This window comes from Berghia stephanieae, chromosome 2, assembly GCF_034508935.2.
Source record: "Berghia stephanieae isolate SIO BIC M18660-M18661 chromosome 2, UCSD_Bste_1.3, whole genome shotgun sequence".
Taxonomy (NCBI): domain Eukaryota; kingdom Metazoa; phylum Mollusca; class Gastropoda; order Nudibranchia; family Aeolidiidae; genus Berghia; species Berghia stephanieae.
In genome coordinates, this window is record NC_088361.1 from 53,327,704 (window position 1) to 53,382,703 (window position 55,000).

General features: G+C 37.4%; 1 protein-coding gene across 2 annotated transcripts; it reads left to right on the forward strand.

Moving 5' to 3' along the window:
- The first annotated feature begins 2,178 nt into the window (after positions 1-2,178).
- On the forward strand, positions 2,179-36,162 carry LOC144965149 (uncharacterized). 2 transcript variants are annotated; one of them, XM_078900141.1, is made up of 4 exons: positions 2,179-2,348; positions 9,016-13,863; positions 25,508-25,650; positions 31,488-36,162. In XM_078900141.1, exons 2-4 carry the CDS (start codon positions 9,032-9,034, stop codon positions 31,934-31,936), a joined length of 5,424 nt encoding a protein of 1,807 aa, XP_078756267.1. In that variant the 5' UTR covers positions 2,179-2,348; positions 9,016-9,031; the 3' UTR covers positions 31,937-36,162. The 2 variants fall into 2 exon arrangements, with proteins under 2 accessions (XP_078756267.1, XP_078756268.1); XM_078900142.1 differs by lacking the exon at positions 2,179-2,348 and adding an exon at positions 2,451-2,530.
- The last annotated feature ends 18,838 nt before the right edge of the window (positions 36,163-55,000 follow it).

Below are 55,000 nucleotides of genomic sequence, written 5' to 3' on the forward strand. Positions count from 1 at the left end.
TGACTTAAATTCTAGGTGACTGTTATTTTATCTATTTGTCTGTGTTGCACAATTGGGGCACCGAGATGTTTTTGTTGAGATAACTTTACTAGAAAACGGTAGGGGCTGCCTGAAGCCAGTGATCGTGAAATTACTAACGAAAGAGTGGAAATGAAGAGGCTTCATATAGGAACAAAACAGTTTTGTTCCCACACGAAGCCTTTCCACTTTCACTCTTTCGTTAGTATTTTCCAGATAACATTACCATGAGGCATAAAGCCTGTCACCCGTGGTGGTGATAAGGAGTTACAATGACTTGTTTTCACTTAAAGTCTAGGCGACTGGCATTTGATTTATGTGTTTGTGTTGCACAATTGGGGCACCGAGATGGAGATAAAGGCAAATAAAATATTCAAAAGTTTGTTTTGTCTAAGTGCTGAGATAACAGTGCTAGGAACCATAATATATCAGTTGGGATAACATTACCAAGGCCTTAAAGTATGTTCTAGACAGATTGTGAAATTAAAATTGTCGACGTTTTGACATTGATTTAACAGGCTTTCTATCCATTATCTCACCCAGTTTCCCTGGTCTGTAAATCATTTAGAAATAATATGGGTTCTGTGAAAGAAATGCCAGCACCTCCCATTCGGACGGCTTCTGGAAAGCTTCGTACAGCCCTGAGGGCCTCCGGATGGCTTGCGAATGCTTTAGATTACCTCCCGGACGGCAATTAGTTGGACCGATTGAAAATGAAATGCCAGCACGAGGAGCATTCGGAAGGCCTCCCCTTCGGACGACTTCTGGAAAGCTTCGTACAGCTCCGAGGGCCTTCGGATGACTTGAGAATGCTTTAGATGACCTCTGGACATCGTCTAATATAAGAAGTCGCTGCCACAGATAACACAGGATAATGGTAGTCTGTGGTCGCCACAGATTACACAGGACTCCTCGTCTGTGGTGGTCGCCTGCTCTGGACGACTCCGGACCAAGGTGACCAGCAGGGATTTTCTTCTTCTTCTTCGCCTTGTGGAAACCTCCAATATTGTCGAGGATCACTCCACAGTTTGTAGGGTTTTACATTTTAAACTTGCTAAAACTCTGCACATAATACTAATTTAAAATAAAACAACAAAAAACCACCAAATAAAAAAAACAAAAAAAAACCAAAAAAAACACATAGATTAAAAAGTCACGTTGTGAACTCTAGCAATCGCGTGAAGGCATGTTGGCAACCGTTTTCAGCCACTTCAGCTGGGAGGCATAGTCGGGGGAAAATAACCAGATTTGATTTTTTTAAAACACTAGATACCCCCAATAAGCTAACCCCCCTAAGAAAACTCATTAGTTTTATTAAACAAAAAAATCGGAGGTTTAAGCATGTTTCATATTAATATTTGAGAAGAAAATAAAATAAAATTATTAAATAAAATTAAATTACCTAATCCGACTGGCAAGGCCAACAAAGATTAAAGAGAAGAAAGATCACTCACTCCTCTCGCTCAGTTACAAAAGTGTCTCATACGAAAACAGCCCCTTTAACAACAGACACGTAAATTAATATTTTTACTTACTAATAATATCATTACATTTGCGGGTGAATTACATGGAATCCCATTGCTTTCTGGCAGTCTAAAGGACATAATTGATAATATCTATCTTCGTCATTATTATTTTTTTCATACATAATTATGTTTTCAGAAAAGAATGAGCAGCTCAGTTGTCATATTTAGGTCCATCCCATCAGGGAGCTACGATACGATATTTAATTCGGAAGGGAGTGCCTGATATATGCCAGTTGGCACTTGATGCGTCTGCTATTTTTAGTATTGTATTATAACAATTTTTTTTTATTAAAGTTAAATATTTTTTTAAAATAATGTGATTTAGTGTTTGCGATCGACAAAAACACTAGATTTATACCTTTATACAAAAACACGCACTAGAACACTAGATTTGGACAAAAACATTAGATCTAGTGTAAAAACACAAGTGCTGGTCACCTTGCTCCGGACGGCCCCCGTACCCACACAGACCGTAGCCACCCTCTCTTTGGTCTGTCAAGCCAGCCGCCGACACGCACACAACTCGGCACAGCGTGAAAGCGAGACAGTTACAGGGGGGCGGAGCCTCAATCATCGCGCGGTAGGCTCTCAACTCTCAACGCACGATAACAACATGAACTTCCTCTCTCTCCTCTATGAAAATAAGTGCATGCGCAGTGTCGAATACACAAAACTGACCTTTCTTCACGAAAATGAAAGAAACAAAATACGAATGTGAGAAGTCCTAATCAAATAATGGTGTAAGGTTGAGAAGATTCCACATGAAACATTCTCATGCTCAACCAGTTTGTGTTCATTGCCATCGTGAGTATTCATTAAATCAATTCAAAATTTCAACTATCGTTTCAAAACGTGATCATTTCTAGAGGAACGAAGATTCTCTGAACCCCCCTCAACCCTAACTAAAGATATTATATCCTGGTGAAAAATAATCTTTGCCATCACTTGCAATTTTGAAACTGATGGGAAACATGTTAATAGACTTAGTAAGTAATATGTCGTAAACGTCAATCAGCCCAGCAAGTTGTTTTTGAAATTAGGAAAGTCACACTTAAACCACTTACAAAAATGAAACAATTTTAAATCGGAATTTTTATTGGACATTGCAATAAATTGAAAGTCCATGAGGGCGAATGGATTAAGTTTTAAGTATCAGTAATACCTATAATTTAATGGCTGCCATTATTCGGTCTTAGTGTCAGATAATTTTTCTCATTATTCGACAGTACAGTACAGTGCGATGATGTCTCTCATTCTCTCATTATTTGGGCGTACATTGTGATGTTATATAAAAATTAATCAACCGTGTGCCTATCCATTTTATAACGCGACCAATCAATTTTTTTAAAAGAGGATTACATATTTTAAGAATTGCTGTAAATGTAATAGGTATGTTATATTATGTGGCATGACAATCGCTTTCGGATCGAATGTCCTGGGTTTGAGCCCCGCTTGGCGCATAGTTGAGTCCTTGGAAAAGGCGCTTCACTCACATTCTCTCACCGTACTCTGGTGTAAAATGAATACATGGCCGTAAACAATGTCTCGTTCTACATGTTTCGTGTTGCTGTTTGTCAGAGACCCTTTGTAAAGCACTATAAAAGAGCAAGTTTTTGTTTTTGTTTTTATTGTTCATATGGATGTTAACAAATAGAGATAATTTTAATTTTAATTCCCTCTATTATCTCTTTTTAATAATAATGATAATAATAATAGTAATAATATGGATAATAAATAAATCATTATTGGCCACAAAAATGGAAATCTTCTGGGCGTCAGCAAAGACCAACATAACCTGAGAGTTTTTGTTTTGGGCCATTCCATGTCAAGTGGACCAAATTTTCGGAAATTGGGAACCACACCCCTTTTGATTTTCCTCAAACTTGGCTCAATTGAAGATACTTATGAGATATGAAGAAAACCATATTTTCAGTTCAGAATATGGATATTTGACTATTTTAGAATTTTTTGAAATTTTGTCTGAAAACGTGTCAATATCAAATTTGCTTGTGGGTCCATTTTTGAGAGGCTATAACTTTTTTTATTAACCAAACTAACTCTCTCAGATTTGGTAATCCTGTACACCTTTTAGCATAGATTACAATTATTTGAAGGAAAAGGCAAATATTTATCAACTTTTGGAGTTATCTGACCTTGAATGTGGCTCCCCGTGCTGTTCGGCAAAGAAAACGAATTTTATCAATATTTTTTTCATGACTTTAATGTTTCATTTTTGGTCATTGATGATTTATATCTCAATAAATACCATATGGTCCAACATAATATAGCAAAAATATGGGTCTGGTACTATAATTTTTCGAACAATAAAGCATTAGCGTACTGCGATGTGCACCAAAATCGCAAATTTTTGTCAACTTCAAGGCTCAAAATGGTCAAAGATGTCGGCTGGGATTTTTTTCAAAATTTTGATATATTGTGCAGATACACTATTTCTATAAGCACATGGAAGCTTTCCTTGTATTTTGTGGTGCTTCATGGTAAAAATCACCTGCAAAGAACCTACAGATAACAGACAAAGCTTAAAATATTTGGCTTATGACAAACTCTTAAAAGCAAATAATTCAATGCTTTCAGTTTATTTATTTTTGAAAAAAGTGCGAAAAAATGCATTAACAGTTCAATAATTGTAGACTACACACTCATTCAGATATATCAGGGTGGCATGAATGAACAAAAATATCCAGCTCCTTTAGATTTATCATTTTGTGTGTTGGAATGGTCTCCAGTTCAAGATAGCTTGTGAAAAAAGTGAGAAAGTTAAAGAAAGAAAAATGACTTTTTGCTGAACCCGATTCTAAAAAAGAGTAAAAGAATAGCAGATGAGATTAAAGAAAAGGTAATTGAATTTTTATAACAACGATGAATATTCGCGGCTATGTCCTGGAAAGAACGACTGTGTTTAACTCACAATTGATGGGGAAAAAACTTAGTGCAAAAGCTTTTGATATGGTTTTTATTTCAGTCATATTGCTCAGTCTGTGGTGGACTTAGAACAACCACAACTAGTTTGAGTTTGCAGTAAACTGTTGCAATAGTGGACTGGAAACTCAACTTCGGTTAATCGCAAGATTTTTGCTGATCCCAAGGTGTTGCGATTATCCGTAGTGGACTGTATACATTTTAATTAATTAACGTTAGGCTATGAGTAGTTAATTTTCCTCTCTTATTTTCTGTTGCTCAGTTTATTATAATTTGTACCTATCTGTTTGGACGATACTGGTGGCGGCGTTAATGTTGCTTCTGCCTGGTTGTTTTATGGAGTAGCCTTTTAGTCTCTGGGTGTCCCAGTGGGTCACTTGATACAGTGATGTCTTGAGGATTTCCAACTAACAAACCCTTGACTTCACCACTGATCTAAATTTTGTTAGTCATTATCTTTAATTTAATTAACAGGATATAGGTAGGTGAGTGGGGTGGGGAAAGATAAGTAAACAATGAGAGCATAAGAATCAATAGATATAAATACATAATAGTATTGTCGCATATTCGCGATATTACATTTGTAAATGTAGTTCATTCATTTGGCATAAATATATATACAATAATATATACATATAAGATAGTGTGAACGAAATATTTTGTTATAATAACACGAGTCATCGATTTCTGTTGTTTTATAGGTTGAGTATACTTATGGCCCGGGCGAAAACACAATATTAATTATTACTCACTACGCATACTAGTTTTTATTGGCATTAATTAATCATAACACAATTTAAGTCCACAGCTATATGATTAATATATTTATATCATACACTTATCCACACAATGTTTCCCGCTAGATAGAATTTCAAGTTGGTCACTAGAATGGCACATTGGTGATAGAGTGATTGAATGAGAGAGAGACGGCACTAGCTGAGTCTTTGCTTATTTATAGAAATATGACTGGAGTTTAGTCAATCCCAGAAACCATTGATGTTCGAGGATTCGTTAGTGCCAGAATGTTACTGGTCATTTGCTAGAGACCAATCATATTCCGCATACATTAGTCATGGCGGGGCCGTCGGGTAATAAATTGTGTAATCCTAGGATAATGTTACGGCACTTTGATCGGCCGGACGGTCAATTAATTATTCATCATTTTGAGAAACATTTTTTAGTACTATCATCTTCCCTTTATGGTCATGAAATGTCATAGAAATGTTCCAAATGCTATGAAACTAAAAGAATAAATTAGAGATTTTCCCTCTATATTGAAGGTTGCAAAAAGTTATTGGTCTGTTTTATAATGCTGTCAGCAATACCTCAGCAAGTTACCTTAGAATTTCTTTTCACATGCCATCAAATGCGTAAAATGGAATATGGATCTTTACTTCTTTTTTTTTTTACTCATCACTTTAAATAAAGTATTGACCTTAATTCCTATGCTTTTTTAATGATTTCAGATTTTTAAAAAAATATTGCTTGAATGGATCAATGGAAGAAATTGTGTTTATTTTATCTTTTACAGTGGAACCTCCCGATGACGACATGCCACGGGACCGAGTTTTTATGTCGTTATTTAGAGGTTTCCAAGATGGCGGACAAAGTGGGTGTGGGAAGGCCCGCGGGACCAGTTTTTATTAACATTGACGAAACAAAACATTGTAGTGTATTCCTCTTAGAGGGTTCTCGTGCGTGTGTCTGGATGAGACTTTTAGGTGATCTGAACTGAGTACACTGATAGTGTGCTCCTGGAATCTACATCTGTTCCCTATTTAAACCATTCCCCTTTGTCTTACTGTTTCTTATGTCATTTCAATTGTAAATCTAGAATGTTTTTTACTATCCAATTTTCTTCCTTTTTACTGGCGCTGATATGACATAGATATGTCACAGGCGCTGTAAACCCCTTTAAAACAAACAAAAACAGGTAATTCGGACGCTGCGAGTTAGATAAAATTCCTCCTCCTCCCACAAAAACACTACTACTACTACTACTACTACTACTACTACTACTACTACTACTACTACTACTACTACTACTACTACTACTACTACTACTACTACTACTACTACTACTACTACTACTACTACTACTATTATTATTATTATTATTATTATTATTATTATTATTATTGCTACTACTACTACTACTACTCAGTGATGCCAAAACTCAGGTTTCACCAGAAAAAACTCCGGTCTGAAGCAAAAAATTCCGGGCTCCGGGCAATTTCCGTCAAATTCCGGTGAGGTCTTCTTCTTCTTCGTTCCTCTGATGGACATCTATGGCTGCAGTCCGATATCTGCTGTGAAGTCTGTGGTCCGCTTTAGGTCCTCAGCCTCACCATAGAGCTTTGTGTTGAGTGTTGTAGGGTTGACCCAGTGGTTCGAACGTTGCACGTTGTATAGTGGGCAATCCATAAGCACGTGTGAAGTGGTTTCATGATCGGTTCCACATGGGCAATAAGGGGTTGTTCCAATACCTAGCTTTGTAAACATATGTCCTCTTAGTCTATTGTGTCCTGTTCGGAGGCGGAATATGGTGACTTGGCTAATTCGCTGAATGGCATGTATTGGATCCTGCTTGTTGTGTTCCAGGTGTTTTTTTGTTCCAAGGATACCCCCCCTCGAACCACCACATCATCATCACTGCCACTATTATTACAAACATCATCACTACCACTGCTACTGCAACCACCACTACATCATCATCAGTACCACTACTACTACAACCACCACCACCACATCATCATCAGTACCACAACTACTAATACAACCACCACCACCACATCATCATCACTACCACTACTACTACAACCACTATCACTATTACAACCACCACCGCCACATCATCACTACCACTACTACTACAACCACCACTACCACATCATCATCACTACCACTACCACTACAACCACCAACATCACATCATCACTACCACTACTACTAGAACCACCACTACCACATCATCATTACCACTACTACTACAACCACTACTACCACATCATCATCACGACCACTACTACTACAACCATCACCACATCATCATCACTACCACTACTACTACAACCACCACCACATCATCACTACCACTACTACTACAACCACCATCATCACCACATCTTCATCACTACCACCAGGACTACAATCACCACTACAACTACTACTACAAGCACCCCCACCACCTCATCTTCATCACTACCACCACTACTACTACTACAACCACCACCGCCACATCATCATCACTACCACTACTACTACAACCACCACCACCACATCATCACTACCACTACTACTACAACCACCAGCACCACATCATCATCACAACTACTACTACTACAACCACCACCACCACATCACTACCACTACTACTACAACCACCACTACCACATCATCATCACTACCATTTATACTACAACCACCATCACCACCACATCAACATCACTACCATCACTACATCAACCACCACCATATCATTATCATCACGACACAACTACTACAACGACTATACCACCACCAAATCATCATCACTACAACCACTACTTCAACCACCACCAGCACCATATCATCATCGCTACCACTACTACTACAACCACCACCACCACCACATCATCATCACTACCACTACTACTTCAACCACCACCAGCACCACCATCATATCATCATCACTACCACTACTACTACAACAACAACCACTATCACATCTTCATCATCACTACCACCAACACAACATCATCCTCATTACCACCAGTACTACAATCTCTACCTTTAGGTTTTGGCGCTTTACTTCATTTGGAATAAGGAAACTTTGGGATTGTATTTGGCAATGTGTTTATGTATCATGATATAATTCTAATCAGTTATCTGTTTAGAACTATACAATATGTAAACAGAAGGCCAAATACCATTCCCATTCCTTTTTCTTGTATGCCGAAATTCCTTTTTCACCATTGAAATTACTACGAGTGGTGTCTGAAACTCCTGTGAGCCAAATTTAAAGTTGGCGTCTCTGACTACTACTATCGCCACATGATATCACATTTTCCAAGATTTTGTGTTTACTTGCTTACACTTACATTTATACCTTGGTTTTTATTAATGCATATCAGCCAAGATTCGTCAAAAAAACTACTGCGTTCTCATTGGTTTCAAAAGCTGTGTGCTCATTGGTTCAAGCAGGAATTGTTTTTATAAACTTTGAGTACTCATACTCGGTATTTTTAATATCAGATATCTACAAAAACTGCCGAAAATCGCCAAAATGTTGTTATTTGGAGGTTTTATCAAAAAGTGCGTCGTTATTTGGAGGGGTTTTTTTTTTAATGGTCTTAAATAGAAAAAAATCGGGATCACGGGTCAATGTCGTTATCAGGAGGTTGTCGCTATTCGGAGGTGTCATAATCGGGAGGTTCCACTGTAATTTTTTTTTTTTAAACTGTAGCAAAATGGTTAGGTATATTTTGAAAAGTTTACTACATTCGATGTTATTGTCTAAATGTGTTTCAATTTTGTTTTTGTTTTTTTTCAGGTCTCCTGCACTCAATATGGGGCAAGATGGTGATGACATATGGCAGAAACTTGGGCAATTAAAATGTAAAGTATGTGGGTTTGTAACTTCAGATCAAGGATTTATGCAGGCTCATAACTGTCGGAGACCTAAAGTAGATCAACCTGACAAGCCATCTGTCAAATACAGCTATTTATCGAATAAATTTACCTGTTCACTGTGTTCATTTCAAGATTTGGAGCCCAGTTTTATTCTGCATTTACAGCAGCACCTACTTATTTCACCCTTTAAATGTGACACTTGTTCACAGTGCTTTTTTGCCTATGAAAAGCTCAGAAGCCATATTCTTTTCGCGCACCCATCAACTTCAGGTAATTTTTCTCTTTTGGTATCGGAGAAAACGAGGTATATTTTGAATAATGCGAAGACCAAAGGTGTTGAGTTTTTTACTGTTCTACCACAAGCAAATGGTGAAATTGATCATTCTTCTCATGTGTTTCAACTAAATATTGATCTTACAGCTACTATACCCCAAACTGGAATGAATGATGAGCCATTACAAGAAGGGTCACGGTCCTTATTGCCAGTGATATATCCAAGCAAAGATGACAAGAAATCGGTTGATTTACAACATCAGAAAAATACAGACCAATCTTCATCGGTTCTTCCATATCCAATTGCAAGTGAAAATTTTACAAGCTCCTCTGATTCACTGCTACCTGAAAATACTTCAATATCCAGTCAACAAAAGATTGTTGAACCATCTCCAGTTGTGACGCATTCTCTATCTAATGTTTCTGAAGAAAACGTCCTTATATCTTCAAATTCATTAAAACCATACACAGTACCTCTGCAGGAACATGTTGATAAGTCTTTGAGAGTTGCTCCAGCTTCATCAGTATTTTCCTTTGAAAATATCAAAACGTCCTCAAATTCATGTATTCTTGCCAAAACATCGATACCCCATCAACAACCAAATATTGAGACCCCTCAGTTAATTTCATCTTCCTCATTGCCAAAGACATGCCCCAATCCAAATGTCAAAGCATCCCCACAATTATTCCAACATCCTACAGCGAAATATCATTTGCCGCAGGATATTGGGCAACCACATGTCACCTCAAAACCTTCTTTAAGAAACCATTGCATTGAAAGTGGCAGATCAAATGTAATGCTAATGCCACAATATACTCGTTCACCAATGCCTATTCAGCAACAAAGATTTCTGCCTCCTCTGGCCTTTTTAACGCCCTCTCAGGCAATGATATATCCCACTGTAAGTTGCAGTAGCACCACTCGTTCATCACAGCTTACCAACACTGCAACAGCCTATATGCAAAGAGCTATGAATCCATATCCACTATCAACTTCGAGCCATGCGCCTACATTGTATCCAGTCTCTCCATTTGTCCCACAGCACCTTTATCAGTATCCAAGTTCTGCATATCAGTGTGTTTACCCACAACCCTATCTTAACATCGCTTCTATTCCTCGAACACATATTCCTCAATTTGTAAATTCTAGTGAAAAAGAAAATTTTGAATTTTACCAAGCAAGGCACAAAACATCTTGTTTTTCCCTTAATAAATCTCAAGACATCCCAGTTTCAAGCGTGGATTCAAATTTTGGAATCTCCAAGGGACAAGCTAGTAATAATTTTCATGGTCAATCAGAGCCAATGAAGGTCACTGCAGTTAGTATTAATTCTACATGCAGTCAACCATCAATTGAAAAAATTCAATGTGATATTTCTACCACTTCATGTCCTGATGTAGTAATTGATGTGAATTCAAACTATTGCACTGATGTTCAGGATTCTTGTGTCAGTGTGGATGAAAAGAAGTTAGGTGAATGCTCATCCTTATTCCATGTAGTCAACAACACCATGTTTTGTTATAATAGTAAGTGCCGTGAAATATTTACAAATGTTGCTTCATTTTACCAACATGTGTACAAGGATTTGCACAGTGTGTTCCCTGAATGTTGCCCTCATGGTTATTCTGGAGACTGTTCTCTCTTTCGGAGAGTTATTCATGGACTGGACAAAAAGTCGGTTGGACAGTTAAAACGAATGGAGTTATCTCAAATTGAGGCCAATGTTATAGAACCTAGTAATGTGACAAATGATGAAAATCGTTCTTCGACATTCTGTGACTTTGGCAAAACGTGTAAAGAAGAAAATTTTGCGTCTGAAAATATTGAATCTTACGTCAAACAGGAATGTATTGAAGTTTCAGATTTAAACAGAGATGCAAGTTTAAGAGAAAGTGATATGGGTCGAAGGCATTCCTGTGAAGAGGAACTTCCTAATACTGCTAAAATAACCAAACGGCATCATTCATGTGACAGTTTTGAGGTCACTATGCACCAGAATTCTTTAAGTGATACAGATAATTCATACATGGTCACAGACATTGATTTTGAAGCTGTAGAAGATGACCTAGTGAAATTTAGTTGTATTTTAAATGAACATATGAATAAAGATTTTTACAAATGTTCATTTCAAAACTGTGACTTTTCAGCTCACCAATCAATACATTTGTTGATTCACATGGAAAGTGCTCACGGAAATGAAGAAGAATTTTACTGCATTTATTGTGGTTTTATGGGTGATAAGGTTACTGACTTAGTCCATCATGTTGCTCTGCATAATTCAAGTGAAAGCAGATCATATTCAGCATCTGTCATCAGTGATTCAGTTTTACAGCCTGTATCATGTGTGCACCAGAATTTGAATAACATTGTGTGTAATCTGGAAAAGCAAAGTGGAACACACGAAGGATGTAATTTTCAATGTGACACTTGTGGATGTCGATTTTCATCAGTGTCAAAGCTAAAAACTCATATGGAAACATCATCTTTGAAGACATATGGTTGCAAGTTGTGCTCTAGTATTTTTTTGGACTCAAAGTCATTTGAGGGACATTTTTTGGATAACCACCCAGGACGGAGTCGGTTCAATAGAGTAATTGTTAACTTTTTGTGCAAATTTCGTGCAATGTATTTCCGGTCATTTTGTAAGATTTTAAAACAATACATTGCATCATCAGAAGATAAGGAAATTTCACCTCGCTATTCACCCATTAGTGAAGCTTCTTATTCACCACTATGTGATCCTATATCCAACCCGACTTCTCGAGCAACTACACCAGTTTTACCATCAGATAATGTTGAAAGTGACAATCTCACACAATATTTGGCAAAGGAGAATCACATTTCAATGTCATCCAGTGCCACATTTTCAGTTGAACCATTGATTACCTCAGTGGATGACAATCAAGGAACTAGTCCGAACAAACCAATATCTTTCCCAGGTTCCGTTAAATGTGGGGAGGATTGCACTTCATCATTAGCAGCAGAAACTGATCTTCATCATACTTGTAATTCAGAAAATCACGTTGAGGATTGCATTTCATCATTAGCAACAGAGACTGATCTTCATCATACTTGTAATTCAGAAAATCACGTTGAGGATTGCACTTCATCAATAGCAGCAGAGACTGATCTTCATCATTCTTGTAATTCAGAAAATCACTTTGATCATTCAGAAATTCCAACTTCTACATCTCATTTAGTGTTCCCACAGAAACCTCACAGTTTACCTAAAAAGACAGTGGTTTCGTCAGATAAAGAATCCATTGATTTAGTTGCAAAAGATAATAGTTCCACAAAATCATTTGTTACCCCAACTTCACCCTCTGTGGTAGTTTCATCTCTTATATCCAGCCCAATTATGCATGAAAATGAGAGCATAGCAGCAGTGGCACCAGAGAATATTCAAAATAATATAGATATTGAGTCCGCAAAGACGAACACTCATGAAGAAAGATCGTGTTTGGTGTTAAAGAAAGTTGTTAATAGTTCTTCACAAAATCAGGAATTTTCCATTATTTCATTGAAAGGTTCAAATGTCAGTCCTCTTGATAAATCCTATACTCAGCATTGTGATAAATCTCATCTGGCATCAACAGACATCACAATTGAAGTTGAATCATCAAATTGTTCGGAAAATCCTATAGTGCCAACGGAGAATTCTATACATGTATGTGTTAGTAGAGAATCTTCTCATCATTTGAATAATCATCATAACCCTACTGATTCATCATCGGCATGTCTGTTAAAGAGGCCTCCCTCATTTGAGAATTGTGATAGTGATGTAAGGGGGAAAAGGAGGAAGGAGGATTCAAATATTTCCAGTGATAGTGAAACCATATCTTATAAGTGTAAATTCTGCGCTTATGAATGTAAGTGGGATCCAGAAAAAATGAAAGATCACCTTAGAAACGCTACAAATCACTTATTTTATCAATGCTACTACTGTAACAATCCTTATTTTGCCCAACGAACTCTGAGAAACCATATTAAATTTCACCATGGAAATGAACCATTTAAATATAGAGAACTAGGTATCGAACTGATCTTCTATCCCAATTTACAGACTAAAGTTCGACAACCGCCTCAAGAGGTCAAACCAAGAAAAGAGGTGCAAATATTTGTAGACCCTGGAGTTTCACCAAATGAGAAATCAAGTGAAAGGGTAATTGTCCCAAATGAAATCATACGCGGAGATCTCACCTACCCAAATCATCCAAAACAAATTAATGCTGGACGTCAGAGCTTGAAGCACAATGGAAAGAAAAGGAATGTGAAGAAGTTTAGATGTAAACGTTGCAAAATGGAGTTTATCTCAATCTACGATCTTTGTATACATCATAAATCCGCTCATGAAGGGTTGAGCGTGAAATGGGTGGATGTAAAATCTAGCAACATTTACTCATCTTCCGGAAAACTCCTTGGCGGAAATAGTATCTCGGATTCTCCTATTAAAAGATATCTTTGCAATCTATGTGATTATCGCAGCGAATTTAGGTGAGTTCAAATAGTTTAAAATCACTATTAGATTATTTACAACCAGATAGGTTTATAAACCAACCCATCTAAAGTTTAGGAAGATATTTTTTCTTAAAAAAATTTTTTGGGTGGATATTTGTTTTCCTTCTTTAAAAAACGTGTTTTAATTTTTAACTGAAGGTCATGTAAAAGCCAAAGTCTGAACTTTATATAGGAAGGATTTTACTGTTTACTTCATTAAGTCTCATTTGAAATTCATATTCACAGGGAATTCTTTCAAGGTTCTTTTGTTGGGGATAAGCTTCAAATTTTACATGAAGATTGAAATATTTATACAGTAGAAAGTTTGTGATAAATCTGAATGTTACTCGTAGTCGTCTCAATTCTGAGTATTTGTATTTGAGAGCAGAAGGTTGTTGAATATGACAGCCATTGTTAGTGTTTAGGCTGAAGCAATTTGATAATCTGTGTTCGAAGGTTTCTAAATATGTTGTGTTCACACTCGTTTCCCCATCCTTGATGGTGCCGGATGCAAATCTGTAAATCTTCCGTCTATTGTCGGATTTCCGACAGTACGATTGTGCTCTATAAGTGCTAAAAAAAAAAAGATAATAGTAAAAATAAAATTCGTAACGTCAAAGAACAGAACCAATAAAAAAGAAAATAACTTTTATTTCGTTCCTCGAAAAAATTAGATTTTATTCCGTTTCAAATGCCGACTTTAAAAAACAAAACAAAACAAAAATTTATTTGTCGCATCAAAGACAAAACAAAACCAAAGCTATAATATTATCATGCCACCTACACACCCCGCTAGCCGTGGATGTATTCACTGCCTGGCTACTGTGCCACAGCCAGCGAGAGAGAGGTTTCGAAGTTTGCTCGAGTCGTCTTCACACACAAACACCTAGTCAGTAAATAACACACACACAGAAGTGTCGAACTGGACCGGAAGGTTTCTCTCTATTTTGCTACTGACACACATGCATATCTCCGGTTCTCATATCGTTTTCTCTATATTTTATTGGTTCCGCCACGATGAGAGACGCTGGGTGGGGATCCTGACCTCCCATAGTGGGCAGGGAGGTACATGCTGTGTCTTCTATCCCCCCATACCCGTTTTCCAATTGTTTCCTGTCATTGTCTTGGAATGAGATTACTTAGTTTTGTCCTGGTCCTTGCCGGAGCTCCTTGGTTGGGAGGGAAACAGTCGAATGTATAGTTATAGTTTTGGGAGATGATATTTTTTTTCTTGTAAATAATCTCTGTTATCCATTGTATTATGTTTAGTTTACATATTATATTATATGATTGGTAAACATTTGAGTGTATTCCTCTTCGTTGGGACCTGTGCTTGTGTCTGGATGAGACTTTTAGTTGATCTCAAACTTACTTTGGCGGTGTGCTCTTGGAATCTAAGTCTGTTCCATATTTGAACCAATAATTCCCCTTTGTCTTATCTTTTCTTTTGTGCTTTAATTGTAATTCTAGAACTTTTTACTTTCCCAGTTTCTTCCTTTTTACTGGCGCTGATATGACCTTAATGTGTTGCAAGCGCCGTAAAACCCTTAAAAACAAAAACGATGAGAGACGGGGGAAAAAAATAATGCGAAATAATAATTTTTATTCGAAATATATATTCTTCTTCGAAAGCTCTCGCACCACCTCCTCTTCTTCTTCTTCTTGGAAGAAATATGCATTGTCGCACTCTCCAGAAGTTAGCTAGCTATACAGTGGTGCTTTTAAGATTAACGGTATCGGAAATAACAAAATAACTCAGCAATAACCTGTAAAGTCTCCAGTCAATTCATTGAAATTTAAAAGGGAAAGAGAGAAATGAAGAAATAAAGAATTCATGAATTGTAGTCGAATGACCGTTGAGTAATTAGGAATGTTCCACAGCTCCATGCAAAGCTCATGTAAATTCTCCAGTCATTTCATTGAAATTGAAAACTGAAAGAAAGAATTCATGAATTGTAGTCGAATGACTGTTGAGTAATTAGGAATGTTCCACAGCTCCATGCAAAGCTCATGTAAATTCTCCAGTCATTTCATTGAAATTGAAAACTGAAAGAAAGAATTCATGAATTGTAGTCGAATGACCGTTGAGTAATTAGGAATGTTCCACAGCTCCATGCAAAGCTCATGTAAATTCTCCAGTCATTTCATTGAAATTGAAAACAGAAAGAAAGAATTCATGAATTGTAGTCGAATGACCGTAAAATAATTAGGAATGTTCCACAGTTCCATGCAAAGCACATGGGCTGTTTATATTACCGATGGATATATTGCTAAGACTAAGCGACGCTTTTTAGAATTGCTGTGTCCGAACACATCCCAGTGTATTTTCACACAGCCTTCGTGAAATTATTTTTTCCGCTATGAATTACGAGGAGATTCAGTAAATTTTTATAGAGCTCATTTACAGGTCTAATAACAAGACATTTGAGTCACAATAATGAAATGTAATCACCTTAGGAAACAAGCGATTTTCAATAGCTGGTTTTTAACTCGTCTTTTCTTTTTCTTTCACGAGGTGATGATGTATCCAATTTATTTTAAAATAAAGTAAAGTAACATTAAAGCAGGCCTGTATATCTTCCGCCTATTGTCTGATTTCTGACAGTACGATTTTGCTCTATAAGTGCTAATATTTAGAAAATAATTTAATAGTAAAAATAGAATTCGTAACAGAACCAATAAAAAATAAAATAAAATACCTTTATTTCATTCCTCGAAAAAATCAGATTTTATTCCGCTTCAAATGCCGACTTAAAAAAAAAACAACTTTTTATTTGTCGCATCAAAGACAAAACAAAACATGTATAACGTATATCCGTTAGCTATAATATTATCATGCCACCTACACGCTCCGCTGGACGTGGATGTATTCACTGCCTGGCTACTGTGCCACAGCCGACGAGAGAGGGTTGTGAAGTTTGCGCGAGTCGTCTTCACACACACACACCTAGTCAGTAAATAACGCGCGTACAGAAATGTGTCGGAGCTTCACGGACCGGAAGGTTTCTCTCTATTTTGCTACCGACACACATGCATTTCTCCTTGTCGTATATCTTTTTCCCTATGATTTATTGTTTCCGTCTGGATGTGAGCGTAGCCATCGTTATGTTATAGCCTGATCCTGAAATCCAAAAGGACTGGCAGTTTGACGTCATTATTTGGTTTTTGCACCGCTTAGTGAGTTGTCTTTAGTAGAGCTCATGGAAACAAGTTATTTCATGGGTTGAACTATTGAATGCAACTCACGATTTTGTTTTCTTTTGTGGCAAAAGACTGGCATTTTGACGTCATTTTTTGGTCAGTATCAGGCCATAACTTTACGAAGGCCACGATGTGAAATGGAAAAAAAATATTGCGAAATAATTATTTTTCTTCGAAAGCTCTCACAAGACCGCACCGCCTTCTTCTTCTTCTTCTTCTTCTTCTTCTTCTTCTTCTTCTTCTTCTTCTTCTTCTTCTTCTTCTTCTTCTTCTTCTTCTTCTTCTTCTTCTTCTTCTTCTTCCTTCTTCTTCTTCCTTCTTCTTTTTTCTTCTTCCTTCTTCTTTCTTTTTCTTCTTCCTTCTTCTTCTTCTATAAGAATTAATCCAAATAAACAAAAGAATCAGCGTAAACATTTAACACAAACAAACAGGAGCAAAGTTACGTGTCAAGCACTATCTAGATACACATCCTTCAAAAGGATAGGAATTGTTCTCTTCCTTTCATTTTACTCAGACCTCAAATAATTGGGATTTTAAAAAAAATAATTTTGGTACCATAAAATAAGGACCTCATTATATATAAGTAGGGGAAAGTGACAATATTTGACTAGTCAATTGACGTGTCATATGTGTTGTGTTTATTAATTAATCAATATTTTTGTCCTGTTGTGTCTATTTTCGCGTGTTCAAAAAGTTCCGACAATTTTTTCACCAACCATTTACAGGCCTGATTAAAGGTATTGTGAATTGTTTGGTAGATGGGATAATAACAATGTATAGAATAATCGTTACAATTTTAGTGATATTGATATCTTTTGCTTTGAATGTGAGTGAGAATAATAATTGTGTATATGACTTGATATCACCTTAATATGAAAGTGTCATATTGGATTAGGTTTGAGCTTGGCAGATGGACTGATAACTCTTCCTTCATAAATCCAAATATTCTGCCATATTCGATCATGTAGCGCGCGTTCGTGTTTCCCGTGTTAGCTCTTTGAAAAGTTGGCCGCTATGACTATCATGTTGTCTGTCGATTTCAATCCAAATTTTCGTGGCACTTGTTGTCAAAATCATATCATCTATCGTTCATATCTAATTTCAACTCGATTACAATAACAACGGCAACTGCGGTAGAAGATCGATTTACTGAGTCCTCAAAAAGACTATTAGACCAAAGTCATACAGGGCGCAAACCAACTTTTCTTGAGACGGAAGGATGCCTACTTTTTACGACATATTGGTCACAAAATTTTTAAGAATCTTACTTTCAGTAGTGGAAAAAAACAAAACAAAACACTTTCACTGCTGTGGGTTTATTCCCTGCGATATTGCAATCTCCTTATTTTTAGGTGGTGCGCTAAATTAACTCAAAATTTTTTTTTCCAAAAAATAAAAGCCGCCAAATTAAATTAAATAACCCAGCTTTCCTATTATTGGACGAAGTCAAGTGTCACACCAATGCACCTATCGGCACCGTTCATTTGCATCACACACGTAGAAAGAAAGTGATTATTGAGACTAAAAATCTCCACCATTGAAGAAGTGGAGCAGAATGAGACGATTGCCGAGATATGTGGATACTTTAGAATGAAGTCCAGCACTTTGTAAATTATTTTGAAGGATTATCGGTGAATTTTAAAGGTTGAAATAAGAGTATATGGTACTTTCCCTTGAAAATATAACGAGAGCTCGGGAATACCGAGAATTCATGCTTGGACCGGAGGTTCTGGTTAAAACCGAGCTCCGCTGTATAATTAAAAGGATCGACCTATGATGCCTCTCCACAATACGAACCTGATAAGGTATCGATGTTTCATCAGTTATCAACGCGTCTTTAGGTTGTCGTATGCCCTAATCCAAGCTTTTCTTAAATGTTTACCATAGCACCCCAGGCATTTCTTGTGTCTTTGTCTGGTTTACACTCAATTCGGCCACTTTCCTCAATACCAAAAATTAAAATTCTCGGCAACAAAAAATGTTTTCTATGATACATGGAGCAAATCTAAAGGTGTCTCTAGTTTAGTTTGTCTTAACGATGTATTCAATGTATCCTGTGACGACGTTTCCTTACAGCTGGTCTACATGCAGCAACCGCGCCTTACTGTAAAATACTCCTTTGGATGACTGATGCTCCTTACATCTTGATTGTGTTGTAAAAAAGGCAGCTACACATATTCAGTCGTTCTATGCAGCTTTCCTGTATATAATTTGACTTACATAAAAGAAGTGCATTAGATAGTTTAAAGTTTAGTTTTTGTAGTGTATTGATTTTTAAAAATACGTAAATGGTATAACGTTGTGCTTTCTAATGATATTCCTTTTTTTTTTTTTTAAACTCATTACGTACCTTCCTTTGTGTTTAGGGAGGTGATATTACGTTTTTCTTGCCTTTGTTCGAGTTACCGCTAAAGTGAAGTCATCCATGAAGTTGAATTGATTGCTTCTCTAACATTCTTAAACAGCTCATTGTTTATGTATTGAACAATTATGTAGCTACTACTATTGACTCAAATTTCGTGATAAGTTGAATACTTTATTTTTATTCTACCTGGTAGAAGGCATCGTTTAAGTCCATTTTCGAAAAGAAAAAAAATAGCTTCTCGCTCTCGTTCTCTCTCTCTCTCTCTCTCTCTCTCTCTCTCTCTCTCTCTCTCTCTCTCTCTCTCTCTCTCTCTCTCTCTCTCTCTCTCCCTCCCTCTCTCTCTCTCTCTCTCTCTCTCTCTCTCTCTGAGTAACGTATTAGTGAAACTGCGAGCTTACAATAGATTATTGGACTAGACGGGGTAGGTTGCTGGATGCAAGGTCTCCACAAGTTCAGGAAAAGGTCGGGGATTTGATAATTTTCTTCCTGGGTCGGGAAAAGGGTCAGAAATTAAATCATCATCATCATCATCATCACTACCACCACCTCTATTACAGCCACTGCATCATCATAATTACCACCGCTACTACAACCACCACCACCATTATCCAGTAGACGTCATCACCAGCAGCAGCATCATCATTATCAACACTACTACAGCCACCTTATCACCACCACCATCGTCGTCGTCATCATTATCACTCCCACCACTACCTCAACCACCACCAAATCATCATCCCTGCCCCACTACTGCAACCACCACCACCACCACCACATCATCCATTCTCATCACTACATCCAACACCTCATCATCAATACCACTCCAACTACTGCAACAATCACATTATTATCCTGTCATCTGCATTATTTGCGGTCGCAAATATCAGGGCGATCCGCAAATTTTGGCAAAAAAAAAAAAAAAAGAAAGAAAAAGAAGCGCAAACAAAATGCACTTGCGGAACTGAAGTTTCTGTACACCAGCTCAGGAGTGAATATGGCTGAAGCTGAGGAGTTCTTCCCTCATTGCTTCACTGACAGAGAGAAGGAAGAAGCCAGACAACGGTTTTCTGATGCCAGGCAACATATGCCAAGCTTCAAAAATACATATATCCGTTGAGGGGCAACCCGGCTTGGAATTTTTGAAAGATATTAGGATTTTGAGTCCAAAGAACATTTCTCTTATACACTGCAAATCCTGATTTTTGTCATCTTCCTCAGCATGAGTTGACTAGATATATATTGAGAAACTGGGGCCCAGTGCTGTGAGAGAGTCCGATACTGGAATCATTGAACTGACTCTTTTCTGGAAGTCTGTGGCAGATCATATTCCAGCTCTCGCTGCCTTGGCGTCCCGGTTTGCCATCTCAACATGCTCGTCAGCTGATGCTGAATGAAGCTATTCTTTATATAATCTTGTTTTGTCTTCTACTGGCATGGTAGTTTTTTGCAATCGCTTGCGGCTGCAAAAAATTGCAAAATATCACTGATTTGCACTGTGGCCTCAAAATCTGCAATTTTTTGGTAAATTTTTGCAATTTTTCGAGATTTTGAAAAAAAACAACAAAAGACGAATTTTTTTTTTCTTCTTTTAATTTGATAGCTCGTGTAGAACGTGAAAGATAATTAAAGAGTAGTTTCTTTTTTACTATCCCATTTCCTTCTTATTTACTGGCGCTGATATGACCTTACATTTGTTGTAAGCTTCGTGAAACTTAAATACCCTTCTCTTTCATGAACTAGTCATGGGTTTTTAATTTTTAGGAAAATAACCGCGAATTTTTGCAAATTTTGCTGTTTTTAGCTTGCAAAATTTGGGATTTTTTTTCTTTTTGCAAAAAACCGCCATGTCAGATTCTAGAAGGCGAAAAATCACAGGACGACTAGTTTTCCTTTACTACAATAAGTTCAGTGATGCCTCTTTTTTTGAGTAGTAGTAAAGGAAAACTAGGCCTTTGATGAGTCTGAGTCTGAGAGAAAGTGTACGTTTGAGATAGTCTGTAGGTGTGAACGTTTGATAAATCTGATACTGTGAATGAGAGTGAGTAGGCCCTATGTTATGTGGGACTGAGTTCAATGTTCGTCACTGTAAGTGTTAATAACAGTATGTATCTTTGTGTGTGAGTATGTCTGAAAGTTTGGGCGCATAAATCGCGTTACAGTCCGGAAAATAATAAATGCAGCCTACTGGAAGGCTTGGTTCTGCTCGGCGCATTTTTTGGCAAATTTTGGGAATTTTTAGGCCCCAACTTGGCAAAAAATGCAGATGACAGACCTATTTCTTTAAACTTAAAATTTTGTTACTATCTTTCGAGTAGGAAATTTAATCCAACTATAACAGGGTAAAAGAGGCACCAGACGACTTGTCTTTAGGGAAAACTACTAGACCTATCTGTCTTTTCCTTCTTGCCATTTTTCCTACATAGACACGGCAATCCAGTCAGGATATGGGACTGGAAAAGGTCTATGATTTTTTTTTTTCTGCTGATGTTGCGTCAATCCTGTGTATGTATTATCTGAAAAATAAATTTGAAGTAACTGTACTGTTCACTGGTATCGTTTTGTTTATCCCTTAATGTCCGGTGAATTGATATTACCTCCTTTTATTATAATTATAACACCATCTGTGTCGAGGCCGTCAAGGCATTTTGATTATTTCTACACTTGTCCATTTTGTTTTCTGAGTTTCGTAATGAAAATGAGATTATGTATACTGTGCTTAGTTTGATAATGGTATTATTGGAACACATTTTCACACAAAAACATAGCCTCACCGTTACTCGGTCTCCATGCCTAATTAGTGAGAACTGTAATCATTCTATTTCGGATTTCAGTCATGTTTCAGTGCGGACAATGTCCGATTTCGATTTTAGTGCGTGTGCCATAGTTCAACTTTATTTTTCTTTTAAAATACATACTTAATAATGAATTGTATAGAAAAAGAAAATTCGGTCAATCAACTCCAGCTTGTCGTATTGCAGAGCATTCTGGAATTTGGTGTGCAAGAATCCAGCGAGTATTGTTTATTTTGTTCTTTACTGGAGTGTTCATGAGGAGCTCCACTTCAACCGAGTTGATCATCACTCTTCTCAGTCTTGCAATGTCTCGTTGATTTTCCGTATGGGGATAAAAGTAAAAGGTTTGGAGATTTGAAATCCCTTCATTTTGGCTATTTCAATTATCGCTGTGTGTGATTTTAATTTTGGTGATTTTATGAGTTAATGCGAGTCGAGTCGGCGGTGGTGAGCTATAATGAAATGTTGGACTTCCTTTGTTGTCTGTGCCCACCTCTACTGGTTTGTTTTGCATTGATCACAAAAATTGAATGGCTGGTTAATATTCATCAGCACAGTAAAATACGATTTATTTGTAATGACTTATTTAGATCATTTATTTATTATTACACTCCAGCACGGTTCCCTCGAACTCGTTGGAATGTCCTGATTTTTAAAACTAATTTTTTCCTCGAATACGGTTTCCTTTCCTCGAACTAATTCACCCAGTCAACGTAAAACAAAAATTAGATTAATTGAAAATTAAAGGGGTTTTTTTGTTTTTTAAGGTGACAGGTGAGTTCCATCACTGATGATTTACTGTGTCATTTACAGTTCCGTTCATAGAGTAGTCTGTGGTTCCGTTTGTGTGTAGATATCTATGTACATTGCGGGAATGTTTATACAGTAAGCATACAAAAACAGACACTCCCACATTTCATTCTATCGCTGTTCCGCATAACCGACACCTCTGCTGATTCTTAACTTCGCCACTTGTTCTAATTTCACGGCCACGCGCCATTATATGCTAATAGAGTTGGCTACGAGGGTTAAATGAATGCTGTGATACAATAGATCTCTCTCTCTCTCTCTCTCTCTCTCTCTCTCTCTCTCTCTCTCTCTCTCTCTCTCTCTCTCTCTCTCTCTCTCTCTCTCTCTCTCTCTCTCTCTCTTACACACGCACACGCACACGCGCGCGCACATCAATTCCTTGTAACATGTCATGCATAAAGTTATCTTCCTCAACATATCAAAGTATACGAGGGTATATGCATGCTGTGATACAGTAGATCTCCCCCCCTCCCCCCGGGCTCACACCCACACACACACACACACACACACACACACACCAATTCCTTTTAACATGTCATGTATAAAGTTATCTTCCTCAACGTATCAATAAAAATAATAAAGTTCCCTTTTATTATCTTCAAGCGTAGATTTGTCTTAGGGCCTTTTCCTAGGAACGACCGGAGTAACCGCAGCCCAGCGTAGCAAATTGAACTAGGGAGAGGTGCCTTGCTTAGGGCCACATAACGCGGTGAATATTCAAAGTCGGGTATGAAGCAAAGACCATACCGCTGAGCCACACTGCCCCCCCCCCCCCCCCCCCCCCCCACTCTTCCTTCTCCAAGTCGATTTGGCAGTGCACGGTTTCCTCGAACTATTTTGCATGTCCCGAGAAGTTCGTGTAATTATTTTTTTTAAAGGCTGGTCTTGGATTGCTATGATTACACTAAAACTTGCAGTGTTTTTTTGGGTGGGTTCCCGAACTCCCATTGTGGCAGTCAGGGAGTTACATACCGTGTCTTCTATCCCCCTATATTTGTTTTCCAACTTGCTTTGTGTCTTTGTCTTGGAATGAGATTACGTGTACTTGGTTTTGTCCTGGCCCTGGCTTATACCCTGGCTGGGAGGGAAACGGTAAAATTAGTTTTTGGTGATATTTTTTTCCTTGTAAATCATCTCTCCGTTATGCACCGTATTATGTTATGTTTACATATAAATAATATATGATTTGTTAACATTTAAGTGTATTCCTCTCTGTGTAGACCTGTGCTTGTGTTTGGATGAGACTTTAAGGCGATCTCAGACTAAGTACTTTGATAGTGTGCTTTGGAATCTACGTATGTTTCCTATTTGAACCAATTCCCCTTTGTCGTACTTATTCTTGGGTGCTTTAATTGTAATTCTAGAAATCTTTACTATCCCATTTTCTTCCTTTTTACTGGCGCTAATATGACCTTAATGTGTTGCAAGCGCCGTAAAACAAAACAAAACAAACAAACAAGTACTACCACTCACTACTACTACTACTACTACTACTACTACTACTACTACTACTACTACTACTACTACTACTACTACTACTACTACTACTACTACTACTACGGGAGGACGCCGACAATGCATCATCTGAATGTTTTTCGTTGTTTAATGTTTTTTGTGTTTCGTTTTGTTTTTATTTTGTTGGGGGGTTTTTATATTTGTTTTCTTTTACTAAATGTACAAAGGCATCAATTAAACAACCTGACAACGCTTGTCCGGACATCCAAATAGATAAAAACAGCCAGTGACACCGATACCAATATCTACTTTTTGTGATGATCGCAATAACCAACCTCACGCTTTGATGGAAACGAAGACCGTTTGCAATTCTTGGATTGATTATTGCATTTCAAAAAGCAACTAATAAGTGCCATTTTGGTTGTTTGCATTTCAGACGAAAAGTTATTCCCTGTCCTGTGATATAATTCGGCTGAACCATTCACACGAATGACTCCATTCTAAATTATTGATAACTAAAAATCCCCGTCTCTGAACATCCCTGAATGGTCTTCTGTATCTTTTCGTTATTTTCTTGTACGAATGTGCGAAGGAATACGAGATAAAGAATATGAAATTTTAACCCGTGGGTCGATCCTCAAACGATTGTGGCTACTCCTCCCCCTTCTCCTCCCCCTTCTCCTCCTCCTCCTCCTCCTACTACTACTACTACTACTACTACTACTACTACTACTACTACTACTACTACTACTACTACTACTACTACTACTACTACTACTACTACGGGAGGACGCCGACGACAATGCATCATCTGAATGACAGATGGTGTAAAATTATAAACATAGTCGAAGAAATCAATGAACATTGAAGACTGTTGAGTGACCATCCATGACAATGGGTAGGGTAAAGCATGACGGGAGAGAAGACCTAGATAAGGCGTATACTTATTGATGTGTGGATTCTTTGGGTTTTTATTATTTTTTTTTTTTAAATTGAATTGTTTGTTTTTTGTTCTCAGATCAAGTGTCCACAAACATCAGGAGATGAATCATGATTCAAGCAGAGCATATGTCATCAAACTTCATGGTTTTAGCGCATACCTCAAAAACTTCCCTCCAAGTAGCAAAAGTAATAGTAAATATAAGGGATCTGCACGTAAAGGTATTTTGAACGTTATTGTTATAGACTGTGGGTTTCTTTTTATTTTTAATTATTCCATTTTCCTTTTTATTTTTCATTTTATTTTCTTTCTTGGTTGTCTCATGTTTGTTTTTTTCCCCAGGGGAATAATTTAATACATTGTGAATCTATTAGATAACATGTTATTGCGATTTATTAGTTTTCTTCAAATGACTAAGCATTAACCAATCAAATTAATCCCTGCCACTTAGCCGGTCCCGTCCCGTAACCGTTTATTTCATGTCAACGAAAAGGTCTAGCAAACATTCTTATTGTGCGCCTTACAAAGAAAAAAAGATTTTCAAAATGATGCATACATGTAACTTGTGTCAGCGATGATCGCTACCCTGAATGTTTGGGGGTGAGATCTTTTATTCCCTTTCCAACAAAGCCAGTAAAACAACATGAGAAGTATTTGAGGTGGATTTTTCTACATGGTCGACCCAGAGCTGCCTTTAGTTCATACAAAGCAGCTGAATTGGTCAGCCCCACATTTTTTAGTATTAATCACAACATTTTGATACATTGATGAAGGACTCACATCACAATTGTGAAGCAAGCTATCTAGATTCAAGATTGAGTATACTAATACTAAGCTATAGAGACTAACCTGATGAGTGTTTGGTTTGTCGGTTCATTACGGGCCAGAACGGGACTTCCCTGGCTCTCTGTTTGCTCTTCACCATTCTTAGGTGGGGCCCCTGCACCAATAAAACCTATGAGGTACTTCAGAATGAATGGGAGGCCGTTCCTAGAGGATGGAGTGAGCAGATCTGTTAGTTTAGCTTCTGTGGCCTAAGCGCCGTAAGCATGGACATCTGGAGTAGGATTAGATGTGCATGCTCGAGTTCGAAGTGGACATGATTTCCATGGATTAAATTTCATGTTACATATTTCCTTTTGTTGATTAGTTGTGATCACGCAAACCAAGCAATGTTTCGGCATTGTTTGTACAAGTTACTCATCGTAGTAAAGTTTTAGTTTTTGGTTTTGTTTTTCTTTAATTTTATCAGAATCATATACGTTTTTTAATTAAGCGTGCCTGAAGCTGAAGTTACCAGGTATGCAATCTAATAGCAAAATTTCAATAAGAGTAAGAGCCATTTTCATTTAACGTGCTTGATGACAATGTGCTTAAAGTTAAAGAATGCATGGTCAGAACTTGTAATCAGTTATCAAGACCAATCTTCTGTCTACACTGGGCATCTGCGGGATCCCCCTCTTGATTGGGAAGGTATGCACGACACAGAATGTCTGGTAATTGCATTGTTGACCTTTGCTGTATGTAACAGTTAGATCATACCACTGCAGAGCTAACATCATCCGCTGTAATCTAATAAAATAGGAACTTGGTAGAGAGGTTTCTGAAAAGTCATCTTCAGGGCTTGTGGTCACAAATGTTTGATATTGTTGTATGTTTTCCAAATATGAATCACGAAGCAGTGGAATTTCTTGCATGCAAATGTCACAGACAGCATTTATTTCTCAATCCGGACACAGTGTTTTTCTGTATTGGTTAGTGCTCTTGAAGCATATGCAATTGGCCGACCATTTTGTAGTTGGGCATCACTGAGCCCTGTGCTGGATGCATCAGTATCACTTTGGTATATATGTGTGTCTTTGTTAGCATCATAGAGTACTAATACTGGGCAGTAAGCACATATTATTTCTTTCAATTATTTAAAAGCAATTTTTTTTTTTTTATTTTTTTTTTTTTTGGGGGGGGGGGGGGGGGGGGCTTTAGCCAAGTGAAGGTGGTGGCATCCTTCAGAAGCTCTTGTAATGGAGCATTGTGAGTACTCAAATCAGGGAGAAATTTACCCAAGTAGGTCACAAACCCTGACACCTTGATTTTCGTTTTGCATGATGATGCAGGCATCTATATCAGAGCTTTAACTTTGGCTGGGTGTGGCGTTAGTTTATCCTTTGAAATGAGATGATGACCCACATATGCTACCTGTGGCTGGAGCAGCTTGTTTTTGTTTTTTTTTGTAGGTTGAACTTTGTAGCTCTCTCCGTGACACGGCGGAGTATAAAGTCATGATGCTGTATAGTCTTACCGGTGATGAGAATATCATCTATCACTCACGGCGACTAAAACTCGAACTTTTAGTTTGAGCCAGCGCTCCACCAGTGGGAGGGTAATTAATCAAGTTGTGACAGATCGATGACTCATCATGCTACCGGCATCGGCATTTTCGCTACCTGTATTTTTTCTCTCCGATTCTGCATTTTATTGATATTTTCAAATAATCGTTGCTCAATAATCCGTTGACGTAACTTTTTCTTATTCATATATTCTTGTTCTTCATAATGTAAAGAATATTGTCATACCATTTGTATGGCTATGAACCGAATGGTTTTACAACGCCACTCTCCACGAGTTGTACTATAATTCAATGCAAGATCATAACTATAATTGGTAAGAAACATGTGAATAAATAGCATAAGTCACCGTACAGGCAAATAATTTTGGGATAATCAGAAGCAGAAGAGAATGAGGAAAAAGTGTATGTAAGTTTTATGGCCTGTTCAGACCTGGCAGTCCTGTGAGAGGTCTTGATATTGTGGTAACTCCTTATCAAATCCACCAGTATCCTGTCCACAAATTAGCCAGTCACAGTGATGACTGGAAGGTATGTGTTAGTGTGTGTCTTATAAAACTGATATCCAATCATTCCTTATGAATAAGATTCACTTGATGACATATTTCATTAATTAATAATATAAATTCTATGGTCTGTCACGTTCCCGATCACATTGTCAGTAATAAATTTACTAAGAAATATTTCTATCACTCTCTCTCTTCTATTTTCACACATCACAACTAACAAAGTTTCATGTCTAATCACAATGCATGCAACACCATTATGAAAACAAATAAACAAGTTTAACAATAGTTTCTCATCTATTTTCAACACCAACCAGAAAGGAGAGATATCATTCTAATATTTAGGATTATTATTAGGGGCCTTTATGAAGTACTGACGTCTGGTTCAACTTGAAGCAATGATGTTTCCATTGTGAAAGACAATTTTGCTTTTTCACTTCGAAGTCCTCCTGCTCTTTTTTCAATCTTCCCTATGCTAGAATGGAGCAGTTGACCACCTTGCTCGCCATGGAATCCTAAACCTATCTTATATCGCTTCAACCAGTAAATGCAGTGCATTTCCAATATATGTAATTTGGGGGTAATTGAGTGAGGGAATGCTTCTCTGTAATTCTGCAAATACCTTGCGACGGCTTCCTCTGCTCTTTTAATTTCTTCTGATGACATGGGATTTGAATGGGATACTAATTTATGTACATCGCTGTAGCTGTCATTTAAAGTATTATATTTGATCTCAAGTTGAATTATTTTCGTGATTAGGGTGTCTCTTTGGGTGTTTGTACTAACTGCATGTATAGCTGTCTTTGTAAGGTGTCTGTAGATTACTTTCTTTATGTTTTTGTGGCAGTGATTGGCAATGAAGTGGCCACCTTGAAATGCTTGTCTGACAATTTTATTCTGATCTAAAACATTTTGTATTGCTTTTCTAACTGGTCCGATGATACTTTATTTACATTCTTTCATGTCATGCAATTTTTTCTTTATCTTTTTAAATTGCTTCTCCCACCTCCTCTTTTCAAACATCTTTTGCCACAAAGTCTACATAGATTATTTAGTTTTGTTATATGAGTTTCAAGAGAATGTTCCATCCTTGTCTGAAGTACAAAAAAATTTATTTCAGTACCACAAATAAAATTAATATAAAAAATAAAATCACTCAACCAAAAATAATAATGTTATTTCACACAACGGATTGCCCAGATTTTAAATAATCATAACATTTTTATTTCGTGTGAATTAAGCGTACTTCTTGGACATACTAATTGCAAATTTATTGAATTATTTGAGGGTGTAAGAAAATATGACCCTCATGGTGACAAAACATGTTTTAAAAATATTTTAATCAATGATATACGGTGGACAGAACAATTTCACTCACTAATTTGAAATATTCTTATCTGCTTTATAATCCAATTGGCACTTCACAAAAATATATATAATTACGACAGAAATTTAAAATATTAAAAAAAAATAAGAAGAAATTGTGTGTGACACATAGGTTTCCAGTATTAAGTGATGTAAGGAGTGCATTTCTTATGAATTTTTTGACAATATCACCCTTGTTTTCGGACCTCGCTTACCTCCCCTTGTTTCAACTGACGAAGGTGCAGGTAATTAATCACTTGTGACAGGTGAAGTTCCCTGTTATCAGTGATTTGCCTGTGATCAGGGGAGTGGAATGGGCGACAGGGGAAGATGCACAGTGGGTGGCACGGGGGATACAGCAAGATCAAAGCAAAAACTAAAGAGTCAAAAATTAAGTTAGTTTTATTCGCCGTGCACTGTACACGCATCCGGAATCCCTTCCAATATGTCATCCATAATCCTTTGGTAGACCAGGGGCACTGCTGACTCCAAATGGCAAATGCAGCCAGCAATATCTGCCTATAGGTGTGTCAAATGATGTGAGATAGGACTTAATTTGCATGGACCCAGGAATTTCTGCAGCAATCTCCTCTATAATCTTCATGGGTTAGTGTTCCCTTTGAATAGTTTTGTTCAGACCCGAAGGATCTAAGCACATTCAAACTTTTGTATCCTCTTAAAGCGACAGTCATACGAGTGCTACTGATACTGATACACTCTGTAGGCTCCTACTTTTTAAAAATATGGCTTTAAGTTCCATTTCTTTCAATTTTTAGATTACCTTGTCTTTGAGTGAATAATGCCTTTTTGCATTTGGTTTGAGTTTCATTTGGTATTCCCCTGTCAAAGTGCCATTTGCTACAGCTGTGTTGGGTAACCTCTCATATCAGCTTTCCAGAATCTATTGAGGAAAGGCGTGCAAAGAATCTTAGTTTCTCTGCAGCCTCGCAAGAAATCTATTTTCTTGCTTCACATTCACCAAATCTCACTGAGTATTAATACCATTATGAGCATCAGTGACTTTCAAGACAGGCCTAGTGTAATGGTTGGAATATGCTCTCAGGACTCTTGTTGAATCTGCCAGTTCAGCCTGGTGTGAAATTTCTTGAAACAAGCGGACTTTTAGTGTTACACTTTGCTCCAATTCCAATGTCTATTAAATTACAGCAACACCTGACAACCCTTTGTATTTTTTAAATCACCTGCGTTAAAATTGTCAGTGATACTCAGGATCTCAAGGGCTGATTGCTTCAGTGATGGGCAAGTATACTTAAAGTAGCTTTGGGTCATTGGTCCACGGTTATCAGACTAACTGGTCAGAGAAAAATTTCAAGTCAAAAGTAGATAACTGATAACGATAACTGATGTAATTTTGAAAGGTGTATGTTTATGTTGATTGAATAATCAGGGACTTGATAATCTTTAAAAAGACATCCATGTCAATAGCCTGTCAGGCCACGTGACCATTAGGCAGAAGCACCAATTCTAACAAAGGCCAAGATGGCAGATTAGTGGTAGGTTTTCTTTCGCTTGTTTTGTGTACCCATCAATAAATTGTTTGCCTGGTGATTGGACCATACAAAAATAAAGTGGGGATGGGGCAGGAGCAGATCCATTTGAACCAGTGGCCAATGAAGCCAGAATTTAACAGTTTTCCAACTTAAAGGACAGAAACGATTGCTTGTTACTCTAGAAGCTACTACAATCACAAAGAACTTTCCGCCAGGTAAAAGAACTTTCCACCAAGTCCAACAGATCCAGTTATCCAATCATTACCGATTATCATAATTTAAATATTTACTTTGTGGAATACATAATAATTTTATTACATTTTCTTTTCCAGATAAAGTTAAGACTGGTGAAAAAGTTCGCAAAGATCCCCTCATTTTCAACTGTCACAAGTGCCATTCGACATCGGCTTCGGAGTTCTTTTTCCGAATCCATCTGGCAAAGCATGACGGATTTAAACACACCACTACATTGTCAACACAAGATGGACTACTGATCTGCGCCCATTGCAGTTACATTGCCCATAGCAACATTGACTTGGCAAACCATGTTACCAGCCATGTAACAGACAGACGATATAAGTGTTCCCTCTGTGATCGTGAAAGTCACCACAAGAAGGATATTTTAAACCATATTGATAAAAAGCATAAAGGCGAGGTCGATGCAAAAGTGCTGGACAGAGAGAAAAGAAAGGGAAAGGAAATGAAGCATAAAGCAGTTAATCTGAGTCCAATTATTTATTTGAATCGACTCAGTAAACATAAATACTCCAGGTGGTTGTGACACTTTAAGAACTTGGCACCTCCTTCTAAGAGTTACTGAGATAGTACTATGACATAATTTTTTTTCATACTTGAGATACCTTGATTTATCTCGTTCAAACTAGATTCTACCACCCGGATGGGGACTTTTGGCGGATGCTGGTCAGGAGGTCACTTGCTGTGTCTTCTATCCCCCTGCATCTGTGTTTTCTGAGTTGCTTTCTGTCTTTGTCTTGGAATAGGATTACTAGGTTTTGTCCTGGTCCTTGCCAGAGTCCTTAGCTGAGAGGGAAAGTCAAATTTATAGTGTTAGTTTTGGGAGGTGATATTTCTTTAACTTGTAAATTACCTCTCAGTTATGTAGTGATACTTATATTTTTTGTTGTAAACATTTGAGTGTGTTGCTCTTATTGGGATCATGTGCTGGTGTCTGGATGAGACATTTTTTTAGGTGATCTAAGTACACTGATAGTGTGCTCTTGGAATCTACATCGGTTCCCTTTTTGAACCAATTCCCCTTTGTCATACTTTTCTTTGTGTGCTTTAATTGTAATTCAATTTTTATTTTTTTTTTTGACTATCCCATTTTCTTCAATTTTACGAATGTTGATTTGACCTAAAAGTGTTGCAAGCGCCGTAAAACCCTTAAAAAACGAAAACAAAAACACTGATTCTTCAACCATTCAGGCCATAGGCGTGTGACTTAATACCACTCTATTTCATTATCTAGATTTCACTGAAATCATCCATAATATCAATGATCTGTGTGTTCCTACTTGACAACCAAAAGCAAATAATTCTATTTTCACAAATCTAATTTGCTAAAGTTTATATGCAAGTTGAATGATAATTATATATTTTCTTCCATTGTTATCTATTACTTAGTCTACCTTTTTTATATAATGTTGATATATTGAAGTATTTACGCGAACCTGACTTGTGGTCAGGTATTAATATAGTGTTCTGTTTTCACACTGCTGTTTGTTATTCTATCGATTTTTATTCTATTGCAATAATTTTCTACATTTTATATATTTTTGTTTTTTTCTCAAATTTTGATACTCTTTTTGCAAGCTACAGACGTCTAAAGCTTCAATTCGTTCAGTCGCAATGTCATGACTGCCATGAACCATACATGCACATCATGAGTGCCATGAACCATACATATACATCTATGTCAGTCTTCCAAAAGAAAAGTCTGTTATTTAAAAAATTTTTCTTCTGTCAAATGTAGCCAAGACAATACAGATTTTAGGGGAGTAGGGGAAGGATTTGACCAAATTGTTAAGTCCGCCAGATTTGGATTGTTATTTTGATAAGCCAGATTTTTAGGGAGAAGTGATTGCATAATCCAAGTTGAACTTCATTTTAGGTTGCATACATTTTTTTTTCTCTTGACATTAATGAGTTGAAAAAAAAAAAAGCGTCCATTATATATCCTCTTTCTGTTTGTTAACTTTAGCAGGTTTGTTTACGGTTATAAATTTTGCAGGATTCTTTTGTAGGTATAATTATCCTTAGGTCGTAAATAAATCTTATTGCTACTATAGAATAATAGTGCATACAAGAGAAAGAAGAATCATCAACCTTTGTGCTGGGACTGGATGGAAGATTTGATTTAGGTAAAATTTCAATATGGGGAGAAAGATAAAATGAATAAATGTGACTCAAATGTAAGGGAACAACACAAAACAAATGACGTTTCGGCCTTTGGCCTTCTGTTTAAGAAAATGCATTTTTTTGTTAATGTAGCCATTTGAAAGGATCTTTTTCAGCTGAGATATTTTGTTAATGTTGACATGACCTGATAGTGGTAGTGTCAGAAGTGTTGTAAAATAGCTCCTTAAAATACTCTTGACAATTCTCTTTTGACTCTGTGACCATACAATTTTAACGAATGTTGACTCTTCGGATCAATCATTTAGTGTTAGAAAACTTAAAAACTATCTTTCTGTTAAATGGGTAACAGTTTTTAACAGACGTGTAACAGTAACAGTAACAATGATAAACCCAGGCTTAATGATATTAGGCTGGGTGGGGTTTCCGACCTCCCATAGTGGTCGGGGAAGTACTTGCTGTCTTTTCCCCTGAATGTTTTCCAATTGCTTTCTGTCTTTGTCTTGGATTGAGATTACTTAGTTTTGTCCTGACCCTGGCTGGAGTCCATGGCTGTGCGGGAAACAGTCAAATGAATAGTTATAGTTTTGGGAGATGATATTTTTTTTCCTTGTAGATCATCTCTCTGTTATGTCTCTTATGTTATTTTTTATTTTAAACTTATGATTTGTAATTGTAAACATTTGAGTGTATTCCTCTCAGTGGGATCTTATGCTGGTGTCCGGATGGGACTTTTTAGGTGATCTCAAACTTAGTACACTGATTTTATGCTCTTAGAATCTCCATTGTAATTCTAGAAGGTGTCTCTCTCATTTTCTTCCTTTTTACTGGCGCTGATGTAATCTAAATTTGTTGCAAGCGCCGTAAACCCTTAAAAACAAAAGCAATAATATTAAGCTCCAAAGGACCCATTTTTAAATGCCATAAGCATCGTTTTTTGTTTTTTTTAAAAAGATGATTAAATAAACTGCTTTGTATTCTGCCACCAGTATTACTTTTTTATACTTATACTCACGCATAATGCAATTTCATGCGATGGAACTGTCTCACATAAACACAATTTTAAAGACAATGAAAATGTATGTCCCTCAAAAAGTATTTATTATTATGTTAGATTGAAATAGATACTGAAAATTGAATTTTTCTGTCAAGAATATTAGACTTGGCTCAATTATAGGTACAGTAGAGTTGGGTGAGTAAGGCCAGTTGGGGTAACTACGACCAAATGTCCCCCACCCCCGATTGAAAATTATTAAACAAATAATATGGTAAAATGTAATATACATCATTTGATAGATTTTACCCTTTCCCATACTTAAAAAAACGATATTGGATAGATTAGTTCAATGTCAAGATATACAATGTTTAAAAAAGTGGTTTAACTTGTTTAATGATATTGTAGTTGTTGGCCTACTCTTGGAATCTACATTTGTATCCTTACTGAACCATTCCTCCTGTCTTACTTTCTCTCGTGTGGGGTTAATTGTAAATCTACAAAATTTTGACCACATTATTATATTTTCTTTCTTCTTACTGACTATAAATGACCCAAATGTTATGCACGCTCCATAATATCCTTTAAAACAAAAACAAAAAACTGGGTGGGGATCCTGACCTCCCATAGTGGGCAGGGAGGTACATATTGTGTCTTCTATCCTCCCATACCCGTTTCCCAATTGTTTCCTGTCATTGTCTTGGAATGAGATTACTTAGTTTTGTCCTGATCCTTGCCGGAGCTCCTTGGCTGGGAAGGAAACAGTCGAATGTATAGTTATAGTTTTGGGAGATGATATTTTTTTCCTTGTAAATCATCTCTCTGTTATGCATTGTATTATGTTGAGTTTACATATTATATTAAATGATTGGTAAACATTTGAGTGTATTCCTCTTAGATGGGACCTGTGCTTGTGTCTGGATGAGACTTTTAGGTGATCTCAAACTAAGTGCATTGGTGGTCTGCTCTTGGAATCTACATCTGATCCCTATTTGTTCCCAGTTCCCCTATGTCTTACTTTTTCTTGGGTGCTTTTATTGTAACTTTAACTTTTTACTATCCCATTTTCTTCCTTTTTACTGGCGCTGATATAACCTAAATGTGTTGCAAGCGCCGTAAAACCCTTAAAAACAAAAACAAACAAAAACAAAAAATTAGTGTCATCTTTCTCATCATTTAAACTTATCAGAATATAAGTCACTCTTCTGCATTTGGTCCCTTCCCATCGTTATACTGTTTTGAGACGGTAGGTCACATATTTTGATTTGAATGCTACTCATTCAACTCTATTTAACAAGAATAAAATGTTTGAACAGCTTGATTGCAGTATTCCAGAATTGCAAAACTTAATAAAAATGTACAGTTTTATAATATCCGTATTCATCATGTGTACTGTTACTTGTAAAATGGCCATGAGGCCAAGCAATATAGCAATTGCATTTAATATTACCATGGAATAAGCTAGAAATTAAAATTTGTTAATATTTTTCATACTTGTATTGTTTTAAAGTTGGGGGGGGGGGGGGGGGGGGGTAGGGGGGGCTGATTTATTTGTTTTGTATTTTTTTTATACTACTATGGATTGTTGACTTTGTTGCTACATTGCATTTTTTTTTATTAAACTTAAACTTCTATTATTTTTTTTTGTTTTGTATTATTCAAACATGTGTTGAGAGTTGCTTCTCTGTCTTGTGTCATAACGTTCCAATACGCTAATATGTGAATTTTTGAACTTTCCAAGATACTTGTGATTCTTGGATCGGTGCAATAAAAATTTGAGATCCCCTTAAGTACGGACCGCGAATCAGACAAGATCAAGAATTTGTTTTTATTCGCCCTCTCAGCCAAACGAAGTGATCCGGTACCTTCCGATGAGTGATAGGCACATCCTACTGCATCTGCGCTCTTTGAACTATCCACTCGGGGCTAAAAAGAAGAGACGAGGTCAAAATAACTCCGGATCGGACATACTGCCCTCACTCACCGCTTCCTTCTGGAGAGGGATGAAAAACCCCTCTGCGGTTGAGCAGCTATGGCCCCTCGAGGCCGATAAAAATTGATAAAAGACAGAAACGGGCGCTTAAATGACCTAAATAGTGTCGGAAAACGCCGTTTAACACCTAAAAAACAATAAAAATAAAAAAAAAAACAATGATGTGAATTTACACATGAACGTTGATTGTGGCCATCCATGAGTCGGGTAAGTCAAGAATGTTGATTAGCCTTTACTTATACATACCACTAGTATACCTACTACTACTACTATAACTATAACGGTAAATGAGAAAGAATTAGTATTAGTATTGTCCACCATTTATTCGCTATCCATACTCGGTTGTATTTGTATTCACCCATTTCCATGAATCCTCCCACAATGGGCAGGGAGGTACTTACTGTGTCTTCTATTTCTATCCCCCTATATCTGTTTTCCAACTTCAGGGTTCCCACTCGGTCGGGAAGTCGGGAAAATGGTCTTGAATTTTTTAATTTCCTCAAGATCGGGGAAAAACGGTCTTGATTTTTTTTTTTTTGTCCGAGTCGGGGAACTTTCAAATCGGGTGTGGTCATAAACGTGAAGTTTGGTGTCTTATTATTTACTTATTAAGCAGTGATGATAAACACTGGCGGTCGGTCTATTCAGCGAAGTTGCTTTGTGCCGCCCAATATGCTGCTTTTCGTTAACACTCGCGCATCTCTCCTCTAGTCGTGACAGATAGCCTACCTGCTGTACGAAGGTTGTAGGTCAACGCAGACGGCTCTCTTTTTCTTGTTGCCAACTAGAAGCTAGGGGAGGGCATCCGGGTCACCAAAAGGTCATCGATGCTTTAGGTTTTGAGAAGTCAGGTCATCGACGACTGAGAACTTCCCGACCTCCACTTAGTTCTCGATGCTTTTCTCGTCTCGAGAATCTTGGTCGTCGATGCTTCTCGTATTGAGTCCCGAGTCCCGAGTCTCGAGACTATACTGCGCGAGCGACGCACGCGTTACTAACAATGTGTACTATCTCTGCATTGTTCACCCCTCTCTCGTCGGCGATGATTCCAGCGAAGCTCGAGACTTTTTTGAGTCTCGAGACTCAAAAAAGTCTCGAGCATCGCTCTAGTCATCGGTGCTTTCATTCAATACCTAGTCATTGGTATTGGGTATTGACGTTATATCATATTTTAAACAGCTAACAAAACACAAACGTCGTAAATAGATCAAAATGGTTATAGGTATCAATGTTTTATTATTATACAAAGTGAATTTATTTAATGTATTTTAAGTTTTAATACAAAAAAGCCATCCAAAGCTCAGTTGAAGTGCTACTTCTCGGGAATTCCCGACTTTTCCTTGGTCATCGAGTTCGGGAAGTTTTGAGTGTTGGTGGCCGATGACTTGAGGTATCATCGAGACTTCCGCTCGACACTACTAGAAGCGAGATGACGTGCGACAATATGAGGTTAGGGTGGGGTATGAGTATGAGCGAACAGTCAAATGGCCGTCCTACTATTTTATATAAAAGACTGTTTTCTTCTGTTTTAAAAATACGGTTATCCACCTCCCCCCGCAAACAACTGATACTAATACTCTTTACTGCCAAAATAATTAGGTCAAGCCGGCAAATTTAGTTTTGCACACCTTGAGGCCTGACGGGAGAAATCAAAACCATCAGTTTTATCATTGGAAGAACAGGTTTGTTGTAATCAAAACATTCGGTGGAAGAAAATTACAATGAATATAAAATTTTCATGACATTCGTTTTGCTTAAATGGATTTTAATTATCAATAAAGAATATTACACAAATCATTCACCGAGGAGAGCCCCATGATGCTATAAATAAGAATCCCAGTCTTAACCCGACACACACAGCAGTTCAACTTGTGTAGTTATGTAAATGTATTGTTTTTGGAGTAGATAAGTAGTAGCGCATTGAGGTTGGGTTTTCTAATTCCTTCAATTAAGTTTTGACTGTTATCACAGTTGATATTCAAAGGAATTTTCTATGACAGTCTAATTGCTGTTGTCATGTTACTCTTTAAAAAAAATGATATTCACAAATCTCAATGCACAGACGTGTATCACAATTCATACCGATGCTATGAAAGGATCCATAGACTTCAGTGATTAGGTTGTATACATGTAATTTTTTTTCTTTAGAGGAAGGTCGACAAATGGACATCTTTTACATGCCCATCGTAAATACCAGTTACGTGAGTAAACATTTTTAAAATTCAAACCAAAAATGCTCCCCCCCCCCCCCCCCCCCCCAACCCCTTTACACACATTCTAAAAACAATAAATATACTAGAACTGGAACATTGATATTGCGCAATATCCACTTACTATGCTCATGACGCTTATAAAGGGCTCCTAAGCCAATAGCAACATGAAAGATGAGGCATGATGTATGCTGGGCGATATAACATTGTTTCCGGCCAGGTACTCATTTTACACCGGGGTAGGGTGAGAGAATGTGTTTTCGATCCATGCCGCCTTAAATAAACAACCAGCAACCGCCCCTGATGATAATCTCCCGCTGAATTTGCAGTGTCAAACATTTTCCTCAAAACCACCATTGTCATATTTTGACACCTGTGCTCAGTTTCGTGAAATTTGGTGACGGTCCCGTCTTTATGATGACGTCGGGCCAGACAGAACGGCGCCAGATGTCACAGTTGATACAGAAGACCAGTGGTGTTCTTTGATTAGTTGATGGTTGAAGGGGAGGGATAAATGGGTCTTGATTTTTTTTTCTCTGATGTAGGTGCATCTCTCTCTCTCTCTCTCTCTCTTGGCCTCTCTCTTGGCCTCTCTCTCTCTCTCTCTCTCTCTCTCTCGGCCTCTCTCTCTCTCTTGGCCTCTCTCTCTCTCTCTCTTGGCCTCTCTCTCTCTCTCTCTCTCTCTCTCTCTCTCTCTCTCTCTCTCTCTCTCTCTCTCTCTCTCTCTCTTTTGGCCTCTCTTTCTGTTTCACTTTTCTTTTTTTTTTTAAACTTAGAATTAATAGGGTCAATTCATAAATTATTCTGGTAGAGAAGTCTTCCCCCCTCTCTTTCTCTCTATCTTTGTTTTTTTTTTCTTTTCTATCTCTATTTCTTTCGCAACCATCCATTAAATAATCTGGTTATACAGAGATACAATAAAGCAATGGTGATTGGCTTAGTTTACTCTTCCTTTTTTTGCCTTTGGACTATGGTTTGAAATTTGAGAGATTCTTTAGTTGTATTTATTAGCTGCATAACCACTAGGTTTCCATAACAATAACAAAGAGTTTGTAGCCTGCTTTATAAAGTGAAAATAAAAAATAACACTTTCTGGTCTTTTATTTGAATATTATTGTAGGCCTTTAAAATGTTATGTGAAAAGGACAATTCATTAAATGTTTACAAAAAGTAAATTTTGTCTAATGATAAGAAGGGATTTGCACTAATAGTAATATATCGCGTATGATACAAAACGTTCCTGTTATTTTTTACATTTTTCCTCCTTTTTGATAAATTACTATTATTATTATTATCATTACTGATTAAGCTACAGTTAACTGCTAATCATCATGCCTGGTGGAGCATTCCAGGAGTTTTGGACCAAATATCCGGCTTTCAAAGACTGGTTAAAAAATACTGTACTAGCACTAGCAGCAATCTTGAAACATACTGCATATTGTGTCAAAAGAAGATTTACAGTAGTGTATATCAAGACCATGGGAAGCACTGCTTTGACTTCCCACATGCAAGGGAACAATCACAAGTCACTAGCATTGGCTATATCTAGGAGTGAGGGGGTCGTTACTTAACTTTGTTGCAAAGCCGTCTATATATCTATTAGATCTTGCGCTTCTGATTCAACGCAGCCACAGGTGATGCCAAAGCCTTCATCATTAGATAGTTTTGTGTGTAAGTCTGATGCCATTGATGCTGAGATTTGGTGGTGTGTGTGAACGGCAATGAAAAACCACACTGCCAATTCGAATGAAGACATTGACGACTTTTATTTGAAACAAAAGTTCAGTCGATACAAAAATTTTGTTGTGGAGAAACTATTGGTTTTGGAAAAAAATTGGCAGTCTTGAATTTTGAAATGGGTTTGGAGTGGGAACCCTGCAACTTGCTTTCTGTCTTTGTCTTGAATGAGATTACTTGGTTTTGTCCTGGCCCTGGTCGGATACCGTGGAGAGGGAAACAGTCAAATGTATAGTTATTGTTTTAGGAGATGATATATTTTTCCTTTTAAATCATCTCTCTTTTATGTATTACTATTATATTTGTTGTTATGAATTTATAATGTAAGCATTTGAGTCTGAGTGTTTCCTCTTACTCTTAGTAGGGACCTGTGCTGGTGTCTGGATGAGACTTTTGGGTGATCTCAAACTAAGTACATTGATGGTGTGCTCTTGGAATCGACACAAATTCCCTATTTATACTATTCCCCTTTGTCTTACCTTTTCTTGGGTGCTTTAAGCTGTAATTCTAGAACTTTTTACTAACCCATATTCTCCCTTTTTACTCGCGCTGATATGACCTAAATGTGTTGCAAGCGCCGTAAAACCCTTGAAAACAAAAAAGTCTTTAATCCAGTTAAAGATATTCCCTTTAATTCCATATGCTTTTAGTTTTATGAATAATCTCTCATTCTCATGTGGTACAGAGTAAAAGCCTTACGGAAATCAAGATAAACAACATCCATTCTATCCTCCGTTTCTTGTCAACTGACGTTCAACTGAATGCTTCAGTAGAAAACAGGTGCATTAAAAAAAAGTAAATTTAACTATACTACTTGGTATGGATCTGAGATGAGTTGGTTCGGTAAGAAGTAGTCTACTTTACTAAAGTCAATGAAGACAAATCATGCTGATTTTTAACACTACGAGTAGTGTTCAAAGCCAATCGAATCCCCATACCTGAAGTACAACTTATTATAAATATATACCAAAATTCACAGTTTTACACGATTTAAAGTAATAAAATACATTTCATTCTGTTGTCAAATTATGACCATCCATCAAAATAAGCATAAATTTAACGTTTTTATGTGCAAATAGAGATCCCACGTTTTCTTGACTTTTTGAAGTACAGTAGGTACAATAACATGTTATTTATAAAAATTCCCATCTGTCCATGATCTTTGTAATGAAATGCATACCATTCTTGTTGAAATAATATTTATTTCAGTTTCAGACATTTATTTCTGCAACATTTTTAAAAGGCAAGTTTTTCATTATAATAAGGGAACTAGTTGCACAGCAATTTTTTCGCAGTAACATCATTACCAAAAAGAGCTCCATATTCACCATCCGTAGGATAAAACCAGGATAATGGATGGTCAATATTAGAGGAGAGGAAACCTTGTGACCCTGGGTTGTAGATAGCACTTGTGAATGAACTCGAATGTAGACACAAATGGGAAGTGAACAAAAAAGAAATGTACCCACTTTTTAAGATGGAAACCCAAAACAATGTTGGATGGATTGCAGCAGGGAGTGGACCCGAACTATGTAAGGTGGACATTAGTAGGGAGTACACATGGGATAGATATATAAGTGGGGAGTAAACATGGGACTGGGTGTTGAAACCAGCGGAGAGTAAAGTCAGGACTGAGATATGGACACCTGAGAAGAGTAAACTTGTTACAAGAAATGAAGTGAGTAGCAAAGTGCCAGAAGACACCAGAAAATAAAGCTTCGCAGCGGCGATGGGGGCTCGAACCCGCGATCTTATGGTACAACTCCGCCTGGCTGGGTAGACCCGGGCTCAACCGTATGACCTATCCACGACCAGTGGCGTGGCATGCTTACAGTATGTGGTGTCAGAATAAGAAGAAAATGACTTGAAACATGCTATATTTGTAAATACAAAAGAAAGAAAAAAAATTAAAGAAAAGACTTGCTCACTCAAAGACGTAAGAGGCGGTATTTACCATTTCTCAGTTTTATTGTATATTAAAATGCTGTAATCCATTTTTAAAAGATCGATGCGGTGCCAGGCACCAAATCAACCAATATAGCCAGGCTCCTGCCCACGACCCCCCCCCCCCCAAAAAAAAAAAAAGAAAGAAAAAAAAGAAAAAAAGTCGCTTCAAGTTCTAGTCCACCTAGAGCCACTCTCCCCGACTTCACGAGGTCACTGGTTCAACACACACAAACCACGTGAAGTTAGTTGGCCAGCATGAAGCTTAATAGCCAATGTTCTCAACACAAACGCGTACGGTAACATAGAAACGATTGAGACATTGAGTATGCTTCGTTATTTGGGGCGAACTTTTAAATCAGAAAAGTGAGTGGCACTTATATTGATAAGAACAAGAAATGAAGTGAGTAGGAAAGTGCCAGAAGACAACAGAGAATAAAAACTTCGCGGCGGCGATGGGGGCTCGAACCCACGACCTTACTGGTCTGACATGGCGGTTTTTTGCAAAAATAAATTCCAAATTTTGAAAGCTAAAAACAGCAAAATTTGCAAAACTTTAGCAAAAGTTGCGATTAATTTTCCTAAAAAGCCATAACTCGTTCATGCAAGAGAAAGGTATTTGTTTGTTTTTAAGGGTTTCACGGCGCTTGCAACAAATGTAAGATCATATCAGCGCCAGTAAAAAGGAAGAAAATGGGGTCTAATAAAAAGTTCTAGAATTACAAAAAGTACCCAAGAAAAAGGAAGAACACGCTATCAGTGTTCTTTTTTTGAGATTATCTTAACTGTTTCGTCCTGACACAAGCACAGGCCCCTCAGTGATGATAATGAAAATTTGTCAAAAATGAGGAAAATCTACTGGCCCGTCAGTCAAACCCAAATCTAATGCAAATATAACATAGCTATTCATAGTTATTTTATATTATTAATCCTAAAGCACTTCTGATCATTAGACACATCCTGACCTTTTGCAAATATAATTTAATGCATTGTCATTTCCATTTAAACATTTTAGAGGCCTATAATGTCGCCCCCTATATCAAGTGATTATGATAAACTTTTGACCAAAAGACCAGGAGGTATTTGTTTTTACATAACAAACCCGGTTAGTGTCTGTATTATTGCAACATTGTGATGATGCAGCTTATAAATAAGAATCTTTAATTAATTGCAAAACATATTCCATCAACAAATCAAATTTAAATTAGCCTTTAACTTTAAACAATCATTTCTTAAATCGATCAGCCTAACTTATTATCTCTCTATTACCAAATGATATCTATAAACATAAATATGAAGATAGAAGGGTGGCTGAGAGAGAAATATGGATATGAGAGAGAGAGAGAGAGAGAGAGGAGAGAGAGAGAGAGAGAGAGAGAGAGAGAGAGAGAGAGAGAGAGAGAGAGAGAGAGAGAGGGAGAATTGATGAATTATTTTTTTTAATTGTTTTATAATTAGACACAAGTTATATTGAATACTATTAAAAATTCAGAACAATCAAACAAAAACAAAACAAAAAAATCAAAAAGGAAGAAAAAAAAGACAGGCTTATAAAACTTATAAAATCGCCAAATGTACTATCATGCTACAACTAAAAGGTACATAAATATTTACTCCCATTTGCTCCATCCCCTTCCCTTTCGATCATCTTCTCATCCATGGCCACCATGTGTCTTGTGCTACTTTTGACGTTTGGCGCCAGTGTGTCTAGACTAACGTCATAAATAAAGTGTCACCAAATTTCATGCAACTGAGCAGAGGTGTCAAAAAATGATAGAAGGCATTTTTTTTCATGAACTACCACTTAGCCATAGAATTAAACGAATGAGAATACGTACGAAGCCTAAAAAGTGTCCACCAATGAAAGCATTCAGCGCCATTTTGTTGTTGGCTGAGAATGTAGTAATTACCATTCATTCGGTATCTGTCAACATAACGACACAAGAAAAACAACAAACAATATCAAAATCCACAATAAAATGTTTCAGAACTGTTGCGTATATTTATGGCACAACGAAGCTGTCAAAAAATGAAGTTAGAGAATGTGTGTAATCATGTATTATAATAACCTGTAATGTGTTTTCCAACCACCACATCATCTACTACTACAACCACCACCACAATATCATCACTAACACTACTACTACAACCACCAGCCCCACATCATTATCACTACCACTACTACTACACCACACCAGCACATCATCATCACTACCACTACTACAATCACCACAACCACATCGTCATCACTACCACTACTACTGCAACCACCACCACCATATCATCATCATTACCACTACTACCACAACCACCACCACCACTACTACTACAACCACCACCACATAACTACCTCAACTACTACAACCACCACCACAATAGCATCACTACCACTACTACTACAACCACCACAACCACATCGTCATCACGACCACTACTACTACAACCACCACCATATCATTACCATTACCACTACTACTACAACCACCACTACCACCATATCATTACCATTACCACTACTACTACAACCACCACAACCACATCGTCATCACTACCACTACTACTGCAACCACCACTACCACCATATCATCACCATTACAACTACTACTACAACCACCACAACCACATCATCACTACCACTACTACTACAACCACCACCACATCATCATCACTATCACTACTACTACAACTACAACCACCACCACATTATCATCACTACCACTACTACTACTGCAACCACCACCACCATATCATCATCATTGAAATTTTTTTTTTTTTAAATTGAGCTTTATATAGTGCAATATCTACTAAATGTGCTCAAAGCGCTTTACAAGGGGTCCCTGGTCAATATTTAACATGTAGGACGGGACATGACGCCTGTTAGGCGATATTACAATTTTTCGGACAAAGACAACTCTGTTAACGGCCAGGTACTCATTTTACACCTGAGTACGGTGAGAGAATGTGAGTAAAGAGCCTTTTCCAAGGACTCAACTATGCGCCGAGCGCGAGGCTCGAACCCAGGACCTTCCGATCCGGAAGCGAGTGTCATACTACTAGACCACATAGCCGCATCATTACCACTACTACTACAAACACCACCACCACATCATCATCACGACCACTACTACTACAACCACCACCACCACCATATCATTACCATTACCACTACTACTACAACCACCACCACATCATCATCACTACCACTACTACTACAACTACAATCATCACCACCACCACATCATCATCATCACTATTACTACTACAACTACAACCACCACCAACACCACATCACCTCACTAACACTCAGTACTACAATCACTACCATTAGGTTTTGGAGCTTTACTTCATTTGAAATAAGGAAACTTCGGATTGTATTTGGCATTGTGTTTATATATCATAATATAATTCTAATCAGTTATCTATTTAGAACTAGATACTATACAATATGTATGCCAAATACCACCCCAATTCCCCTTTCTTGTGTGCGGGAATTCCTCTTTCGGCATTGAAATTGAGTGTGAGAGAGTCATCACTACACACATAAACAACAGAAACAATTTAAAAACAAGACTATGACACGCAACCACTCACACACGAGGCTATACTATTTATCCTTTTCTCTATATAGAATAGGACAAGACAAACAATAGCTTGACTCTCGCTACACTTCGCATTGATGTTTGTCGTCTCACGAGTTCAACTCTCGGTCGACCTGTCAATATTCCTTTTTGCCTCGGACGTAATCATTAATAGAATGTTGTGTGGTTTTGACCGTGAAGAAAACCTTAAGAAGTCACATTTATATCATTTTAGAGAGATCGTTTTGAATAATTTTGAGTTAAACGAGCGAGCAGCAACTTGTTTTCATGAACGGCCGATCAGCGCTTGTTTACTATAGTAACGCGATTCCCAGCCAACATCAAAATGGCGGATATTTTTCTCATCGAGGCCGCTGGTTGGTTAGCCAATAAGAGCACCGTACGGTTTCCATTGGGTAAATTCCTTGCACTTAGCAGAAAATGTTTGACATGACAAAAACAACGGAACATTTATGAAAAAATCCGCGGAAGATTATCATCACTGGTCCCCACTAAATTAACCGCATGAACTATTCACGACTCGCAGTTTTAGTGTATTCTGTGTAAACAATGTCTTGTGTGTGTTTTTTTTATTTTTTTTTTTTATTTTTATTTTTTAAAATTAATTATTAGTGTTCGACGAAAGGCGTTAATGTGATGTGGGTGTTGTAGTAGTGGTGATGGTAGGAATAATAATGTGACTGTTGTAGTATTGGTGGAGGTAGGGATGATGATAATGTGGTGGTTTTTAATTGGGTGGTTTTTGTAGTGATGGTAGGATTGATGAAGAACAAGTGGATGTTGTTGCAGTAGTGGTGGTGGTAGAGATGATGATGGTGGTTGTTGTAGTATTAGTGGTAATATTAGTAGTGGTTGCAGTGATGATAATATGGTGGTTGTTGTAGAAGTGATGGTGGTATGTATGAATCGTACTATATGTGCTGCTTGTAGTAGTAGTAGTAGTGGTGGTGGTGATGGTAGGTATGTGATAGTTGTTGGAGTGGTGATGACGATGTAGTTGTCGAAGTCGAAGTGGCAATGAGAAGCATGATAATGTAAGGTGACTGTAGGCTAGTGGTGATAAAAGGTATGATTATGTGGTGATTGATGTGTTGTAGTGTGGTACTTTCTTGTAGTATAGTGACCTGTTTTCATATTTCCCACAAAAGAAGAAGAAAAACAAAGAAACTTAGGTGCATCGAATGACAAGACTGCGGGCACAGTCACGCACTCAAGTTTTATAAATAGGGGAGGCAACTCGACTTTTATCCCTTAATCATTTAGAAATAAAGATTGTTTCCCTTGAAAATGGATCTTGTTCAAAATAATATGCAAACCGGCCTACTTGAAATTGGAAAAATTCCTAGTCTTCAGGGGGAATAAAATAGTAGACATTACAAACTACTTTTTTTTAATTACCAAGTTGTGTTTAAATACATATATTAATGCGTTGAATTCCTTTATATACTAGCTCTGGCAACTAAACTTTGTTTTAAGAAGTTATTGAATTAAGATCTATTGTCAAATAGGACCAGAAAATTCGTAGTTCTACGAAATTTTCGTAGTAGGTAGGTCTGAATATGGTACGTACTTGGCGGTATAGCGAGTACGGTGGTATAATGAATTTAGTCAATGTTCTACGGGACTCAACCAGTATTTGGATCACTGTCTAATTAAATAGAAATCATACTTTTAATAACTAGGTCTAAACAGGTATTATACCAACAACAAAAAATAACCCCCAAATAAAATGGGAAGTATCGCAAACAGGTTATTTTTTTCATTGTGATCAATGGTGGTTTAACAAGCATTTTTTATATTATTTTTATATAAAGCGTCCTCGTCATTGTGTTGGCGGATGGTGGAACGAAATCTCTATCGGTTCAACCCTCGTAAAGCTGCGAAAAGAAGTCTTGTATATTTATCGATAAGCCATTAAAGAGGACGGCTATGGAATTGGAATTTCACAATCAATCATGAGAAGATGGTTATCGAAATGTGAGAAATCACCAGTGTGGAACGACGACGTGGTAGGAAAAGGATCCTAGACAACTTTGATATGTGGAGCTGTGAGCGCAATCTAATCGAGGTCATTGGGCCTCAGTAGATGGAAAGATTGAGAGGAGAAACACCAAATTTACTCTCACCGACGAAGCAATACATGATATACCCACAAGGGAAGACTAGGAAAAGGCCTGCTCCAATCGTCGCAGACTGGAGGAAAATTACATTTCATTGGATGGAGTGATGCTCGGAATCTTTCAGTAGTCGTCGTTCCATTTCTCCTTTTCATCATCCTAGTCATCAGAATGTGATGATTGATGTGTCCAGTATTTATTGGTTTTTGTTATTATTATTATTGTTGAACACGTAAATATTGGTGGAAACACTGTATCATAAATTGATGAATTTCTACTTTTGACCAGATCAGATTAAACTCATTAAATCTTCTTTGGCATAAACACAAGCTATTTCTCAAAATTTTGCAATCAAAATAATGTTGGAAATGTGTAACGTTCACTTTCGTTTGCATCCATCAGTAATGTGTATTGATAGTGATAGTTATAAAATGTAGATGTCCGATAGTCGCTGCACTGATAGTTAAAAATTGCAATTCGTTGCATCATATTCAAATACTGTATGTATATCGTATAAGTTTCAATAACTGAACATTCCATTTTAACGAATTCCTTCAAAGTGGATAAGCGGAAAATTCATAATCTTGAAATGTAAATCTTCTCCGAGTTTGTTTTTAACGGTTTTACGGCGCTTGCAACACATTTAGGTCATATCAACGCCAGTAAAAAGGAAGAAAATTGGAAAGCAAAAACATTCGAGATGTACAATTAAAAGGCTGAGGAAATAGTAAGACAAAGGGGAATGGTTCAACAAATAGGGAACAGATGTAGGTTCCAAGTTCCAAGAGCACACTATCACTATCAGTGTACTTCGTTTGAGGTCACCTATAAGTCTCACAGCAGCACAAGATCCCACTTAGAAGAATACACCAAATGTTTACAAAATCTCCCAAAATTATAACTATACATTCGAAGCTTCCCTCTAATCCAAGAACTTCGGCCAGGGTCAGGACAAAACCAAGTAATCTCATTCCCAAGACAAAGACAGAAAGCAATTGGAGAATAGATACCTGAGGATAGAAGTAGAAGACACAGTAAGTGTCCACTATTGGAATTGGAGGTAGGGAACCTCACCTAGGTCCTAACTTTAATGAAAGAAGAAAAAAGCACATGAAAAGAGTTGATTTTCGTCATCCTCCATAAATGTTTTCGGTTTGATATCAAAGTGTTTGAAGGGGCCGGCTGACCCAAAACATCAGCAGGGTGATTACACACAGCTAATTAAGCTGAATCACAAGCTCTGTTACTAACAGATATATTATAGCGGCATAGCTACAAATCTTGAAGTAAGGCTAAGTCATGTGCGCTGGCTGGGACTGGGTCATGTGGCAAAAATGAAAAAAAGGTCACTTCCCAAGACAGCCCTGCACTGGACTGACATGGCGGTTTTTTTCAATTAAGTTTCCTAAATACCTACAATGCAAAAAAAAAACGTGTCATGCCAGACTGGACAGAAAGAGAAGAGATAGCGGGGGAGGCCGACTGCAAAAAGAAAAAAAAAATGGAGATGTATGGCCTATGTGCCTCAAGGGCGAAGAGCATTCAGTGTCAGTTAGTCTGAGGTTTGATTCCCAGTCAAGGAACCCTAAATTCCACGGGTTTAAAATTTTTTTTTTCTTTTCCCTCATACTTTTCTGTCAGTTCTCTAAACATAAATGCACACTTCCTGATGGTATGCACTTGGCTAAGAAGTTCACAACAATGCCATCCGGAAGTATAACGGACCAACACATAAAACTATGTGTAACCTTGAACGGTTATAGTCTGGTTAATACTGAGCTATCAGCAGGACTCCCTTGTTTTGATTTACTTGTCAGCAGAAAAGCATAGTCCTGGGACGTGCAATGGGCATTTCCATTTTTTCCTTCTTTACTTTTTAAATACCGCTCCAGATTGCAAATCGGGACAGTCCCAACGGCATCTGGACAGTTGGCCACTATGGCTATAACTAAAGGGACCCAAGACAGCCCAATATAATTTAGATATAACAAGAATCCCCAAGATTAATCTAACATTCTTTTTGGACGCAATCATGCGAAGGCATAAGTTATCTTCTGCTACTCCCACATAAATTACTGCTGCTTAGATCGGTACACCCCTACCTCTACTCCTGAGGACTGTTAGACATGTAACCAGTAATAAACGAAGTACACTATCCTTACGCTGTTAGCGTTAGATCTATCTGCGGCATTCGACACAATCGATCACTCAATCCTATGTGATAGGCTTTATTCTGATTTTGGCATCTCTGGTACTACTCTTTCGTGGTTTAAATTTAAATTAAATCACATCTCACCAATAAGTCACAGGCAGTGAGTGTAAATGGTAAAGTTTCTCTCGATGTCTATATAGAATATGGCGTCCCGCAAGGTTCGGTTTTAGGTCCTATACTTTATACCCTTTATACTTTACTATTAGGCAGTGTAATACGCTCCCATTCTGTTAATTACCACATATATGCTGACGACACGCAGCTATATAAATCTGCGTCTCCTCATGATCTCTCCTCTCTTGTCTGTCATCTAGAAAATTGTTGTGACTCCATCAAAAGTTGGATGCTTGCAAATAAGCTATTGTTGAATGAAGACAAAACTGAAGTTGTTTTGATAGGAACTCAGCAAAAATTAAAGTCTTTCCAATTTTCAAATCCTACTCTTAACTATATCTGATTCTGATATTTCTATTTCTGAAAAGGCTAAAAATTTAGGTGTCATTCTGGATAGTTCTTTGTCTATGGATCAGCATATAAACAATAATGTGAAAATTATGTACTTTGAGCTCCGTAGAATATCACAGATGAGGTCGTTTTTACCTTTCAACACCTTGAAGATAATTGTCTCTGCATTTGTCTTGTCACGTCTTGACTACTGCAATTCACTGCTCGCTGGTCTCCCTAATAACAAAATAAACAAGCTCCAGAGAGTACAGAATTGTGCGGCTAGGTTAGTCCTGGGAAAATCTCATTACGATGATACACAGGACATGCTTCGAATCCTCCACTGGCTGCCAGTCCGGGCTAGAATTGAATATAAAATAGCCCTTATCTGCTTTGGTGTATTTGAGTCTTCTGACCCTCTTTACATTCAACACTTACTCCAACCATACATACCTCTGAGAAATCTTATGATCCCACGATTCAAAATTGTTAGCATCTCCGTGATAGGTCTCTTATGAAATTCGGACCCACGATTTGGAATGATCTCCCTCAATCTGTGAGATTCTCGAGCTCAAAAGACATTTTCAAAAAAGCCCTGAAAACACATCTTTTCAGGAAATATTTACTTAATTGAATTTTAAATGTATTGTATGTGACATTTATATTGATGATGTATTGATGCCCTTTTATGCTCTTAATTGTTTTGATACCTTGGTTGAATGTTGTTGTTCTTTTGTTTGTTTTTTTAAAAGCGCTTTGAGGTTTCGACGAAAGGCGCTATATAAATATGCTTATTATTATTATTTATTATAAACGACCTGTTGGGGATTTAATTTTGGAAAAAAATCAAAATCTTAATATGTAACATCATTGATTCCAAATCCAAAAAGCAAAGAAATTAGTCGGGGCTCAGAGGAAGAAGCCGAAGCCCCTGAAGAATGTTGAAAAAGCATGGAGAGGGTCAAAGATTGTATCTCCTGAGAGCGTATTTCAAACAATAACTATGATCAGGGGTGAGAATGACTGGTCACAAAAAAGGAGGAAATTCTTCAGCGCTAAGATCAAGAAGCATCCATTTCCATGCAAAAATAACCTATAAAATTAAATTTCATTAAAATATCTTGTGATGCAATCCAAAATGTGTCTCGCAGCAATTTCTGACACCACTCGGAGGAATTTCAAAAACTGAAAGTGTAATTATAATATGGTGGCTGTAGTAATGGTAGTCGTAGGTATGATGATGTGGTGGTGGTTGTAGTAGTAGTGGTAGTCGCCACATCTCCCTTATTCACAGATTCACTAATGCCCACCTCCCATTGTTTCAAGTTGACCAGAGACGCCAACTTAAAATTTGGCTCACGTAAATTTCAGAAACAATTCCGAATAATTTCAATGCTTAAACAGGAATTTCTGCAAACTAAATATAATCTATTGAGATCTATAATCATCCCAATACCCATTGTTTCAAATCAAGTAAAGTTCCAAAACCAATGTCATTATGACGTATAAAATATAAAAATGAATGGTAGGGGTGGTGGTAATAATGATATGATGGTGGATGTTGTACAGGTGGCAGAAGTGGTGGTGGTGATATTGATGTGTTGGAGGAGGTTGTAGTAGTGGTGATAAGAATGTGGTAGTGATTGTTGTTTTAATGGTGATAGTGTTTTGATGTCGTCGTCGTGGTGGTGGTAATGATGGTGATGATGATGATGTGGTGGAGGTGGTTGTGGTAGTAGTAATGGTGGTCCTTCATGAAATGATGGTGTGGCGATGGTGGTGGTTGTAGTAGTAGTAGTGGCAGTGATGATGATGATGATGTTGATGATGGTGGTGAAAAGGTGTGTACTTGGGAGATGAAAAGAGAGATTGATGGCTGATGTGAAAAGGATATGATCCACTTTATAGATTTAGGTTTGTCTGACAGGACAGATAGAGTGTGTTTGTGTGTGTGTGTGTGTGTGTGTGTGAGAGAGAGAGAGAGAGAGAGAGAGAGAGAGAGAGAGAGAGAGAGAGAGAGAGAGAGAGAGAGAGAGAGAGAGAGAAAAAGAATTGAAGTCAAGGTGTTTGTGATGACCTGTTATTGGTAAGTAGTGGAGGATGAACATGGAAACTAATCGGGACTAAACAAATAAGTGTACTTTATTGATTTGTGTGTCTATGAGTGTTTGTGTAAAAAGAGAGAGAGAGAGAGAGAGAGAGAGAGAGAGAGAGAGAGAGAGAGAGAGAGAGAGAGAGAGAGAGAGAGAGAGAGAGAGAGAGAGAGTTTTGAGCTATTAGTTCGAAGGGTTTTTACGGCGCTTGATTCACTTTTACTTGTAGGTCATTTCAGCACCACTTAAAAGGTAGAAATGGGGCTGTAAAAAAAATATAGATTTAAGTAAGATCAAAAGTACCGGTAAAAAGGTGAGACTGGTTCAAATAGGTGACTTCAAACTAACTACATTGATAGTTTGATCTTGGAGTCCGTTTGTGAGAAACGGACTCCAAGATCAAACTATCAATGTAGTTAGTTTAAAGTCACCTAAAAGTTTCACCAAGACACAAGCACAGAATCCTTGTGAGAGTAATACAAAATTTAGAACAACAAATCTAACTTCACACAAAAGAGAGATGATTTACGAGGACAAACATATCTCCCAAAAACCATGACTATACATTTAATTGCTTGCCTCCCTGCCAATGAATCTGACCAGGAAAAAGATCAAGCCAAGACAAAGACAGAAAGCAATTCTGATCTATGCAAGTAAAGATCCCACCAGGAAGATGATGTGATAGTGGTGCTTGCACTAGAGGTGGTAGTGGTACATACTGATTATGATGATGTGGTTGTGGAGATGGTGTTACTGATGATAATGTGATAGTTGCTTTTGTAGTCGTGATATTTGTGGTGGGGATGGTCATGATGGTTCAGGAGTGAGAATGACTGGTCACGAAAATGGAGGAAATTTTTCATTTTCACGAATAGTTCAAGACCCATCTATGCGACGATAACGTATAAATTTGAATGTCATTAAAATCTACTGAGATGCAATCCAAAATGCGTCTCGCAATAATTTCTGACACCACTTGGAGAAATTTCAAAAGTTGAAAGTGTAATTACAACATATTGTACTTGCAGTTAAAAAAGGTAGCGGTAGGGATGATGATGCAGCGGTGGTTGTAGTAGGGTCGTGAGAAGGATGATGATATGGTGGTTGTAGTTGTAGAGGTGTTGGGAATGATCGTGTGGTGGTGGTTGTAATAGTTGTGGAAGGGATCATGTAGTGGTAGTAGTAGTGATAGTTGGGATTTTGTGGTGGCGGAGGATGTAGTTGTATTGGTAGTAGTAGTAGGAATGATGATGTGGTGGTGGTGGTTGTAGGGATCAGTGATGATAATGATTATTCGGAGTGCTTATTCGTCCTTCAGGTCGTATTCTTAAAAAGTGTCTAGCCGACCTTCAGTGCTTATGCAAATGAGGTAGGCGTGAAATACGTAAAGGGCATTTGACTGAAAGGCTGTTGTTTATATTTGTCACCGTATTTTTATATGTATTAAATTCAAGGTTATTGCCCTCCCATAAATCGCATTGTTATTACAGTGACCTATATATGTCACTGCTTCCCCGGCTTTTTGTGTGCGCCCATGTTATCTATGTAATTAAGTGGAATTACAAAATCGGAGTGTTCAGTCCTTCACGTCTTCACTTTTTTATCGACTGTTGAAACGTAAGCATCGTTATGAGTATGAGTAGAAAAAAAGCATATTATTCTCTCTCTCTCTCTGTCATATTTCCCCCCTTTTATCTCTAATTTCTTCTCTTCCTCCATCAATCTCTTCCTTTGTATTTTCCTCTCTTTATCTCGCTATCATCCTTTCATTTCTTCTCTCTCTCTCTCTCTCTCTCTCTCTCTCTCTCTCTCTCTCTCTCGCTCTGTCTTTAATTCCCTCTGTATTTCTCTTTCTCTAACATATTCTTCTCTCTCTCTCTCTCTCTCTCTCAACTATGCACCGAGCGAGGGTCGAACTCAGGACCTTCCGATCAAAAGGCGAGTGTCATGCATATCTCTATCTATCTATCTCATTCTCTTTCAGTCTTCCTCTCTAATTTTCTCTACCTCCATATACATATTTTACACACACACACACACACACACTCTCTCTCTCTCTATATATATATACATAAAAGCCCAGTTCGGCCTAAGAACAATAACTTGCCTATGTTCTTAAACTCAGA

Bases quoted from the DNA above. Each gene is read 5' to 3' on its own strand.
- LOC144965149 (XM_078900141.1), top strand. From the start codon at position 9,032: ATGGGGCAAGATGGTGATGACATATGGCAGAAACTTGGGCAATTAAAA. The intron at 13,864-25,507 runs GTGAGTTCAAAT...TTTTGTTCTCAG, and splicing joins GATTATCGCAGCGAATTTAG to ATCAAGTGTCCACAAACATC. The intron at 25,651-31,487 runs GTATTTTGAACG...TTTCTTTTCCAG, and splicing joins TAAGGGATCTGCACGTAAAG to ATAAAGTTAAGACTGGTGAA.